This window comes from Pteronotus mesoamericanus, unplaced genomic scaffold (genome assembly GCF_021234165.1).
Source record: "Pteronotus mesoamericanus isolate MK-2021 breed Mesoamerican mustached bat unplaced genomic scaffold, CSHL_Meso_final contig_101, whole genome shotgun sequence".
In the NCBI taxonomy this organism is placed as follows: domain Eukaryota; kingdom Metazoa; phylum Chordata; class Mammalia; order Chiroptera; family Mormoopidae; genus Pteronotus; species Pteronotus mesoamericanus.
In genome coordinates, this window is record NW_026555001.1 from 23,149,056 (window position 1) to 23,220,837 (window position 71,782).

A 71,782-nucleotide genomic window follows, 5' to 3' on the forward strand; every position below is an offset into this window, starting at 1 on the left:
GAAAATCTGACCTCCACTCACCCCTGCATTGTGTCGGGCCCAGAAAGAAAGAATGGGCTGAACAAAGACCTCCGAAGGAGGTGATCGGGGCCTGGACCCTGTAACAACAGAGAGAGACACCGGCCCGGCCGAAGCCGCCCGGCTCCAAAGGCTGGGTAGACTTGCCCGCTGTTTGGAGGACGGCTCCTCCTCCCACCCCAGGCCCCTGGGAAGGGGCACACCCAAGGCTCCTTCAGGGCTGCCTCTCACAAATCGGGCTCCTGGGGCGCACAGGGCAGGCTCCCACTCAGTTTCCAAAGGAGTAGGTGTCTTTTGCTGGGCTTGACCTCAGTTTCTGCGTTTGTGAAATGGGAATAATCACCACCATCTTCAGAGGTAATTGTGCAAATCACATGAACTAGTGAAAAACAATAACCCCTTGGATTCCTATGTCATTTCCAGTTTACATAACCCTAGAGGTCCTTTTTTTTTTTCTTTTTTTTTTTTCATTGAATCCTCACAACTTTGTAAGTTTGGAATTATCTGGAGGTCATTGACTCCAGAGACCTACCATGTCTCCGCAGCTCAAGATCCCCCTACACACCTGCTCCCAGAGACCCCAAACTTGAGGCTCCATCAGCCTCTCCCTGGACCACTCCTCCAAGAGGGTGGGGTAGGCAGACCCGGATGAGTTGCCCACAGGCAGGCACCGGATTGACAAGTTCTGGCTACGTCCACTCAGGTTTATCCTGGCACTTCTTAGATTTTTTTTTATTACAAAAATAATCGCTAACATGTATTGAATTTTTTAACAGGCCCGGTCACTGTATTTATTCATTTACTCCCCAAAGCAAAGTGAAGAGCTCGATACATTTTTTTATCCCTGTTGTTCAACATGGCAACGGAGGCCTGAAGAGGCAAAATAATGGGCATAGCACTCAGGGAAGAAGTTGGAATTCACACCCAGGCATTCAAGTGTGAGTTTCTCTTCCCTTCAGTAATACCTTCTCTGTTAGTGTACCGTGGAAGCCCTGCAGAGTGCCAGAGTTGCAAAGGACCAGGAATAAAATATACCTGACACAGTGGGGTTATAGAGAAGTTTCCTGGGGCTCTGTGGGTGGCACCATCTACCCTTTCAGGCTTTCCAAGTGGTTTCAAAGAAATCCCATGAGCACCAGCGCTGTTTATCAGCATCATGTGGGTACGGTGGAAGCACAGATCAAACAAGACAGTGTCTCTTCTCTAAGAGTTTCATAGGTCATAAAAGGTACATATTACTAATGTAAAAATCATAGTATTTATCAAGGAACCTGGAAGAGCTACTCTATCACCTCTATTTTAATGATGAAGGACTTGAGGCTCAGAAGGGTGCCTGGCTAGCAAGTAAACTCATCACCCAACACTCAAAGAAAATGTGAAATATGCAGTAAAAAGAGGGGCAGAGCACATACTGAGGGAGCCCAGGAGAGGTCTCAATGAATCCAACAAAATGGGTCACAGAGGCTTTGTGGAAGAAGCGGCCTTTGGGATGGGCCATGAGAAATAGGTAATATTGAGAAGAGAATGGCCGGAGACAGGGGAGCTTCCAGACAGAGGGAGCAGTGGGAGGAGCCGCAGAGGCTGGGGAGTGTCTGGGCCCTTCTACAGAACTGTATTGTCATGTGAGCTCACCAATGAGGTACTGCCTGACATTCATAACATAGTCTTGCTTACTGGCTTAAAGAAGAATCTTGAACATACATACCACACATTTCACAGTCATTTTCAGTTCTTCTAGGTATTCTGCCCCAGCATAGCCAATATGATTGTTCAGGTTGTGTCCTGTCCAAGGCGCGCCCTACTTAGAGGGTAAGGGGGGCTTATATCCATCTATACTGGGTGGAACTGCGTCTGCCTGGGAGGAGACGAAGTCTTTCTCTAATCCACAAAGGTGCCACATAGCCAATTGGTGAGCACTGCTGGTGAGAAGAAATGTGTGTTTCTCATATTCTAAGTGTCAATGGATATCCCCAGATTGCCTTGCTTTGGATAACATGAAAGCAGGTAACAGTCCACTCCCAACCAGGTAGTTCTTAGGTTTTGTAAGGACACAGCCTGAATTCATTAAATCATTATTTGATCTCCTTTTTGTTTGGGGACATGACAATGTCAATGCTAAAAAAGACATCTTAGTCACCAGATTTGTAGGAAGATTCTTTCTTCTACCCATGTCAGAGACATAATGATTAGAAGTCTTCAGATTATTGGAACTAGAAAAGGCCTCAAACATAACACAGTCTAAGATTCTCATTTTAAAGCCTGAGATAGAGAAACTCACTCAATCATTTCTCCATCACTTGTTGTTTGCCTACTAAGGTGCAAACACCTTCTAGAACATCTGTTCTAGAAGACGTAGAACACACAAAGACAACAGAGTCCCTTACTCCTAGTAAGAGAGACAAGATCCAAATATAATTACTTATAATACATAATAAAAAGTAATAGCCTAACAAAGATACGAAACAAGCACATCCATATCCATTTATGTGTACGTGGAAAAATCTAAAAAGATATACACCAACACTCTAAGAGTGGTTCTCTCTGAAAATTAGATTACTAAATGATGTTCTTTCTCTTTTACACTTTTCTTTATTGTATAATTTTTTTCATAGAGACCATGGGAGACAGAGAGGAAGGGAGGGAGTTATTTTCATTTTTCAAACACAAAGGAGTATGGGGAAAGCACTGAGGTTAGAGGAGAAGAGTGTAAAGGTTTTGTGAAGAAGTGCTTTTAATCTGGTCCCTGGAAGACAGGTGGACTTTAGACCTATAGGTCTGGGGACATGGGGACATGGAGAGGGAAGAGAGAAATCTCAGGGCTGGCCTGGCTGGAGGTGGAAGAAACTCTAAGTGATGGCCTCATTGAGCCCAGACCCAGGCTCCCCAAGGCCCCACCAAGTCCAGGAGTGCTTGGTAGGCCCCCTTGGCGGGCAGGCACCAGACACTACTAGCTCCTGAGATTGGGAAGCACCATCAGAGCAATTTTGCAAGGATAAAATGTATCTATATCGTTTGCTTTCACAGTCACATGGGACCCGATCATGCCCCTCTCCTTCTCAGACACCGTGGCTGATTCTCCATGGCCTGGAGGCGGTCGTTAGGCCCAATCCATCCCTCTCACCTGCTGCTTCGGGATGCGCTGAAGCCCTAACCACGCCCTCCTCCTCCACGCTGCTCCACTCAGGCTGCCCCTCAAGCCGCAGCGCTCCTCCTCTCTTTCTGCACCAGGCCAATCCTATCCATCCTTTAAGGCACATTATCTCCAGTCTTCCTGGGCTGTTGTCTCACTTCCTGCACCCCCTCCTCTGGAATGATGTGTGTTTACATCTTACCTCCATCCCTGCAAGATCTGTCACCTGCCGTCTCTGCAGTCCCCATGTGCCTCCATCTCAATCCCATGCACATGCTGTCATTTCTGGGCGGATTGAGCAAAACAGCATCTCTCATGAAGCCCCGAAAGGAGGGCAGGTAGCAGGCGGCTCCGGAGACGTTGGGAGCCTGGCAGACCATCAACCCAGCCACCTTCAATGCAAAGACATCAAACCAAAATTGCATTTCTACTCCGCAACATGTTCTATGATCACGCAACAGCATATCCATCCCTTCATGGGTGATTAGGCCGCCGCGTGTGCTGGAAGCTCCGCGTCTGTGGAGAGGGGACCCCGAACTGCAGCCATTCTCCATCAGGACAGCAGTTATGGGCTGACACTCCCAGGGCCCTCCCCCCGACCCCCATCAGGAGCACGTGCGCACCCCACCCCGTGGATAATAAGGGTGCCATCTGCATACTGAAGAGTCCCCACAAGGCTCTCACTCCCAGGCTCTTTGTCCCTTTTCTTAATAATATGCACATGCCATTAACATGACAGACCCTGTCCCCTTCAGGGGCCTGGGACTGGGGAAGATCTTTAGCTGGGCACTTGTGCCCCTCCAGTGAGGATTTTCAGAACATGTAAGCTGTTCCTCACTGGGAGTTAATTGTGGTTTTCCCCCAAAAAGCTAAATATGTGCAGACAGCTCTTTCAAAGTCCCCAGAAAGGTCTGGTTGATATTCCACGCTGTTCCTTTTGCAAAAGGTTGGGACACACCTGGAAATCCTGAGGAACATCAAACCTTTACCCCCAACAGAAGTAGCCAAAATGACCTCACAACTGCCAATAAACAAACAAACAAACAAGTAAATAAAACCGGGAGTAGTGAACCGCACTGGACATGTTCATAGCAGTATCACCACAGGGCCCCCGCCCAGAGGACAGAGATCCAAGTCCAGCTTTAGATGCCGGACCTTGCAGCTTCTCTGATGACACAGCCCTCAGGGAGGTTGTAGTCCAGTTCCCGGAGCAAGCCCAGACCCAGAAAGCCTCGAGACAGCCACCGCGGCGCAGCCTCGGGTTGTCCCATATTTTGACAACGGCTACTTTCGGCTCCTCACGAAGACTGAGGAATGAAGCAGAGTCAAGGAGTCCAGACGAGAAGGCTGAGGCTGGCATCACAGCCCTGCTTCTGAAACGCTATCATCATCATCATCATCACAATTTAGGAGGAACCCCAGAGCCTGAGAGGAGTGGGCAGGCCAGTGGACTACTGGCATCTGCCATCGGTGCAGGACCCGCCACCTTCACACTCATTGTCCCCTGGGGCCAATAGCATCCTGGAAGGAAAACGGAGAACGCTGCTCCTGGGGCAGCCTGCAGGTGACTTGCGCTCAGTCACTCAGCAGTATCCAGAGCTCCGACCCACGTACTGGGACACGAAGACAGTGTTCTCTCCAGGTGCTCCTTGCTTGGCAGACTCTTCCTCTCTGCAGGGCTGGGTGAGCCTGGGAGCCGAGTGCTGCAGGAGTCCCAGCCTGCTGGGTAGGTAGCCTTGTCCAGCTGGTCAAGCTGAGGTGAGAGGGACCATCTGCCCCGATTTGCCAGAGGCTGGTTTACCTGGGCACAGGACTTCCAGTTTTAAAGCCAGGAGAGTCACAGACAAACTGAGCCCAGTCAGTCACCCGCGGTGAAGAGGGAGAGAAACTTCATCCTTGCAAAAGGACATGCCCGCCTCAAATGAAAACACTGCGCTGAGAAGGCGCTCACATGGCTGCAAACATTATAATAAGCGTTTTATGGCGGTTTCCACTCCAATTACCCAGCCCTCAGCATCCATGCCGCCAGCAAAGCCGGGGCTGCATTTGCATTTGAGCTAGATGCTGCGTCTTTGCTCGAACATTTTCGTTTTGTGGTCCATCCCAGTGGACAAGGAAAAAGTCCTCCCGGGGCTGCGTGACAGGGCGGCCCCCACACACAGCCAGCCACAGATAATGCAGGCTCCAACCACAGCGACAAATTGACATGTGCACATTTATTACCCAGAGGAATTTCCAAGGGAGGTGACACTCCAGGAGAAATAACCTCCCAGAAGTGTCAAACAGAATGTATTCACAGCCAGCCTGGAAGTTTACAGTTAAAAACATCCAAGAAAACCTCCAATTTCATTATTTTAATGAGACGTTTGGGGGAGAGGGTTTCTGGAAGAAAGGTGATTTTCCCTCAAGACACTAGATAATATTAGTTCAGCAAATTCATAAGAAAGACCAGCTCTGGTTGGGAAAGACTTATTTTCAAATCTAAATGCAATCAAACCATTTACTACTGTAAATTCGAATCTCAACCCTGCCCTCTTCACCAACAAAGAAAATGCCTCTGACTACAGCTTGAACAGCTTTCAGTCTCTGGTCTCAGTATAAACTGCCTGTTCTTCCTGGCTTTATGTGAAGGAAAAGTGGCTACACCAACCCGAGCAAAAAATCAAAGTGTGAGGTATTTGTTACCATATTCTGTTTTCGGATTGATCATGGTTTTCTCTAGGTCCACAGGAGACACGCTTCTGAGGTACCCAGTTCATTTGCGCAGGTGGAGAACGCCTAGCTGGCCTGGAACGATGAGTCAAGTCTTTTCATTGGTAATAATTATGTACCAAACATTACGGACCAGCGACTATGAGCAGAACCCTGTTCTAGGTAGAGGGGAGCAATCGGAGGTGTGCCTGTTGTCTTCGGGCATTTCTCTCTGCGGAAGCATACTTAAAGGTGGATCCAGAAAGCAAACAGAAGAGTGTGAGGGGCACTCTGGTGAAGAGCTCCTAGAAGGCGTTCCAGTTTCCCGCTGACTATAAATATACATCCTTCATATATTTATGTCATTTGATCTTCTTAATAACCTGGTGGGGCAGGTGATGATTACTCTTGTTTCAGGGGTGAAGAACCTAAGGTCCAAAGGGAAGTGACGCGCCCTCAGCCACAGAGTTGGTGAATGGCAGAGCCCACGTGTGCGTCTGAGGTTTCGGCTGGAGAGTGCTCACAAGCACTGCAGCCATTTGCAGCGATCCAAGCCATCCCTAAGGATCCGTGACTCTCAGTCCTCCGAATTGAAAGGGTGCCTTGGAGATTACAGGCTCCAACCCATTCCACTTATAGACATGACAACTAAGCAACAGACGGTTACCTTCCTATGCCAAGGTTGAAAATAGCAAATAACTGAGCTTAGATCCAAGCCGAGGGCTTCTGTCTGTAAACGAAGTATATCTATTAGCCAGGGCTGCCTCCCTGGAACCTGACTTTGTAGGGTAGGGGGATCTGCTTTGGTGCCTTCCCTCCGAAAAATGGTGGCGGATGGCATAGGACACAAAATTCAACCCCCATCAGGCTGTGGATCTGTGAGAGAATGAACTAGTTTCTTCCCACCACAGCCCCTCCAAAAACCTGCTAAAAATTGTGCGCCTGCTAGGATGCAGAAGAAAGTCAAATTTGCATTGCCTCTTCAGAGCATATCCCGCAGCAAATCATGTGTTTTTATCATTGGGGCATGTGCTGTGCATGTTTGCCAAACGTGCGTTGTCCCAGGAGGTCTGTCTGCTTCGACCATAAAAAGGCTCTGTTACTTCTCCTGGTCAAAGGTTTCAGGATGAATGTCTTGTAGCATGATCTGTCGATATCAAAAGAGATCAGGTTGCCCTGGTCAGTGGTCTATGAAGAGATTTCCTTTACAAGCAAGGAAAACTAATAAACCATTGTGGACGGCATAGATGTTCTGTGGCACTCAAATTCCTAGGCTCCGTCCTAAACCGGCTTCAAATCTCGCATTCATTTGTTTCCAAGGTACCCGTTTTCAGGTTTTTGTTAAGGCTCCTTTGGAAGGACAAATTCCACAACTTCTTGCTAAGCTCAAGTTGTGATTCTGTTCTACCAGTAAATGCTCTTTAAAGATTCTTTGCCCTGGTAACACAGGGAAATAGAGAGCGGAAAGATCGTGTCAACCAGAAATCAGACTATTTAACAGACTTCAACTGTACTCGTCATGTGGGAGATGCTCTTCCATGTGCCATATACCAAGTTAGTTTCCATAATCCCCCTAAGACCAGGGAAAGGGGGTGCTACCATCATTGTCACGGGGTGGGGCGGCGGGGGGATGGCACAGCCCAGAGCCTGTGGGTGTGGAAGTCCAAGTCAAACCAGGGAGTCTCGCTTCAGGTCCTCACTCTTCACTGCTCTACCCTGGTGCCCTCCTTGAAAGAGTGATAAAGGAGTTGAGGGAGAGGGCATTTGCCAATGACCAGAGAGAGGTGGAGGAGGAAGAACACAGACCAGACCAGCGAAGCCCGAGGACTGACTCCTGGTCTCCAAGCAGCCACAACAGGCCCCGGGGCTGGTCTTCCCTGCAACTTTCCTGCCTCACGGCACCTTTCTGACCATCCCACCCAAAAACTGCACCCCATTTCCCTCCTCCTGTGGCTTCTGGAATCCCTCCAGCCTGTTCCCCTTACCTTTCGTAGCATCCACCACTTTAGTGAGTGCTCTTTGATGCCTTCGCTTATTATGGCTCTTTTTATTGTTGTCACTCTCTCCTAAACTACAAAGTCCTTGAAGGCAGGGGTTTGGGGGAGTTTTGTTTCTTCTGTTCTCTGATGTCCCCCAAGAGTCTGGAACAGTGCCTGATGCATGGTAAGTGCCAAATAAATATTCTTTATGAGAAGAGAGAGTGAAAGAGAGGAACAGAGGCAGGGAGGCAGGGGGAGGAAGAAAGAGAAAAGAACACTCGTGGGCACACAGGATGCTCCTCCTTTCTCATCTGGTGCCCCACCTCTAAAGTAGGAGATTGAGCTAGGTGGCTTTCCAGCTTCTCCTTTTGATTCTAAAGACAGCTCAAATTAAGATTTTCAAGAGATAGCCACCAGAGAGATGAATGAAAGTCAAACCCAAAAGACCCAACTCCCCAGAGAGAAATAGGAAGCACTGGTCAACACTCCTGAAAGACTGTGAAACTCACGTGTGAAAAACCAAGTGATCTCTACAGTGCTACACAGAAGTGGGAAGCACTGTACGCTGCCACCATAGCGCAGGTGGCCTGGGTTTCACACACTGGCATGAGACGCCCCAGGTTTGTGGTAGACCAGCAAACGGGCTTCCTCCAACAGCGTTCCAAACTTGGGAACTGGAGGCCCAGAGCCTGATGCAGCCTTGAGACCCCTCATATGTTTGCTTGATGACCCCCTACCCTGCATCAGTCCCTCCTGTCTCCCCTCTCTGCCTTCTACACAAGGGACTTAGGTCCCTTCCAGACCATGGGCTTGTGAAGACAGGCCTACCTGGACCTCCAGGTGCATTCTATCTTCATTTCCAGCAGTCAGGACTGGAAGTTCCCTGATGCCTAATAGATGTGCTTCCCACCTGTTGCAGCCTGAGAGCTCGGACCTGGGGTTGGCAGGAGACAAGCTTATAATGAACATCTACCCCACCTGCCCCTCACCTGGCTCCTTCCTCCGCCGGTATTCAGCCACTCGCCATCCTTCTGGCATCCACCAAGGCCCTGCCATCTGTCAGTCACTAGTGGGGCAGAAGGTCAGGGGCGAATGGGCCACCATACCTGCCTTAGGGGGAGCCTGTAGCGTACAACAGCGATGAGGACACCTTTTCTGCGTCAAGAGGTGAAGCAAGATCGCAAGCTGGAAAGGACCCACCCGGGGGTATGAGGAAGACTTCCTGGGTGAGATGACACGGGCCTTGCCACTCCAGGTTAGGAAGGGTTTCAATGAACAGAAACCGGACAACACGGGAGGAGGGGATGGGGTGAAACAAGTAACAGGTGAGAAAGCTCGAGGGGGGCAGTAGGTGACGGCGCTGGTGGGCCAGGGTGGGGGATTGGGACTTTATCCCCTTAGTGGTAGGGAACTGTTGGAAGTTTTCATGTGGGGTCGGCGATTTAGTATTAATACGGAAGCATGCATGCCGCAGGGGGAAGGGTGGGCCAGGAGGCAGAGGCTGCCGCCGGGGTGAAGGGGGGCGCAGGGGGCGCCCTGGGAAAACCAATGCTGTGGGAAGAACATGGGACTGATCAGGAGACCCGACTGCGGTCCCGGGCTTGGCCACCGACCTGCTAGGCGACCCCACGGCCCCATTCTGTGATATGAAGTCATTCAGGGAGATGATCTCTGCGCTTCCCCTGAGCCCTGGGATTTATTGCAGAGATGGTTTCTCACGTGATTGAAACGGGTGATTCAGTCCTTTGGTGACTACAGCAATTGCTTATAGATAACTGCAGAGCAAATTGGGTGACGCTTTCCCTCAGCTGGACCAGGAAAGGCAAGTGGTATTTAGTTTTAACATTCAAATATATATATTCATGATCCACCTAAAGCAAAATACTTCTCTTTAATGTAACATAATAAAAAACATTTTTAAAAAGTGCTTAAACTGAAAATCAAAAACAAGAGATCATAGACATTTGGAAGAAAAGAGAGAATGGGCACCAGATATGTAGAATGAGAGTTATGGAATTTGGCTCTGAGCTTCCCAGCAGCCAGAGCAAAAATGGAGCGTGGTGGAAATTAGTTTAGGGCCTCATTATTTTCTTCCTTCATGGCTAGATTTCTGGCTCATCTGAAACACCTAGATAGGCCCCCTATGGGGACCACAAATAGAAAAGCTAGCTTCCAAGGATCTCAGGTGCTCAATTACTTTGAGGTCACTGAACTTTCTTTCGACTCAGGGTGGCACAAACAAGGTGCAGTGGAAAGGCAATTTGGGGCTTGTAAAATGCAAATGGTCAGAAATGACAATTGAACTGACAACTCAAAATGGACTTTCAAAGCAGGTTCGTTAATTTTCTAGCAGCGGGGACGGTCTGACCATCGGGAATGCCCACAGCAGTACCAACCTCAGAGCTCTGGGATGTGTGCCTATAAACCGAATCCGGAGGAGCCCAAGTTCTAATCTCCCACTGGCCTTTATAAAATGGCCCAAGCAGACAAGGGGCCACCGGGCCCAGGGTCTCCTGCCTCTGCCCTCACCAGCTAAGCACATTCTCATCCCTAGACCTGCTTTCTTCTCAGTAAAGCAAAAGGCCTTTGCCAGCTCAAAGCTAAAAATCTGGGATGGATGAAATCTTACAAAAAGAATCCAATACCTTTCACCTGAAAGAGAAATAGGGTTTTATGGGCTTTCGGCTCTGAGCAGAATGTCTCACAAGCCAGTGTCCCCTCCGATCAGGGAAACTGAAACTCCTTCCTTGCTGCAGGTGCCCACCCCCTACCCTTTGGCACTGGCTGTCCTCCAGAGCCTACAGAGGTTAGTCCTGCTTCCGCAGGGCAGCCCAAAGGCCAGCCCGTGAAACGGCAGGCGCTGAGAGCGGACATTCCGTGAATCAGATCGAGAGCTCCTTGAGGGAAGGGATCAACCTCATGTTTATTCTGCTACCAAGCCCAGCCAGCACAGAACCTTCCAAGTCCTAGTGAACTTGGAAGCACACATTCCTCTTGGAGACAAACTACACTCCCCCAAAATATAAAGCCATCTGCCAAGGGAACAAGCATTACTGACACCAAATACAGGCAAATTACACCACCTTGTCTTGACTTCTCACTCTACAGGGTTGATGTCTGACATCCTAGTTTAATTCCATTCACTGTCCAACCTGGGAAAGTGCTTTGTAAACTATTGAGTGCTATTGCTACAATGCAGTCATTAGTAACATCGCTATTCTTTGGAATCTGGAAGAGATGACTTAACCTTCCTAAGCTCAGTTCCTTCCACCCCAAGTGGGGACAACGGTCCCCACCCCCCAATCAGGAGTGCAGAGATGTACAAGGGCTGCCTGTGGAAAACAAGTCCCTTCTGCACGTTATGTACTGTTACGGTCACTGTTTATGGGACAGAGTATAACTAGTGCCATCAAGGGAAAAAAAAAAAAAAGTCGCTTCATTTAATTGCTATTTATTTTCATAAACATGAGGTATTTCAAAGTGCTATAAGATGCAGCACTAAATATATACATTTTGAAAGAAATTAAACACAGAACTTTGCATTTACCCAGTTCTATGCACCAAACATGAACAAATACATTAACAGGAAGAAACAGGCTAGGAAAAAGGCATATATATATAGTAAATTTCTTTACAAAAGTTTTTTTTCTTAATTCAAAAAGTGATAAAGTAATATCTACTCAAAACTTTCACAACTCATTTTCATACGAAAATATAAGTATCAAATTTAGTTATGTATCAGCATCATACTAAAGTATACAGGCAGTGTAAGAATTAGTACAGTACATAACAGAGATTAACAATATATTTGTATACAAAACATGCTCCTCAAACATTGAGGTATTACAGTACTTAGGCATGAACTTCCAGTCTAATACTGGCCACAAAAGCCACCTCTCATTACCCAGGACGTGTACAAAAGGCGGGTGTGTCAGTGGTATTTACAGAAATGTTCCCCAGGGGTATTAAATGGCAAACCCCTTCCGTGGCATCTGCTGGAACTTAAGCACCATTTTAAAAAGGAATGACTTTCTGTTGTTTGGAAACTTGGAACAAACAAGGTGACTCCAACAGCCCCAAAGGCTCCCGACTGTCACAAACTTCGACCACTGTCTTGGAGGTGACGTGGAGGGAACTTCAGGGCCACGCAGCAGCCCAGCACACAGGCCCTCTCCGGGGGGCCTGGCAGGGCCCCAAGCGTCCTGCTCCCCACCCAGACCCAGACTCGACGGGGGACCGATTGGAAAGTAAACCAACATTCTTAATGTCAACACAACGTTTGTTTAAAAAAAAAAAAATCAAAATGTGCAAAGTGGCAGTGACTGTCCAGTTTTGAGAAAGGTTTAGCAAGTCCGAGCGTGTTCGATTTTCTTTAGCAACTGCTGCTGTCTGGCCTGCAACTTCTCCTTCTCCAGCAAGAGCTGGTGCTCCTCAGCCTGCAGGGAGTGGACGTACTCGGTGGCCTTTTTCAAAATGACCACTTTGGCGGCCTTCTCGTTCTTCACCAGCTCTGGCACGTGGTCCCTGAGCGTGAGGAAGCTGGACCGCAGGTCGTTGCGGCGCTGGCGCTCCAAGATATTGTGGTTCCGGCGGCGCTCACTGTCTTCCGAGTCAGAGTTGCGGGGGCTCAAGCTCTTAGCCTTTGGGGGGATGACGCTCTTGAGAGGACGGGGGGACGCTTCACTCTTAATCTTCTTCTGGGGCGGCGCATCCTCGCTCTCCACATAGGGAGATGGGGCGGCATAGTTGTGCTGCTGGTGGATGGGGACGCAGCGCTTGAGGATCAGGTCACCGGCCTGGACTCTCCCCGGGCCCAGGGCTGCGCTCTTGGGGCGCACGGTGATGGTGAAGGTGGTGACGGCCTTGCTGTTGGAGGAGGACCGCCGCTTCTCCACGGTCACCACGTCAATTTCCTCCTCTTCGTCTTCCTCTTCATCATCTTCATCATCTTCAAGGATAAAATGGGGGTTATTCTCATAGTTAAGCACATGAAAATCACCTCTCTATTTATAGCCTCTTACAGGCCCTGGCATGGTTTGCTATTCTTGTGGCTCCATCAACACACACAGGAGAACAGAAGTGCATTTTAGATCTCTTTTAAATTAAACCTATCTGTAAATACCTTTCTCCTTCCCCATACCCCTAGCACTTTCTGCCTCCAGACTTTATTTAGCAGGTGGCAGATATACAAAGAACCTGGACTTTGGGGTCAGACAGAATACTGGCTGCATCACACACTAGTTGTGTGACCCTGGGCAAGTCCCTAAACCTTTCTAAGCCTTAGTTTCCTCAGCTCTTGAATGGGACTAATACCACACGGTTCTTGAGCTGGACAGGAAATATGTACAGAGCAGGGCCCAGCAGACACACACAGGAAATGGTAGCGTTTAACACCATCACCAGCCCATCCCACAGACTTATTTATTAAATATTTCCATCTCTACACTTAAGAATTGAGGCTCCTCATTTTGCAATTCTACACATGGTTGAGTTCGACTTTAGGTCTCCCTAAGAAGACTTAAGAGAACGATTTAAGTAAGCAGTTTTTCATCTAGCAAAGATCAAATCTTAACTACCAAGTCATAACCCATAGGAGCTCTCAACCCAAATATGGGAGCCCCCCTTCTCAAGGTCGCCAATAATAACAGCAACAACAAAAACGTGTAGCATCATGTGTGCTTTCTCCCCTCTCCTCATTTACTACTTGCTGGGATAGAAAATTATTGTTTAAAATGCAAGCATGAAAAATCAAAACACATCTCCTGCTTGATCTGAAGGAAACCGGAAAGCTGAACAATTGTAGGATTTGTTCTAAAGCCGAAATGTGAGGCTGTTCCAGCCTGTGGGTCCCTTTAAGCCAACGTTTTGGTTTTCTGCCAAGAAGACAGCTGTTGGAAGGAAGTGCTTCCTCACCAAGAGCTGTCAAGGCACCGACATTAAAGGGACAGACCCGCCTGAAACTGGAGGCTTATCACCAAGTTTCCTTCCAGGAGCCTCAGAGGAATCTGTCCTCAGCCCTGAAGGAAATTTAGGCTTTTAATCCGCCTGCATTCTGAAAACACTGGGTTTCGAGATTCCAGGGAACACAAGCTCCCAGCTCCAAGGACAAGTATTTGGGTAGAGTCTTCGGCTTAACCCCTACCCTTCAAGACAGAGGCACACAATAGAAATTATCAATGAGTGCTTCTGGGGTGTGTGCATTCCCAGAGGGCGGGCCAAATGCTTGCCCTCACCTTGAAGGACACTGGGTCACAAAACACAGCTCAGATCTGAAATTAGTCCTGGAATTCTGGCTAGAAAACAAAGCTGGACCCAGTTGAGCAGCGCTGTACAGAGGCGGGCCCCTTGAGAATGTACACAACTCCCGTGGTACTAGCCGCCAGCTGCTGAGTGGGGGCAGGGGTGGCCCCACCGCCCCCAGCCCTTTAGATCCGTGGCCCGCCTGGAATATCGCCGCCTGCTGGCCACGTACCAGGAACAAATAACCCACCACCCACAGAGCCCAAGGGGGAGAACACCCAGGTTTGAAAAATAAAAATTGCTACCAACCATCTGTGCAATCTCCCTCTAACTTCCGGTGCCCTAAGCAAGATTTTGCACGCGCTTCTGTCCTCTCGGGTGTCTCCTCACCACTGCCCTGGGCCACTGTCCCTCTCCACCCTGAGGCTAACAGGTTTCTTTCTGTCCGGGCGATACAGCCGGCGGCTCCCTAAACTCCAACCCGGCTGTAGCCCCTAAACTTTTCCTAATTTTATGTGTCGGACCGGCTGCGGGTGTAAGTAACTTCCAATGAAGGTGACACTTTGGATAACACCCTCTTAGATTCCACTCTTCCTGTCCTCTGCGGATCGGCTTGGGAAAGAAAGCCTCCAGCGCTACTTCCCCAAAATGCTCCCCCGCAAAGCCTAAATCCACGAACAGCAACAAAGGGAGCGCAGCCCCCTCACAGGGTCCAGGAAGGCGGCGGACCCTGACTTGGTATTTACCTGAGTCGCTCAGAGTGTCCTCTCCGGAGGTGCTCAGAGCCTTGTGGTCACCGCCGCTGGCCGGACGCCCGCCGGTGCGCGAAAGGGAGGCCACCGGAGCGCCGGCTGGAGCTGCGGCACTCGCCCCCGAGGCGACCGCGGTGCCCGCCGCCGGAGCACCAGCCTGGGCAGCTGGCAGGGGCGCGGGCTCGCGCTTGTTCACCGGGAAGGGGAAGACCACCGCGGGATCCACGCACTCGGCGGCCGGGTGGGCGAGCTCGGAGGGCAGGGCGGGCCCTGCGCGGCCGGTCCCCGCAGTGTGCCCGCGGCCAGCAGGGCTGGCGGCGCCCGCTCCCGGGGCCGGGGAGGCGGGCCCGGCCGGCGGCCGGCCGTGCTGTAGCTTCTCGCTCACGGCGCGCTCCAGCTTCTCCCGGGCCGAAAAGCCGCTCCACATGCAGTCCTGGAGGATGACCGGGTTGGGGGTGAGGCTGCCCAGGCCTCCCAGGCCGAACGCGTCCTCCTCGGCCGGGTTGCCCCACAGGTCGGCCTCGGGCAGCAGCATCTCGGTGGCCCAGTTCGGGGGCTCCGGGCTGTGCTCCGGGAAGGCACGGCTGGGCGACAGTGGGGGCGTGGGCAGCAGCTCAAACTTCTTCCAGATGTCCTCCCCTGGGGGGGTCGAGTCAGGGCCGCCGAAGTAGAAGTCATCTTCGTCCGGGTAGAAGCAAGGCTGCAGCGAGTCAAACTCGAGGTCTGGGTTCTTGCAGATCATCCCCGGCATGTTCGACGCGGTGCAGCTCGGCATCGGCTCGCCTCCCGGCCGGCGAATAAAAGCTTCTTTCCGCTCCTCTCTTTTTAGTTCGGGGTGCTTCCTTCCCGTGGGGGGCGCGGAGGGCGGGGACCCGCGCCAACCTCCGACACTGCAACCGACAGACACAGCAGGAGAGGGTTGGCAAGGGGAGCCGAATCGGGGGTCAGGCAGTGGGCGCCCCTCGAGCCCGTCCCTCCGTCTCCCCTCCAAGCCCCCACTCCGCCCTGCGCTCCCGAAGGTGGAGGAAGTTCTGCCTCAGCTCTCTCCCTCCCTCCTTTTGTGTACAAGCGGTCTACGACAGGGGGTGGGAGGGGGCATGCAGATGCGGGGGGTGGTGGCAGTGGCTCTGCAACTTTGGAAACTGCCATTTCATTCACACAAGGCACTGCCTGGGGGAGGGGGCTGTTCCAGGCTAGGCTGCAGGATTCTAGCTCACCAGCTCGCCGGCAAGCCCGGTGGCACCAATGTCGGACCAGCTGCTAAAAGGCAGCCGGGGGCTCCACCAACCCAGCTGCCGGGCAAGGGATCGCGAGTATCCCAGTCTCTCCTACCCCCGCGGTAAAATTGCAACCTTGGGCGTGCGAGCGTTAGAGGGGGATTTTACGAAACTTTGCAAATGGAAAAATCCTTTCTCTAGACCCACGCTAACAACAGCCACCCAAATCTATCCCCACCCCCAGTTTGAGCAGACGCCCCTCAACATTCACCCGCTGAGCGGAGAGTCCTACCACTGTCTTATTTTGTGCCTTCCTAAACCCTCCCCCCTTTTCCCCAAACCCCCAGCAACGTCCTCTCCCAGGGCGAAGGAACAACCTGAACTCCAGTTCCCGGGAATGGTGCAGGGGCCGGAGAGGGGAAGGTCGCCGGAGACCAGCGTCTCCTCCGAGTTGAAGCAGCCGTGACCCAGATTACCACCACGGCTGCCTCGCCCAGCCTAACCCTCTTCTTCTTCCTCTGGGGACACCCTTTGAAGAACCCCAGGGTCGGGCTGGGAACACACAGTGTCACCGTGAGCTCAAACAGACAACTGTTCTAGAGAAGGGCGAATTTATTTCCGACGAAGCCATTAAGACAAGGGCACTAAAAGGATTAGGGCGGGTCTCTTCCAGCTGGGGTGCCTCGGGGGGCTGCGACTGGCTTTTCAGGGAAAAGCCTGAGGTTTTGTTTCGGAAGCAGCAACAGTCCCAGGGGTAGGTAGGGGCGCCCAGAGCGCGAGCCGCGATCCGGTCCCAGGCTTGCCTTCCCGCCGCGCTCGCCGCTCTCCGGGCGCCGGGAGGTTTGCACCCCCTATCTCGCCCCCCGCCCCCCACGCCTCGCTCCTTACCTCCCGCAGATTGCTGGGGATCTAGAGGCGAATCTGTGCTGGGGTCCCCGGGTGGCCCGGGGCGGGGTGGTCCTCGGGTGGCTGCAGTCTGTGCGCGCTTGCGCCTGGCTAGCGGTAGCTCGGCTCCAACCCAGTTCCCAGGAGTCCCCCGCATCCACCCAGTTCGTCCAGACAGATGACTGTCACTGGCTGCGCTTTGAAGCTCGGGGGATATTATTAACTGAAAAATCTGACACACCCGGGGGGCGGGGAGAGAAGGGGGCTGCGGCACAGACAAGGGGGAGGGAGAAAGGCAGAGGAAAGGGGCTTTACCCCGCCCTCTTGATTTCCATAAAAATCAGGGGAGGCGCCAAGGCTTTCGCGCCAAAAGCCACTTGCTTTTCTTCTTTGCACAGAGGAGGCTGCAAAGCTGGGAAGCCCAGGCTGTGCTCCCCCACCCTTTCAGACCCCCGGGCTTGCACTCGGTGCACTCTGCGAACCAGCTGCGTGCCGAGCGGTGCAATGCAGCACCCACCCTGCAGGCCTGGCAATTGCTTGGCATTAAAAGACGAGGAATGTCCAAGGGGGTCCGGGGGAGTATGTGGGGTGGGAGTGGGAGTGGAAACAGAGGCTCCTAACCCAGCCCCCGCCTTGCCTCGGATTGTGCGCGGCCAGACGCGAGGCCGTCGTCCTGCAAGGCTCTGCGGAGGGGCTGCCCGTGCAAGATTCCGAAGGGAGGCTACACCCGGGGTGCAAAATGGTAGGAAGAGGACGCGCCCACTTAGGAAGGAGATCGCTGGATGTTTCTAGTTTTAAATTGAAAGGAGAGGGGCGCCCCCCTTGTTTGAAAATAAATAAATAACTCCGGGCTACGAGGGTGGCGCTGCGGTGGTTTCTTCGGCCGAAGGCGACACCTCGCGGAGACCAAGCAGAAAAACGGATCTGCTGGGCCTCGTCTTGCGGATTGAAGTGGGGCCACCCTGCAGCTCTACCGCCGCCCCCGTGACACTGCCTACCCGCCTTCCCGAGGCTCAGGAGGTGGGGGCTCGGCCTCCGAACAGAGTTGGCGTGAGACGCCCCCACCCCCCTCCCCGCACACACACCCCAGTCATCCCCACGGACTCTCAAGTTCGCCTTTCAAAACCAGCGTTGTGCCGACTTAACGGGGAGGCGGATCCGGTTGACACGGGAGTTCTGGTCCACACCTCTTGAAGACCAAACCTCCGCTCAGAAACCTTAACTCCATATTGTCAGCGGCTATCACCGATGAGCCTCTGTGCTTCAGTGTCCTCAGTTGCGAAATGGAATTATAAATGGCGCTCACCCATAGGTTGCTTTGAGAAATAAGAGAGCACTTAGCACAGTGCCCGGCACACAAGTGTGAATGTTAGCTATTATTGTTATTATCAGATCAGGATAGAGTCTTCCGGGGGGAGATTAACACCCCCATCCGGCAGCATTCGCCTTCACCGCCACCCCCCCACCCCCGCCACCCCGCCATTCTCACATCCCCACCTCACTGTGCTCAGCTTTCTCACAGGTGTGTTTGGGGGAAGGGGTGGGGAATCAGAGATTATCTCCCCTACCCCCAAGCTCCCCAGGAACAACCCAGGTCCCCTGGACAGCCATCCCTCACAACCAAATACACAGAGAGGCGGGGTTTTGCTTTGAAAAACCATTCTCGGATGGTCTGGGGTAGAGGAACCTGGCCCCTGCCTAGGGCTGGGTACGCTGCTTTATAGCCCCTATTCCAAGTTGGAAATTCCATTCATCCCTGCCATTCACCTCAACATTCAAACTAGCGACAGATGAGGTTGCAGAGGGTCGGGGGCAGCCTGTAAAATGCTCACGGATTAGCATTTGTGAAGGCTCTTCCAGCCTTTACCCAGGATGCCTACATAATTCTGGGAAGAGAAAGCGACTCCCCAAGTTCTAGGAAGTGGCCCATGAATGAGGATGCGCTGCCCTTCGGAGCACCTTTATTATTATTATTACTTCCCTCTCATATGTAAAACACTTTACTTTTGCAAAAGCCCTTAACCCCCCCACGTCTGCTCTTCCCTAACCCCCTAATCTAAACCAAGTCTTCCTGCTGTATTCTCTCCAAACATCCTTCACCTCCATGCGTAATGATATATTCCTGGGAGTGTTTGTTCAGTGCCGGCTTCCCGCCTGAATCCGTGAGGAAACAGGCTCTGTGTGCCTTCCTCGGCCTGCGAGCCCCGGCGGGAGAAGTCCTGCTTTGCTCCAAGTGGCATCCTTGAAACAAAGCGGGGCCCTTGTATACGGAAAGTACTCAACTCCATTGTTCGAGGCAGAAATCCCCGCAGGAGTCTTTCTAAGGCGGCGAGCTCGTTCTTCCAAGATAGTTTCTGCTCGTCAGCAAAGGAGGAGTAACCGTCGCGGCAGAGCCTTCTTTGGGCCCTCAGCAGGCTTCCTGTAAGCGGGCTCAGAATTACCTGCCCTACTGTTTTTGTTGTTGTTGTTGTTTTTAACCAAAATGGCAGGGCTGTCAAAATCGTCAAGGATGGCCCCCTTGCGATGTTTAAAAGTCCTGCCCTTGTCCTTTCTCACCAGACCTGCCCTTCACCACTCCAGTTGTGCTTTGTCAAAGGGCAAAATGTAGCAGAAAAAGAAGGGACAGGAAGACAAGAGACTGGGTTACTCCACATGCCTCCAAGCAAACAGTGTATCCTTCCTGGGCCTCAAGCTCTAATTTCCATCTCTTAACGCAAGCCAGTAATTACTGACAAGTCTGAATTTGAAGGTTAACAGAATGATAAAATTCAACAAGTATTTATTGGTGCTTTCATTTGCAAACGGAAAGATAAAAGACTCCGTGGAGAAACCTTGTTACTGCTGGTTCCTAATCAGCTTGTAGAGAAACCTGCACCAATTCTTCAAAATGTCGAAACACCCTTAGTCCGTGTGAATGCACACCAAATAGATCAGATGGCTTCAAAGACAAGGTTTGGTCCGGCACACATGTGCTGTCCCCGTTCAGGAGGAAGATGAGTTAAGACAGCCTCCAGGGGCTTATCCTGCATGGAAGGGGACACACCTAAGGTGGACCAACAGAGAGGACAGAGTTGTGGACAAAAAAGGGGGGGTCAATGGAAAATAACCCCACAGGGCGATCTGGTCATAAATTCCTAATTGGGCAGGTTGTGGTGGGTAGTCATGTCCCAGGCACATAACTTTTTAGTAAAAGTTTTATCTTTGTCTTAAGCAAGCCCTGTCCATGGTTTCTGTGACTCTAGGTTAACACACCTTTGAAATAAGCTGCAACCACCCTTGAGAAAGCACAGTATTGTGTACTAATCCAATCACTGCCTTCTTCTCCCGCTTCCACGTAACCTTCCTTATGTGCATCCCCTCAATTTTAAATGCATTAAAGAAGCTGCAGAACTGTTATTCTTGGGAGCATTTGAGGTCTTGTTCCCCAGCATATGACATAAGTGGCTCAAATAAACCCTTATAAAAACTCTCTACAGGCCTAGACATTTCTTACATTGACAGAGTTAAACACAAGATTTGGTTTATAAATAAGGAGATTTTTTTGAGGGAGAAGGTTTTTTTTTTTTTCCGTAAATCCCTTCTGTATTAAAAGAAAAACAACACACAGATACATTCAGACGGGTCCAATCCAGGTCTGGCTAGGAGATCAACAGTCTCTAGGTGTTTCCTTATATTTCTCATGTCCTGTGTTAAAAGTCTTCTGGGTCCAGCTTCAGAGATCATGGTTTCCCTTAGACATGTCACTGGTTCCTTCTGCCAAAAGAAAAAAAAAAAGTGTAAATTTTTACTGATTAAATAATTTTTAAATCCTTGACTCTCTGTTGGGAGTAAAGTAAAGCTATCTCCCTAACTCACCCAGTTACAAATTAATTAATAAATTAATTTTTTAAAAGCCTGGATTAAAGATTTAAATGGAAAATGTAAGACTATAAAAGTATAAGAAGAATATATAAACTGGAGTTCTTTCTAAGACAGCACCGAAACAAGGAAGGAAAATTTTAACATACTGGACTATAACAAAAACTAAAATTAAAATTTACAGTTAGCACACACCCTAAACGAAATCAAAAGGCAACAGCATGCTAGAAAAACAGTTACTTCATATAAGAGGTGAAGAGTATATCCAAGTGCTCAAAAATGTCCTACATACACACTGAATAGGAAAAAGAACCCGATAGAAATTGAGTCCAGAGTAAAAGTAGAGAATTCATGGAATAGGAAATGCGAATTTTCTTAAACATATGAGAAGATGCTCAGCTTCACCAGCAGTTGGGGAAATGCAAATGATACTTCAAGGAGATTAACAGTTTTTGTTCTAGCAGATTGGACTGGACCTGGTGTTGGCAAGGCTGGGGAGAGGGTGGGGGCCCTTCCCTGCGCTGTTGAGGTCCTAGGCCCATGAGGAAAAGCAATTGCACTCTTTCAAATCCATCCTACCAGTCAAAAGACAACAAATACGTAACAATATTGGAGTATGTGTTGCAGGGTTGCTCACAAGAACAAAAATATTGTAAACAATCTACATGCCTATCAATAGGGGAATGGTTGGATCTATTACAATATATCCATGCAGTGAAGACTCTGCAGCCACTAAAAAGAATGTGTTAAAGCTGCAGGTGTTGCCCTGGAAAACAGCCATGAGTATGAAAGGACATAAACAAGGTGCAGGTCAGTGTGTCTGGCATTTCGGATGTATGTGTACTTAAACATGTCTGAATAAACCCAGTAACAAATTGTGTGAAACAGGCAACAAGTCATTAAAAGTGGTTTACTTTGAAGAAGGAGATCAAGTTGAGGGAGAAACATTTTCTCTTGCTTTACGAAAAAAATTTTTTATTGATTTGAGAGAGAGAGAGGAAGGGGGGGGGGAGAGAGAGAGAGAGAGAGAGAGAGAGAGAGAGGCATCGAGGTGTTGTTCCACTTATTTATGCTTTCATTGGTTGATTCTTGTGTGTGCCCTGATGGGGATGGAACCTGCGGCCCTGGTGTATCAAGACAACACTCAACCCAACTGAGCTACCCAGCCAAGGTTCTATGAAATTTTGAACCAGTGGGATTATGAGTGAATTTGATTAGTTTGTTTTGGTTATTTTTCAAAACAATATTTTTGTTACTCCCGAGGAAAGCTAGCTGTGACGCTGAAAATCTGGGGAAAGTAAAGGATGCTTTTGTGAAGGCCAAAGTCTCTTTTTGTTTCCTAGGCTGGTTGGCATTCGTTCAGACCGTACTGGTGCTGAACTGAGTCAGCTGAGGATTGCAAGAGACCAAGGTAGGCCAATAATGGCACTGGTTTAATTAAGATTAGAATCAAGCCAACCAAAGCCATTTACAGTATACGATGTTGCATGTGCCCAAAACAAGGCATATATTTTTTGACTTCTGAAGCTGGAGGAAAATTTGAGAGCCAGCATTGAATTTTGGGGATGGGGAATTTTTTGGTAAAGGCACAATTATGTTTAAGACAAAAATTATCCTCATTTAATGCCAGTAATTTCATTACAGATTTAGAAAATAAGACATAGCCTATCATGTTCCCTTCAAAGACGGATTTTGCACCATTTGAGGCAGCTCAGCTACCCCTTCCACTGGAAAGCCTCCTCTGGGGCTTGGTTCCTTACGAATGTGGGGAAAATACTAACCGCAAAGACCTTTGTGGACAGAAAGTGCTGTTGTTGCCGTAGAAGCAGAATTTCCTTTTATGCTATTTTCTTTATGCTAAACAGCAAAATGGGAAAGCTGACCTGGGAGGCGGGCAGGTTGTTCAGGGCCAGGCTCCCCTGGGGTGAGGGAGAACGATAGGCTTTCACTCCTTAGAGCTCAGCCTTGCGTTGTGGGTGCACCAGAAGGCCTTGCAAGGAGGGGAACTCAGTCTTAGCAGGAGCCGATAGGGCTGCACAGAATGTTACCTCCAGACCTGGCTTCCAGATCCATTTGCTCTGCCCTTTAGGAAGAGCAGCACCTTCTACATACCATCTTCTTTTTCTGGGACTACTTTCCAGCCTGGGTGATTTCGTTTGGGTTTGTCCAGAGCTCCTCCACTGAGGTGTCAGGTCTTCTCTTTAGGTGGTTGCCTAACAGATGGCTGATTCTTGCTGATTTCAATTTCCTTCAATTCAGGAGACACTCCTGGTAGCTTCGAGGACTGCCACCACTACTCTAATATCTGCCTGGAAGCCTTTTGGATTCCTTGTGCTTAAATGGTGGTATCAATCTGTCCATTTCCAGAAGCTACTGCTTCTGGCCTAAAAAGTCTCTCTTTTGCCTGCTTATTCAAATCCTGTCCTCCAAGGTCAGCTGGGCACTCTGCCGAAAGACATGCTGATCTTTTCCCCAACACTCCTCCTCTCCCACCAAATCTTCCCGCGCTGTTTACTCCCTGTCCTCTCCCCAGCTAGCATCATCCGGCTGTGCTCTTTACCAGGTTCCTGTGTGTGCGCTCCTAACCAGGTTAGCAGTTCCTTCATGGAAGGACCTTTCTTCACCTTGTCTTCACATCTTCCACAGCATCTGCATCAGCTCCATGGTGGAAGGAGACCAACTCTGAAGCCAGACGGGCCAGCGAACTCAGCCAGGTGGGACCACGCAGAGAGCCCCTCTGAGCCTTCATTTCTTCATCCTTAAATCAGTATCTCGTCAGGGCGGTAGCGTGGCATTCGTGAACCTGGCTTCCAATGGGTGCCCAGCTGGGGTCCATTCTGTCCCTCCACTCTAGCCCCAGCCCGCCTCCAGGGACTCAGTGAACCCTAGAGCAAGGACCACAGCATTCGGGTTCCAGGCTGAGCCTGCTGACGTTGCTTCTCTTTCAATGAGATTAGTTAATAATCTTTTCTCCAACCTAACCTCCCTTGGGACACTATCCCTCCCTCTTCTTAGCTTGTCCAAGACCCAGGTAACTTCAGACTTGGAAGCAGGTATTGCAAAGTCAAGGTAGTGCACGGCAGTCCTAGTGAGGTCCCAAGACCTGAGGGGGAAGGACTGGGGTTTTTCAAACCTCAAGTTGTGCATTATATGTTGAAGAATCTCACAGTTGTCATTTAACGTCTCCTGGCCTCAGTTTCTTGCTTCATAAAATGGAAACAATGAGCCCCCAAGGGGGAGAGGATATCTGTAGAGCAGTAGGTTTAGATTCAGAAATTAAATTGAAGGTCTTGATACTATATCATTTCCATATGTTAGGCAAGGCCACTTTCACTGGCCTCAGTTTTCTCATCTACAAATACAGATAATAACATTCTTTTTACTGCAACAGAGGAGATATGAGACCTGGAATCAACATAAGACCCTATATGTTATCTCGCACTATATTATAACCTCCTGGAAACTGTGGGGGTGAAGGGCATTATTTTAATGTAACAAGCACTTAGAAAATGGTCAAAGCTCCTCCCGAGAATAGTATAAGGTTCTGTGTGAAGTTATGAAATTGGGGCTGTCTGGGATGGACACTTTAGGATCATCTAACAACACTGATGATGATTATGTTTCCTGGTAAGTGGTATCAAATCCAAAAACCTGTCAAAGGGACAGATGGCATTCTTAGCACAAGAGAGGAAACCAATTAGAAGTTAACATACAGAAAATAGGAACTGGTAAACGCTAACACATTGTTTCAGTGTGGAGGCCTGTACTATCTTCCCTGACACCAGCTAAAGAAGGCTCCCGTCTGGTTCTTCAGAGCTTGCAGGGCTCTGGCTGCTAGGGTCCAAATAAACCTTACAGACCCTCCCTTCTAACCCCCTAGATTTTAAGCTTTCAAACCTAACTAGGGTCGCCGGGCAGGTGCTGACAATTGCGGCACATCCCTTATGCGGGGACAGATCATTTAAAGACACAGCTTAGAAATGAGCACTAAATGCTGGGCTTTAAGGCGCAATTTCTAAACCCCATATTTGCTTTCATGCCATCTATCAACAAACACTTATTTATGGCTTATAAGTTCTGCTGTCAAAGTATACACAAGCCAGTGGGGGTAATAAGCAAAGACATAAAAAAGTTAAATTAAACTTACTGCGTCCTGTAATGTATTGTGGGCATAAAGGAAAGATCTTGCCCCTCTACCTGGGTGAGTGGAACATGGCTTCACAGACTGGGAACTAATTAAGCTATCGGACAAGAAACAGGAGTTTGCCCAGTCATAGATAAGTAGAGATAACATATTAGTCAGAATAGGTAAGGTTATGGTGCTGTAACAAACAACCCCTAAATCTCAGTGGTCTGGTATAACAAAGGCTCAGTTTTTGTTCTCATTGTGTGCTACAGCATCCTCATTGGAGGACCAGCTCCCTGTGAAAAAAAGAACAAAGAAAAAACAAGTGAAGAACAGAGCTGTTAAAGCCTCTGTTTGGATTAAGGTGGCCATTCCTGACCAAATGATATGGGAAAAAGAAACTAAAAGCATGATGGTCCTAAAGAAGCCCCCTAAGCTGAAGACACTGAACATACATTGAGAGAAAAAGAGAGGAATTTCCTCTTGAAGGAAATTGTGTCTGTGGCTTCTGCTGACAGAAATCAGATTATTCGAGGATGAAAACCTCAGCCTCTCCCCAAACCCACACTCTTAAAACTCCTCTGAGCTGCCTGCCGTGAGCTCTAACCTGTGCCATCTCCGTAAAGTGTGGCATTTATTAAACCTTTTTATTTTTCGTGATGCATTGTTGTGCCTGGCACAGAGGAACTGCTCCATAAATATTTGTGGAAGGAGCGAATGAATTTCTCTCTATTCTCCCAAAGCAACACTGCTCTTCTCCATGTATGTGCAGAACGTCAGGACCAACAACCTATGGAAAAAGGAGGTAACAGAACTGTAATTTTCCAACTTGGGGGTAGTGCCAAAACCCTTTAGTAAAAAATATTATTTACATAACACTTAAATTAAGCCCTAGTGTTTTGTTTTTTTTAATGAGATAAAAGTAGAATGACTTTGGTGGATGTGGGGAAGGGGGACCCTGAACTATACTTTCTCAGTCTCCTTCTGTCTCCCTCTTGAGAAACTTCTGGACACCTTTGGGCATTTCAAACCCAGATTGAATACCACACATTTAGATAAATCAAATTGCACCACCAACAAAACACAGGACTTTCTTATGAACCCAGTTTCTGGCTTTCCTCACTTTCTCCTGTTGAAATCTCCAGTCGTCCCTGATCCTCTGTGAGGGTTTGGGGTATGGTGCATTTGGTGTCCCCTAGAAGGAACGAAGTGCTCTTCTCCAGACAGGAGGCTGACAGCAGCCACTGGCTCCAGCATGGCAGCATGTCTGGGGCTGGTCTCCTCCGGACACACAGATTTGCTAAGCAAGTGCCTCCTCGAGGTGGGAACTCTGGCATGTGGCTCCTTTCCCACAGTACCTGTTTCAGGACCGAGGGAGACTGTTTTTCTCTCCATCTAATACTCCATTTTCACAGGCCAGGCTTTGGGGGAGTCTGGGGAGAAGGAAGAAGACACCTTGTCACTGGGTTCCTCCCCTCTGGCTCACTAGAGAGCCCTGACCCACAAGAGTACCCGGCAAGAGCTGTAATCCCCTCTGTGAGCGGCCCGGAGAGAACCAGGCATGGCCTTCCAGGCCCTGTTCCCAGCATGGCCAAGCGGAGAAAAGGAGGGCCAGCTCCTCAAGCCCCATGGATGCTGTCAGAGGGGTGAGGTATGCTTTTCCCACCTACATCGAGCCCCCCACCCCCCGCCCCCGACTTCCACTGAGATGACAGGGCTGGGCAGCTGGATGCACTTTCTAGGCATCACTATCCAGTGCCAGACGGGGCCTCGTATCCCCTTGTCTTCATTCTGCCCCATTAAAACCCCAGGTCAGCCTTAGATGACGCCAGGCTCTCCGCTCACCTCTGCAGCCAAAAGCATGAGTGCGGGGGACTTTCCTTCTTTCAACTCGCGAGCGCGGGAGGTCCCCTCCCTTTCTCTGTGCTCATGAAGGCCCCGGAGGCTCCAGTTCTAAGCCAAGAACAGCTCCTCTAGCCCAAGCCACATTTTAGGTAGCTAGGGCAACAGAGTCCCAGGGAGGGGCGAGCGTGCCCAGGTCGGAACAGAAGCCTGGCCACCACCCCAGGGCAGCCTCCACAGTCCTGCACTTGGTGACAACGAACCCAGGGCTGGCACATTGGAGATGCTCAGGAAACACTGTGGACCGTTACAGCTGTTTGTGGATGAAAAGGAGCCCAGGCCTTGGACAGGTGTCCTGGGACAACAGTCCTCCCAAACAGAGCTCAGCGCAAGACACAAGCTCCAATGTCAAGGGGTCACTTTGCTCCTTTTTACGGCCCATGGGCTGTCTGAGGGCCTTGAGGAGGCAGGTCAGGGAATGCTCCCTTTCCCCCACCTCACTCCTAACTCCTGGCTCCCCAGCTGCAAAGGAGCCTCTTCGAAGCTCAGAGGCCTCAGATTTAGAATGGGATTAATAGGTCCCCACGTCTTCAGAACTATCGGCGCCAACTGGGAGATAGGTGACCGAGCACCTCATGTCATTGTCAGGGTGACTGCCGATAGCGCAAAAACAATCCGCACTCACCCAGCATCTCCTGACTGTCTAATCTGGACTATTGCCCCACTTGCTCTCTGGAGCTCTGCCACAGTTTCGAGGCAGAGCCGTCCTATGTCAACCTGAATTTTTCTCTTTTCACCCGACTCTTTGGAATCATGGGCTCTAGGGAGCGCCCCATTTTCCTGGCATTATTTTTGCTATCTTAAAAAGCCCCTCAAAATAATACATGGCCGTGAAGAGGACTGAGATGGTGGCCAAGTCCAGAATGAAATATTCCACCATATCGTGTGAGATAAAGAAGGAAGCTGAAGAGCAGTGCGTGGCATGAGCTCACGTCTGCAGGAAAAACAGCCGACGTGCTTAGAGGTGCGTGTCTGAGAGGTTGCCCCCCTGACCGTTGAATGGGATTGTTGGAGACTGGGGTTCAGGATGGTGTGGAGCGATGAGAAGGGGGTTTTCATTCATTTTTCAATGGCTTGAATTTTTTGAAACCATGACTGGATCTTAATTATTTAAACATTTTCAAAATTCAAAAATTCTTAGTATTGCTTTTTTGTATTCGAAAATTGTCCATTCATTAAGCAACCAGGGCTCCAGGCACAGTGCAAAACATCGAAGCACTTGTTCAAACTCTATGAAAGCGTGCGTGCCTATTCCATGACGCGTGCTTGTGTGGCGTTGACACCGGAGTGTCACTGTCGTGTACTAACTGGAGCTCCTGGAACTGCTCAAGAAACAAGTTTCTGATCCATGAGAGCAGACCATGCAGGGTAACGCAGAAAGCCACACGTGAAGCTCCTCTCTCGCTGTGACACTTCCGGTCCTCTCCCTCTGAAACCGCCACTTCCTCCTCGGAAGCCCCTGCCGCTCCCTGGGTCCACCTCCTAAACTACCGCCTCTGCCCCCTCTGCCCCCTCCTCCTCTTCCTCCTCCTCTGCCACCCCTGCCACCGCTTCTTGGAGGTCCGTCCCACCCGACTTGGAGGCCAGGGTAAACACCTCTGCAGCAGTTTTTAAAAGGACGATCTCTTCCTGTTTTCTGACCATGCCGCTGAAAAATAAAACTGTCGAAGTCGTCCACATATTTCGTCCACTTTTTCACTTTGTTCTTTGCTTTCTAAATAATCGGAAGCATTAACGTAAGGCACCTTACTTTCATGCCTGGCACATTTACAAACTGTGTCATCTTCACAGGGGTGCAGGAAATCTTAATCAACCCACGTGTGCTGGAGGCCCTTGGCTCCATTACAGCCTCGGCAGCCACGCCACGTCCCCATCCTCTCTGGCTGCCGCCACCCCCTCCACCTCCACCTTGGAAGCAGTTGCTGCTGCTGTGGCCACCGTGGAAGCTGCCACCTCAGCCGCCACCTCTACCACCTCGACAACAGCTTCCTCCGCCTCCACCTTGAAAAGCCACGCTCTCTCCTACCTGCTTCTAGGTGCACGCACTCATTCACCTCACTGTTACTTTTTAGATGAACAAAATTGCCTTGTTCATCTAAATCTATGTGACCTTGAATGTATTTTAATAGATTATGTATCTGTTATTATTATTTTATTTTATACAGACATTACCTGAACATTTTCTCTCATGTTTAAAACTGGAGCCTCGAATCCTAATCACTGCCTTTGTTGAGCGCCTGCTGTACCGCAGGCTGCTCGCAGAGCCCTTGTCTGAGCTTTTCTCACTTACCCCTTCTCTAACCCTGCAAGGTTAATTATTTTCACACCCACTTTCCGTCTGAGGAAGCCAAGGCCTAAGGTCGCACTGTTAATAAGCGGCAGAGTTGGAATTCTAGCCCAGCGCCATTTGACTCGGTCTGACCGAAGTGCACGTTTGTTTATAAAGGTAACTCTCCGCAGGTTTCTTGCTGCCATCTTAAAGATTGCATTAAACCTCACAAATATAATTTAAAAGGTTTTAATCACTATGTGTCAGTACACAGGATCTGATTTTAAAACAACTATTCAATACAGCAGGTTCACTTTCCTCCCCATACACGAGCCCCCCAGCCTCCCAGTGAGCAGGGCCAGGGGTGGGTCTCAGGGAGGCCTCTTCTTTATTGGATTACAGCTAAGTAAAGCCGCAGCAACCAGCCGGCAGTGCAGAGCTCCTTCTCCAGGATTTCTCAAGTCCCGTAAGTCTGCAGACTTACAACACCACAATGTGAAATGAAGTCTGCTGCGGAGCCGGTGCCTCACCCTCAGGTAATCTCCGGGGAGCAGAGTATGGGATATTGTGGGTTTCTCTATCCGTGGGAACTCAGTCCGCAAAGGAGTCTTCAGATCAGAAGTGGAATTTCTCTGTGTTGTTCTGGAAAACAAAGTTTACAAGTGACCAAAGGAAGTGATGGGGAACTCTATTCTGGCATGACATAAAGAAGTGGGTAACAGCTGGAACAAGCCAACGACAGACGGGGCTGTCTTTCTGGATATTGCGGTTCTTGTCGCTCACAGGATTCAGAGAGAAGATGAGTGAAGCATCAGACCTGCTCTAGAAGGGATTGTTTTTTTCAGAATGGCTGTTTTTTATTCTAGGTTTTCAGAAGAAGGGGTTTTGCATGAAAATGAATTCTGTGATTCTCTGTGCTTGTTTTGCTTTTTTGTCTTTTCCTTATAGGACAAACATGGGGCCTTAGGGAGGGACACCCTTGAGGTGATAAGGTCTATTGTCCAGGTTCACTCTGTGGTTGTGATGTTGGGTTATGAAACTGGTTAGTTTCTAAGGGTTCGGATTTTAAAAACCGCCAATCAATTGTTTCATCCTAATTAATTTTGCTTGAGAACATCTGACATGTTAACAGAAGTGGCAATTAAAATTGAATGGTGGTGTAATCACCCTCTCAAATATTTAAACAATGTGATTATATAATATGTATCAACAGAGTTTTAGGGAAATACACACAAGGGGAAAATAAGTATTGCTCCAGGGTTCGGAAAATGCATTTTCTTAGGCTGATGCCTCCCAGATCTTCAAGGTACGAGACAAGAAGACAAGCCGTTGCTGGCCCCTGTACTGACTTCTGACAGCAGCGAGCCCCACGGCCCCACAGCTTGGGTACTTTGAGCTGAAATATGCCCTCTAGTTGTCTGCTTCGATCTAATCACACAAAGGGTGTTCTGTGCATCCCCCTAAAGGCAGCCTGTGTGGGGTCCTCCCAAATATCCCCTGAGCCCAGAACTGAAGTGTTGGCCCTGGGGGTTCTCATTCAGCCCAGGACACATTTATCAAGGGCCTACTATGGGCCAACTGAACCTTCCAGACCTCTGTTTGCATCCTCACTTTATTTCCTAAAAAACCCCACCCACCCCTTCAATGCTCACAGGCATTGATCCTGGAACCCAGAGGTCCTTCACGTTCCCTGTGTCCCAGAATAAACCCACTGTCTTTCCCCTTCAGCCCCCTCCTGCTGAACTCTCCCATCACCGTGGCCCTTACCTGTGCCCCAGATCAAAGGCATGGCAGGCCTATTCCTCCTCTTTTTCCATCTTACCTCTTGGCGGTGACCGCCTTTTATTTCTACTTCCGTCCAGGGTTTATAGAAGACACCGGATTGTCCATGCCCATTTTTCACATATTGACATCTTTCCAAACCAGCTGGCAAACAGTCACAGAGTCACACTCCCCACCTCCCTCTAGAGCCTCTGGCCCTTCCCAAGATCCAGCAATCAAAGGGCTAATGTCGGGCACAGCAGCGGGCAGGCCAAGAGTAGGTTTTGACTGGCTGGTGCCTTCGTGGGACCACTCCTTGCCATCTGACTATCGTGTTCAAAGCTCATGGCCGGCTACCTGTTCGGGCTCAGTAAGCACCATGCCTGGGGGCCCACTGGACTTTAAGAAGACCATGGAAATGTCTTAAGTTTAATTACCTTTAAATCAGGAGAAAAGAATGAACATAATAATGATAATGAGTATATAACAATGAATTGTGCCTGGATTACATTTGTCTTTATACCAGTACAGCCATAAAATATAATTTTGAAGTAGTCTGAACGGATGGGACCTGCAAGAACAAAAGCAGACTCAGACGCTGCCCCATTCAGGCTCTCTAATCTCTGTGAATACAGGATTTTATTCCATCTTGCGGTTTTTGGGGGGTTTTTTGGTTCACTTCCTTCCTCTTTTCCTCGCCTGTTCCACTGTCCGCATTTGTGACCACCCTCCAGGGTGCCCAGTCTGAGGATCCTGAATGAGGAAGCCACGCTCCTTGCCCCGAGGGGGTTCACGTTCTAGATGGGTGGAGGTTGAGAGACCACCAGCTGTAATACCTTTCTCTAGATGCCGCGAGAGGAGACCACAGCACATGGAAGACAGAGGTCCTCTCCCCCCCGGGGCAGTTGGGAAGGCCTCCCCAAAGAGGTGGTCTTTGAGCGCCAAGAGGCGAGCGCGCCAGGGGCCCAGCAGAACTGCGCTCCCGCCGAAGACAGGAAGGCACGAAGCTGAGGGCCGCTTTGGCATTTGAACGTCTTCCCCATCCACTGCTGGTTCCCACACCCCTGGCTTCAGTGGCTATCCAAGATGAGCCCCTTTGGCAGGCCGTGCTTTGAGAGGGCTGGTGAGGATTTGCTCGTGGCTTCATCAGCCTGGGTTGTGGGTTTGGATGGAGGCCAGCTCCGTGGTGAGTCATCACTTTAGAGAACCGCCACCGCCCACATCGGGGGAGAGATGCCAGGCAGCTACTGAAAGGCTGACCTCCCAAGGCGGGTGGGAGCAGAGGGTACAGCGGATACAAGGCTACCCAGAGGCGATGCTGTGGGCTTTGGCTGTGCGGCCTCCAGGATCCACCTTGCTCCTCATTGCTCGCACCTCGGCCCCGGGAAGTCACCACACTTGCATTTAGACCTTGGCCAGAGGGAAGGCCGGTTTGTGGATGGTTGTCCATGCATGACGGTGGCCTGCTATCCCAGCAGCTCCGCGCTGTTGCATTCTGAGGCATGTCCCTGACCCGCCCCTGCTTCTCCCTCCTCTGCACCACAAGTCAGCCCCAAGCCCGTTCTTATCTCACTCATTTCCTGCGTGTTCACACCTCTGGGCCGCCCCTTCTCCACCCTGACATTTGACTGGACCATCAAAGCTCTCAACAGTCTTCAGTGAAAGCCGACTGTGCCTCTCTCGTCGGAATTACTTGCCACTTTCCCTGTGTTCCCAAAACATACCATATAACATTAGAAAGGTGCGTGACAGTCCTCAGATATTTGGTCATGACTTAGTTTGTCGCATGCACATGCTGTGTCTCATTCATTAGAATGACCTCTTTGAGAGCGGTGACCATGAGGGATGCTTGCCTCCCCAGAGACCAGCACGGACCTGCCAATGAAGCTCGTTCGCAGTGATGCTTGTCCACGACTCACCCCCACGGGGGCCTGGAAACGTGAAGGGTCCTGGACCAGGCTGCTGGTGCCTTATTGGCTACCTTTGGCCTGTATGTTGGCAGTTCTTCCTCAGAACAAGTCAGAACAGGTCAGAAGTAGGAATGAACTATTATGGTCCAGATAGGTGCATCCTTCTCATGATAATTTAAGGTTAGATTAGCTGCCCAAAGTCGGCCAGCAACAGATGAGCTCTCACCAGGCTCTGTGACAAATAACATGAGTCTCTGTAATATTATATGTCCACTGTAATTGAAAAACAAAACAGAGAAGAATCGCACCAGGTGAGCTGGGAGCCCCCTCTTTCCTCTACCTTGAGACATGACAAAGATGTTCTTTCCTGAGATGCCCCACTCCTGTCCTGACAGGGGAAACTTCTTCTCACCTGTAAAGACCCGTTTTGAGTATGAGGCCCTCTGTGAAGCCAATGCCCACTTTCTCACAAAGAGTTCATTGGATCTCCCTCTGGCTTCCCTAGATACCCTCCGTATGCCTCTGTGACAGTGTTCGGCACATTTATTGAAATGATCTCTTTACCTGTTTGGTTTTTTCCACTCTGCCAGACACATATGGTAGTTCCTTCTGGAAACAGTGATTTAAGAGGAGACAGACTAGAAAACACCCAGAAGAGAGCAGCTGGGGCGAGGAAGGGCCCGGAGACTGTGCTGCGTGACGCGACCGTATGTTGCCGTCCGCACGGGACACTTCCAGTGTGCAACTGCGGTCTCAGTGCGCTTACCCATCGCGTGCACTGTCACTCTCAGCCGTGCCTGGTCTGGGCCATAAAGTATCTGTCACCCTATTATGCAGAAAAAGTGAAGAAACCAGAGGTGTTTGTCCGCAGGAGCCTCAGAGCCCAACCCTGTCTTCAGATATCTAAAGGGCCACATTCAGGGTGTGGCCAGGGTGTTGTGTGGGGCCTTGAGGGAACTAGGACCCGTGGGCGAGGGTGACGTAATGACAGCCTTTCCCTCCGTCTGTTTTGTTTACTGTTGGGCACCCAGGGCTTGGCCCTGTTCCTGGAATGTGTTAATTCCTTGATGAATATTTCTGGGAGAGAGGGGGGACTGGAGGAGGGAGACAGGGCGAAGAGGGAAATCTCCAGCCATAGAGTTTACTGCATCTCAGGCCGTGCGGCCCCGTCAGGGGGAGTGCCCCTCGGAAGCCCAAAGGCCCCTTGCTTGGGTAGCAGGGAGGGGGCTTTGGGCTGAACTGTGCCCCCTCACTGAAAAAAGATATGTTGAAGTTCTACAGCCCAGAACTCCAGAATGTGACTTAACTTGGAAATAGAGTTGTGGCAGGTGTAATTAATTAAGACAAGGTCATACTGGTATAGGATGGATCCCTAATCCAACATGACTGGTGGCCTTATAAAAAGACAGCCAAGTGAAGACAGACGCGCAGGGAGATACCATGGGACCACAAAGGCAGGCATTGGAACTATGTAGCTGTAAATTCAGGGATCACAGAGTTGCCAGGAAACCCCCAGAAGCTATCAGAGGGAGCCGTGGACTCCCAGGACTCCTCGCTTCCAGGACGGTGAGGGCATGCGCTGCTGTTGTTTTAAGCCACCGGCGTGTGTGGTACCCGGCTGTGGCAGGCCTGGGGACGAAGACAGGGGAATCGTGCCCTGAGCGGGAAGACGAGCGTGGTGACCCCGGGGTCTCTCTCAGACTGGGTTAGCCGGACTCCCGCGTCCGAGCCGGGCCGACAGTGACGGGTGCGCCTGACGCGCTGCCCAGTCCCACGTGTGCCCATCTGGCCCTGGACAGGTGGCCTGTATCGGGGCCCAGAGCACAGGCCCGTCTGGGCCAACTGTAACAGCTGGTTCTAAAACCTCCCTTCTCTGCCCAGCTATCCCGGGGCTCAGGGCTCTTTGACTCCTTGAAGGTCAGAGCTTGAGGAAGTTCACCATGACCGTCCAGTCCTCCCTCAATGGCCCCTCAGGTTCCAGGCCCAGCGAGGGCCAGGGGCGCCTGGGCCCGATTCCCTTTCTCTGCACACACCCCAAGTTTATTTTCACTAAGGTGTTTGCCTTCGATTTCCCTCCACCTTGATGCCCATGCTCACCCCCTCCTTCCCTCACTTCCCTCAGGACTGCACTCTGAACACACGCGCCGCAAGCATCATGTCTAAACAGGCACCACCACCCTCTACATCTTTGCGGGCCCGATTCCCCGTTTTTCTTCATAACTCTGATCAGGAGCACAAGTCATACATGCAGTTGTCCCCCTTATCCCTGGTTTCGATTTCCAGGGTTTCAATTACCTGTGGTTGGCCACAGTCCAAAAATATTACATAGAAAATTCCAGAAATAAGCAATTCGTAAGTTTTAAACTGTGCTCCGCTCTGAGTATCATGATGGAATCTCACGCCGTCCTGTTTCTCACTTAGTAGGTGTCTCGGTCATCAGCTTGACTATTGTGGCATCTTGTGTTCAAGTCCCCCTGATTGTGTTCAAGTCCCCCCGATTTTACTCAATAATGTCCCCAAAGTGCAAGAGTCATGCTGCCAGCAATTCAAATATGTCAAAGAGAAGTCATAAAGTGTTTCCTTTAAGTGAAAAAGCGAGGACAGTACAGTAAGATATTTTGAGAGATATACAGTATACTGTTATGATTGTCATATTTTATTCTTAGTTGTTACTGTTAATCTCATACTCTGCCCAGTTTACAAATTAAACCTTACCATAGGTCTGTTTAAGAAAACAATATAGCATATATAGAGTTTGGTGGCATCCTGGCTTTCCGGCATCCGCTGGGGGTCTTGGAATGTCTCCCCTGTGCATAAGGGGGAATGACTATGCATCACATGTACATGTGTACCTGTTTCTTGACTGTCTCCCCACTAGACTATAACAGCACAATGCACTGAATGACTGCATAAATGAATGAATGAATGAATGAAGCGACATTCCAGCTAAGTTAGCCGGATGCAGAGTGCCCCTGGCAGAAGGAAGGGCACGGAAAATGCTCAGCGTTAAGTTCAGCACAGTCAGGAGAGAAGTTCAACACCAACTGAGGAAGAATCCTGGAGAAAAGCAGGCCATGCCAAGTTTTCTCCTCAGCCTGGCTCAGGGCCTGTTAGAATAATGCCTCGTGCTTCTTTCTATTTCCTGCATCTCCAAGAGGATGTACCCACCTGCACTGGCGCTTGGAGAGCAAGGGTTGAAGGGACAAAGATCCTTCCACTTTGGGCTTGTCATTAGATCAGCTTCCTCAACTTATTTTTAGAGTAAGACCGGTAAAAATAAATTATATAATAATCATCCCACATCTATGCAGGAATAATTGCCCTTCTTGGAGAATGGAGAAAGAGATTTATTTCAAACAGCATGGGCCAGCTTCTTGACAGCTACGATATCTTCTCATTCTCGGAACAATCTCTTTGATATAGGATTACTGGCTCCATTTTGCAGATGGGAAATCGGAGGTTAGGAGGGGCTAGGTAATTTACGCAGGATCACTCTACTTGTGAGCCAGCATTCAAGCCCAGCTCTTCTGACTTCAGAGCTGGACTTCTCTGCTAGAATACATTGTTCCCTCCCAGGTTTCTGGCTCAGATGCCATGGCGGTGAGAGACGAAAAGAGCTGTAGACTTGGAGGAGACCCTGGCCTTGGTGCTTCTGGGTGATCCTGGCGAGTCAGGTAGCTCTGCTCTCAGTCCCTTTATCTAAAATGGGACCTGCCAACTTCACTGAGCAGAAAAATGTCTCTGAAATACTGACCACGCATCCAGGATTTGACACAGAACCATGCCCAAAGCTATTATATTTGTTCTCAGAACTTCACTGTGTGCTTTTAGATTCAGTGATGAAGGTGGGCTCTCCAACTCCCCCGCTTCGGTCTCCCATCCTGTCCTGCCCTTAGCTCTATCTTAGCCCTCAGGGAAAGCTCCCGAAGGTAGGGCTGGAGCCCATGAGCCCTCCTGCTGCTGTGCAGGGGGGAGGGGGGTAAATACATCAGCCCCCCGCAGCTTTCCTGGGGCAGAGAAATGACCGTGCAGGGCCAAGAGGCAGCCCCGTTCCTGGGCATGAACCTCCATTCTGACAGTAGAGATTACTGCCTAGGCCTGGACTGCTGACGGCAGCTCTAGAGAGCTCTAGAGTTTCTAGAGTCCCCCGAGAGTGCCAGGATCTTCCCGAGAAGCCGACGTCCATGCTGTGGAAGCAGGCACAGGGCCAGGCTGTAAAGAACTGCCATCTCCACTCCCAGACCCACCCAAGTGAACCAACCATTCCTTTGGCACCCATTTACTAAGTTTCTTCACTTTGCCAAACTCCACAACAGACAGAAAGCCCTTGAACTTTAACACCAAAGGCCGGTATCACAGACTAGGCTCCACCACTGCCTTGGTTAGGTTGCTCAGTCTAGCTGAGCTTCCCTGTCTCTTTCTAGATAACTGGGACAATTTTCACATCCATCCACCCCCTGCAATCCTTACAAGTATGTGAAGTAACACCTGCACAGCACCTGGCCCGTAACAGGCAGTGGACAGTGGTCGTCATTATTAGTAACTCCCAGCACACCGATCACATAGTAGGTGCTCAAAAAAAAAATATATATATATATAAGGAATGAAAATTAGTGCAAAGTGCTCCCGTTAATTACCATTTGATTTCCACTCAGAGCAGGAATGGTGGTGGGGGGAAAATCCAACATATCTGGTGTTTAGAAACATGACATCCAAAAATGTCTGTTTTCAAGTCACATTTTTTTCCTTTCCTGCAGCTGTCAGAGGCCAGATTTACTTAGTAACTGAGGCCAGCTTTGGGGGAGATGGGGCCGTGGGGGAGGGCTCCACTCAGATGGAAAAGATAACACGCCCAACAAGTGGCCCCGTCCAGCCATGATGTCATCTGGCACAGCGGCCTAAGTGAGGAGGAATTTCCCTTGTACCTGACAATAACATTTTTTTTTCAAAATAAAATATGTTGAGGTTGAGAAGTTTATCTTGGCGGACCATTGTACCATTAACTCAAGATTAAATGCATCCTGTCCAAATTTTTTTGCTACTTGTAATGGGCCTCGGGCTCCCGGCCTCCAGATGTTGATTTTATGGATGCTTCAGGGAAAGAAGCTAATTGTTCTTTGCATTAGGAGTGCCCAAAGAGGGGCTGCGGTGGCTGTCCCCGCACACGCCCCAGAACCCCCCGCGGACCAAGCACTCGTGCCTCCTGATGGCTCCCACTGAGCCCCTCCCAGGGCACTACCATTGGCTGAAGTCAAGGCACTGAAAGTTATGGGCTGCTCCCCTCGGACATCCCAATCCAATGATTGGCTGATAAGGGGGTACCAATGACCAGCCCCCCTGCTTTAATCTGGAGTAACTCTGGAGAGCCAGCCCAACTGTAGCTCTCCCCGTGAGACTAGCTGATGCAAAGGCGTCTGAGTTCAGCTCCCTCTGGCCCATCTTACCACGCCCCCCATCACTGCCCCCTGGGGCTGATCCCGAAGGCATTCCCCAATAAACTGACTGCACCTCCCATCTCCCGCTCTGAGACGGGGGTTCTAGAAGTGGTCCGAGGAAGCAGACTCCGCCCTGGAGGCTGGAGTTCGATCCCTCCCAGCCAGCTGGCTGTGAGGGCCCATCATTTGCTGTCAGTGGTCCCCTACTTGCCTCAGGCAACTGTTAAAAGCTCCAGGATGAACTTGGAGGGAATGTCCATGGAGAGGAATCCATGGGGGAGCAAGATCTGAGGTGTTTGAGAGGCAGGCGGAAGGAGGACAGTGGAGTAAGGTGGCTGTGGTTGAAAATGACTCGGGCAACGAAGGGCTGGGAGTGATTGATCAATAGGGGAGCACATCACAAGACAATCATCTCCTGCAAACTGAAGGCAGGAGAGGCTGAGTATCAGGTCCAGGAGTTAATCACAAGCATAGCGAAGCTCCAGAGATGGTTGAATTCTCAACCCCATCCTGCCTGCTATGCCAAGGTCAGGGTCCCTGTGCAAAGTGTCTCGAAACGACAGCAGAGCCCCACTCCTCCCTCTCGCCAGCCCGGCTGCCTTCACTCCTCTCCGGTGCAGCGCCCGGGAGAGTCATCTCCCTGCACTCTAATCTCAGTTTCAAAGTCGGCTTCCCAGGGAACCCCACACCAGACAGGGCGGGCGGTCATATCAATAACAGTATTCGGGTCCCTGCCAACGGGCTCGGCGTGGGATGGGAGAAAGAACGTGGGTTTGGAATTGGATAACTTGTTTTCACTTTTATCTCGTGGTCATCGCACTCACTGTTCCCTGTCCCTGGAATGCTTTGCTGCCCAGCTTGTCATTCAGGGCCCAGCTCAAATACTGCTTCTTGCGAGGCCCCCCCTTGCCGCTTATTCTAAAGCAGCCCACCCGGACCGTGGTCCAGGTACTGTCTGTTGCAGCTCCCTGTCCTATCACTTCACAGTCTTAACACGTACCTGAGACTGCTCTGTTTATTTATTTTTTGTGTTTACTTCACTTTCCAGATCTCCCATTAGAGTGTCAGCTCCACGAAGGCCCAGACCAGGGTTTAGCGTCCTGCCTGGCTACCATATAAATATCTTTCAAAGGAAGAAACAAAAACAAAAATAAAGGAAGCCTAGAAAGGAGAAAGGGGCAGAGAAAGGCGGGAGGAGTCTTGGGTTCAAATTCTGCCTTTGGTGAACCTGAAAATATTCTTTGACTTCTCATGACATTTGATTTCTTTTCTGTCAAAAGGGGAATGAGAATCATTTTTGGAATTCAATGAAATAACGTGTGCAAAGGACCCATTTGCTAACTTTTTCCCCTGGAAACTTTTAGGAAGTTCTCTTTAGAACAGACCTCAACTCTTTCTCACTTCCTTTTGCACTCACCTCGTCTCCTTTCACCTCTCACTTCCCTTCTAAAGGAAAGATCCATGGAACATTAAAGTTACCAAATCAGAGGTGTTTTGAGGCTAAGTATAAGCATGGGAAGGCAGCCTGTTAGCAACGGCAGGAATCTTAGATCAACCTCTGACGTTGTGGTGGTGTTGTTGTTGTTGTATGTGTGGAGGTGCAGCAGTCAGCGAGCACGTGGATCTCAGGAAGCTCGGCCTCTAGCCTGGAGTGATCCCAGGGGATTTCCCAGGGAGCGCTGCTCCGGGGCCCCGCAGACCAGGACCGCTGCCAGCTGCCCTGGCTCTGGGCTTTTCCGTCTCGGTTTCTACTTTCTTTTCAAAGTCTTTTCCTCTAACTTATTACAGATTGTAAACAGGATGGGTTTTGTGCACTTACATTTATTGACTTATTTAACATTTTTTATGAAAGTAATAAATAGACTTGGAAAAACTCGGTACAACTACAAATAGATGGGGAAAACAAAGAGCCAAAACCATTGTTTTCATTGTTATTGATGTTGTCCCAGGATTCTTTCCATACATTCTCTTAAATTTGTTGGATCACAGGGATATTTGTATATAGTTTAAAAAGTCAGAGACTATTGGTTTGTGGTGACAACCAGTAGTCTACTGACTAGTTTTTTTCCTACCCCTATTCCTACTCCTCAGAGGTAACCACTTCTTCCCTTCAGCCACGTCTCTGGCATTTATCTCCCTCTGTCTACACAATACACTTATGTTACTATTGTCTCCAGTTTTATTGAGATAAAATCGTCATATAACATCATGTAAGCTTAAGGTATACAATGTGATGATGACTCAACACATGTATATTTTGTGAAATGATTACCATAACCAGGTTGGTTAGCACATCCTTCACCTCACATGACACTTTAAAATTTTTGTCTTTTGACCTCTTGGTAACAGAATTGAACCCTCTTCCACAGTCTATGCAAACACTCAGCTGCACACCAATTTCTACTCCTCATTTTCCCTTTCCCCCAATATTATGTGACATTTTGGCTAAATAATTTTAGGACTTGCGGTCAAAATGGCAATGTAGGCCGACATGGCTCACCTCTTCTCTCAACCACATCAAAATTAAAACTAAAATATAGAACAGCCATCACTTGGAACTATCAGAAATTGAGTTGAATGGAAGAATGGCAACTAAAAATGAGTTGGAATTAAAAAACCACATGCATCCAGACTGGTAGTAGGGGTGCAGACACAGAAGGAAATGGTCCCACACACACATGTGGGGGGTAAGAATTCAGGAGGGATATCTCAGGAATGAGGAGTCCCAGCCCCATACCTGGCCCCCCCATCCCTGGGTTCCAGTGCCAGAAAGATAAGTCCCCACAACTTCTAGCTGCAAAAACCAGTGGGGTTTGTGTAGGTGGAAGAAACTTCTGCCCCAAGCAGTTCCTCTTGAAGAACCCACATAGAGACTCACGTAAATAGACTCACTCCCTCTGAGCTCCAGTACCAGGGTGGCAGCTTGAAAGGCACCAGTCATACATAAGGAGAAACTAAAGTGTCTGGCATCAAGGTGAGCAGAGGCTATTGTCCCTTTTCTGAACCCTCCCCACAAAGAGCCATAGAGCTGGCAAGCTAGTGCTGTATCTTTTCTAACACTGTTTGACCCACCTTGGAGATCCCCAGAGACACTGCTCCTCCCAACAGCTAAATGAAATGGAGCTCCAATCTACCAGATGCAGATAACACTAAGTGCCAAACAGTAGTTGTAAGAATGATTAAGGAACTTAGTGAGGACATCAGTAGCATAAAAAAGATCCAGTCAGAAATGAAGGATACACTAATTGAAATAAACAACAATTTACAGGGAAACTACAATAGAGTGGATGAAGCTAAGAAACAAATAAGTGATTTGGAACATAAGGAAGCTGAACAACAAGAAAAAAGAATCCAAAAAAATGAGGATAGGATAAGCAACCTCTGGGACAATTTCAAGAGGTCCAACCTTCACACCATAGGGGTACCAGAAAGAAAAGAGAAAGAGCAAGAAATTGGAAATCTATTTGAAAAAAATAATGAAAGAAAACTTCCTTAATTTGGTGAAGAAAATAGATATGCAAGTCCAGGAAGCACAGAGAGGCCCAAACAGGATGTATGCAAAGAGACCCAAGCCAAGACATATCATAATTAAAATGCCAAAGGTTAAAGATAATGAGAGAATCTTAAAAGCAGCAAGAGAAAAGCAGTTAGTTACCTACTGAAGAGTTCTCATAAGATTATCAACTGATTTCTCAAAAGAAACTTTGCAGGCTAGATGGGATCGGCAAGAAATATTCAAAGTCATGAAAAGCAGGGACCTACAGCCAATATTGTTCTACATAGCAAGGCTATCATTTAGAACCAAAGGGCAGATAAAGAGCTTCCCAGATAAGAAAAAAGCTAAAGGAATTTATCATCACCAAACCATCTTTACATAACATTTTACAGGGACTTCCTTAAGAAAAAGAAGAGCATCAAAACTATGAACAATAAAATGGCAAAAATTCATATCTATCAACAATTGAATCTAAAAAAACAAACTAAGCAAACAAGAAGAACTGAGACAGAATCATGGCTACACAGAGAATTTTGATGGTTTCTGGATGGGAGAAGGGTGTGGAGAATGGGCGAAGAGGGACTGAGAAGTACAAGTTGGTAGCCACAGAATAGCCCTGGGGAGGTAAAGTACGCTATAGGAAATGGAGTAGCCAAAGCACTTACACTCATGACCCATGGACACGAACAACGGTGTGGGGATTGACGGAGGGGCGGGGGTTGCTGGGTGGAGAGGGACAAAGGGGGAAAATTGGAATAGCTGTAATAGCATAAGCAATAAAAATTTTAAAAGAGAATCTCAGCTGATGTGTTATAGAATTGTGCATTTAAAACTTATGTCATGTTATTAACCAATTTACTTTAATTACCTTAATAAAAAAATTTAAGACAAAATAAATAGTCTTTGCTTATATTTTTATGCCTATGTAAATATGTTTTGAATGAGGCCCCTTTTTGTACTCCCATTACATTTCCTGTCTTGTATAACTCTTCAGCATTCTTCAGAGTTAGTAATTGTCTCATTTTGTTTACTAAGCTTCCTATGCCTCTATCTTTCATTCATCCTCAGACTCTCCGATACAGCTGCATTTCCTGCTTTTTAATTAGTGCGCTCAAACACACACAGTAAACTGTGTCTTCCACTTCTTCCTGGGAAGCACGCTCCTCCCTCCTTCTCTCCTGACCTGGAGTGTGAGCTCTCTCCCGACCAGCTGTGCCCAGGCCTTCTCTTGACCACCTTCCTATTTCTTGTACTGGACTCCCAAAGTCTGATATACCAGGTCTTTCCTATTTTAAAGGGCTTTTAGATCTTTTCATTTTTAACAGCTTTAGGGAGGTTTAATTAACAAAGAGTAAACTTCCCATGTTAATATTTTTGATGATATTGTAAACAATATTGATTTTTAAATCTCGATTTCTGATTTTTGTTGCTAGTCGATAGAAGTACAAACCAATGTTTGTATGTGGACCTTGTATACTGGAAAGTCTGCTAAACTCAGTCATTTCAGCAGCATTTTTTGTCTGTAGATGGTCACGTCATCTGTAAGTGAAGACAGTTTTCTTTCTTTTGGCTCTAAATGTCTTTTGATTCTTTTTCTTGCCTTTGTGCAATGGTTACTACTAAGCTTATTGCCTTGAACCTGATGTTGGGAAGAAATCATTCAGTGTTTGTACGATGTGAATTTTAGGGGGTTTGTAGATGCCCCTTAGCTGATTAAAGAAGTTCTCTGTTCATAGTTTTCTGAGTTTTTACCATCCGTGTTTGAAGGTCAGTCAGAAATTCCCAAACAGCTTTGAGCAGTTCTGGCTCACGGCCTCCTAGGAGGTCTAGGGACCTTATGACAATAAATTGCCACGCCTTCCTCTAGACCTTTATGATAATATTCTCACACATTGTACTTCTGTATATGTTGTCAACTTCACAATACATTGTTAATATTTTTACTGTAATTAGTGTTATCTTTTAAAGAAATGTCAATTGTAATAGTCTGCACATTGTTACTTATTATTTCTCTTTTTCATACCTTTTACTTATGTTGGGTGCTAGATACTTTGGCATTTCTGAAGTTATTCTTGAATTATTTTCTGAGTTGAGGTTAAATTATATGGGAACAACCATTTTGGTTTTAGCTTTTAACCTTTGTGAGGCTGAATCAAAACAGTGGTTAGTCTAGGGTTAATTTTTCCCCAACACTGGGGCAAAACCCTTCTTAACACTTTAGCTAAAAACCTCATGAATCATGAGACTTTGCAATCGGACTGGGGAACCACAGGAGTATCGGCCCTGTCCCCTCTAATCCCTTTAATAGTTCCCTCCTTGACCGTGGGTAGTTTGTTCACTATCCAGTAAGTACAGTAGTCCCTCCTTAGTCTCACTTTCTGAGGTTTCAGTTAGCCACAGTCATCTGTGGTCAAAAATATTAAATGGGACACTCCAGAAACAAACAATTCACAAGTTTTAAATTGCACATTGTTCCTAGTGACGCGAGGAAATCTCGTGCCGTCACGCCCCATCCTCCCTGAACACGAACCGCTCCTTTGTCCGGCATCTCCAGCCTGGGTCTGCTCCCCGCCTGTCCTGTCCCTCACTTAGTAGCCGTCTGAATTATCAGGTCAACTGTCACGCTGTTACAGCGTTTGTGTTCCCATTACCCTTATTTTGCTCACGAATGGCCCCAAAGTACAACAGTATTGATGGTGGCAACTTGGGTATCCCAAAAAGAAACTGTAAAATGCTTCTGTAAAAGGAAAAAGGTGAAAGTTCTCAACTTACGAAAGAAAGGAAAAAAATGGTATGCCGAATTTGCTAAGATCTGCGGTGAGAATGAATCTTCTACCCGTGAAATTGTGAAGAAGAAAAAAGAAATTTGTGCTAGTTTTGTGGTCGCACCTCAAACTGCAAAAGTTACAACCACAGCGTGTGCTAAGTGCTTAGTTAAGATGGAAAAGGCGTTACATTTTTGGGTGGAAGACATGAACAGAAAATGTTTTTGGATTGATGGCAGTGTGTTATGCCAGAAAGCTCTGAGCCTATCTGAGGACTTCAGCAAGGGATCCCCTGAGAAGAATGACACCATTTACTGCAAGTGAGGGATGGTTTAGACAGATTCAGAAGTAGGTTTGGACTGAAAAATATGAGAACTACTAGAAAGCTTGAGAAACCACATTCACATGACTTTTATTACAGTTCATTGTTGTCATTGTTCTATTGTATTAGTAATTGTTGTTAATCTCTTACTATGCTTAATTTATAAGTTAAACTTTATCATAGATATGTATATGTAGACTAAAACACAGTATATATAAGGTTCGGTACTATCCGCGGTTTCAGGCATCCACTGACGGTCTTCGAATATGTCCTCTGTGCATAAGAGAGACTACCGTACTCAGTTGAACACTTGAGGGGACTCTCTTCCGACCTCTCATTTTCTTTCTGTGCAGCTCTGTCCACTCAAACCTTCTATTCCATAAATGCCAGCTGTCTTGATTTCCCAGACTTCCAGCTCCATCTCTGAGCTCTGCCAGGAGGTACTCGGCCTGCACTGGAGGGCTCACTTTGTCTCTCATCTCTCCGGGACCACTGGCCTTTGTCACCTGGTGTCCGATACCTTGAGAGTTGTGAGTTCATAGATTTTGTCTAGTTCTTCTTTTGTTTCAGGTGGGAGGGTAAATCTGGTCTGCATTTGTTCTATGGAAAGTAACTCACAGGGTGATCTGATCATAAATTCCTAACCAGGCAGGTGGTGGTGGGTAATCATGCCCCAGGCCTATAACTTCTGTAGTGAAAGTTTTTAAAGCGGCCTTGTCCATTGTTCTTGTTCATCTAGGTTAACATACCCTTGAAATATCAGAAGTAATACCCCTCGAAGTGGGTATTAACTCTCCAGAGAGCACATAATCTTAACTATCTTGTAATACAATCCCTGCCTTGCTTTCTCCCATCTTCCTTATGTTCCTTATTTAATTTGAGATCTTGCTCCCCACCATATGTCAACAGTTTGGCTCAAACAAACCCTTATAAAAGTTTTTTTAAAAATCTCATCCCTGTTACTCCATCTTTGCTATATCCCATATTTCTACTTTCTTAAGTCTCTCATTTTGGTGCAATACATTCTGCAGTAACTTCCTAAGGAAGTATTTATGGGACATACGTTTTTGAGAGCTTTCTTTCCCCTCACAAAAGCTGATGGTACCTGTGATTTTCAGGTGGTCTCCCATCCAAATACTAACCAGGCCCAACCTTGCTTAGCTTCCAAAATCAGATGACATTAGGCATGAACACAGTGTGCTGGCCATAGACAAGATCTTTCAAATCTGAACTTTTCTTCTCAACTTACATTTGACAGATAATTTAGATGAGTATAAAATTTTCTTTTTGAAAAACAGTTTCTCTCAGAATTCTTAAGACACTGTTTTTATGTGTTTTTATGTGTTTTAGTTCTACTTTTTTGATTGTTCTTTTTTCCCCTGAAAACTTTTAGGATCTCCTCTTTATATTACTATTATTTTATATTAAGATAACAATATATCTTTTTTATACATTGTGTCAGGCTCTTGGAGAACTATTTCCACTAAAAAACTTTATATCCTTCAGTTCTGGAAAATTTTCCCGTGTGGTTTCTCTGAAAATTTACTCTGGGGTTCCTAACATTCAGACAGGGGTCTTCTGATTGGTCTGGGTTCCCTTTTGCAAATTGTTCTGGCATCATATTAGAGGCTTTCTACAAAAATGGGGTGATCTCTGGCTATATATCTGTATTTGAGAGGGAAGCCCTAAATAGCTTTGTGCATATCTGCAGTTTGCTAACTGGTAGGCTCTTATATAACATGATGGTGTGGGGGAGAGAGGGACCTGACTGGGTATTTGGGGGAACTTTCAAATGTCATTGTTCATAGATCCTTTTTGCTGGTTTTCAACAGTTTCTGCTGTAGCAGTTTGCTCCATTCTCTTGCCAAAATGTACACGGGGGATGTGGCCTAAAACTGCGTGCCACCAGTTGGGAAAGGGGGGCAGAGAAAAGGGCCTGGGGGTGGGAACGTTTTCACTCCGCAGCTGGGTATACTTTTACTTTGTCCCTTTGCTTCTGAGACCCAACACAGTCCTCTTTTCAGCTACATCTGGTGTTTCCAAGACGATGGGTATCCTCTGCAATTCAATGACTTCAGGGAGTCACCTTCCGGCACCCTGCCAAAATGGGTGCATGGGGTATGCCTGTGCATCTTCGGAGGTCTAGCCCCTCCTGCTGAAGGCGGTTAGCTAGCACTTCAGTTTTTAGCCCCATTCTGAATTCTCAACTCCAGAGAAAACTGGGGCCCCGCATTTGGAGCCTGTCCTTAGTTCTAGGGCTCATAACAGCTTGTTTCTGGTGGGTCCAATGAAGGAATTCAGATTTGCTTCTCTTCTTCTCAGTCCTCTGCCATCTGTTGGGCTTTTAGAACTTGCTGATACCTCTTGTTTGCTGATGTCTCCTCTGCAGCTTACTCAACCTACTGAAGAAAGTTAGATCATTCTCCTCTCTGCTAAATCAGTTACCACTAATCCATTTGTTTTCCAGCTTCTAGAAGTTGGGGACATCTCTGGGTTTTGGTAGTCTCCTGTTCCCTCTGTCCGTGGGCGTTCCTTCTGAGTGCCTTCACATCATTCTCGAGGGATTCCAGGAGGAGGCAGAGATAACGTGTGTGTCTGTCCTTGGGGCGTTACTGAAAAGAGAAGGCATGGGCTCAGGCAGCCCCAGCGAGGAGCGCAGAAACCTGCAGAGATCGGCAAGATCACAATCTACCCCTGCGGGCCGGAGCTTGGGGACCTCCACTGACCAGTCAGCACTAGTCCCTGCAGGAGGAAGGCGGAGGCTGCAGAGGTACCACGGAAGCCGTTGGAGTCTATGTCCCCTGGACACAGCCGCAGGAGCTTTTTTAGTTTATTGCAAACGCCAACGTCGGCACCTTCTCCGTGCAACTCCAGGCCAGCCAACTCCAGAGTCCGCGCTTTGATCTGCTCTTTATCAGGAGAGATTAGAGAGACAACTTCCCCGGGTACCTGGGCCCACCTCTAAGATGTCACAGTAGCTTATTTTCTTGAGCTGCTCCAAGCCCAGTGGCCAGGCACCCCGTGTCTTACCCATGTTGAGAGTTTTGATATTAAAGGTTGATGGGAACGGAAGCACTCCCTAATCGAGGTTTTCTGGTGGTGACTTTACATGAACAGCGCCCCTTTGATCTTGGGAAGCAGGCCACGGAGGCCTGCTCTCTGTGGCACGGAGCCGGCTGTGGCTGCGGGCTGGGAGTCCAGTTTTCCCCAACTGCAGGTAGGAGTGATTTGCATTTCAAAGGCACCAGATAAACTGCAAAGGAGCACATTGGGCAAAGATTACTTCTAATTTCTAATGACTCAGAAAGGCTGAGGGCATCGTCGGCCACCCAGCTGAAGCCTGTCCAAGAGTTTTAGAGTGAAATAAGAGAAGACTACATGCAGCCAAGCTCAGGGAAGGTGTAAGAGCCTGGGGAGGTTGGGCCAAGGGGAAAGAAAGAATGGGGGGCTTGTGGACGAAAACAAGAAGGGGTTCCGTGAAAAGTATCCTCACAAACAGAACTGATCATTAATTCCTAACAGGCAGGTCTGGTGGGTAGCCACGGCCCAGACACAGAACTTTTTAGTAAAAGGTTTACCTTTGCCTTAAGCAAGTCCTGTCTATTGTTTCTGTGCATCTAGGTTAACACACCTGTGAAATGACCTATAAAACACCATCAAGAAAGCACATAATCTTAACTGTCCCATAATCCAATCCCTGCCTTGCTTCCTCCCACCTTCATGTAATCTTCCTTACTTTTCCCCCTTAATTTCAAATGCATAAAAACTGCAAAACTGTTATTTTAGAAACCATTTGAGATCTTGCTCCCCAGCATCTGTCATCAGTTTGGCTCAAAAAAAAAAACAACAACAAAAAAACCTCTTATAAAAATTCTCCACATGTTTGAATGTTTCTTACGTCGACAAGCTAAAATCAAAAGTACCAAGTTAATATTTTACCCGCATTTCCATCCATTTCCTTTCATCTCCAATGGAAGGGCAGAAAGGGCCTTTTGTAATTACCTGGCTGATCCCCTGGTTTCATGAATGGAGGAATTTAGGTCCAGACGGCCAGCCATCCTGCTTGCAGGCAAAACTGGCGATCGGAAGCCAGCATCGGAAGTCAGGTGTCCAGTCTCCTGGTCCTCTGCGTCTCCCTCTGCAGTAACTGTCTCAGGACACCGCAGACGTTAGGAGAGCTTGGTCAGTGACTCCCAGGAAGTGGATTATGGGGCAGGGCTAGAGCTGCAAGATTGATCCTTCGGTGTCTCTTGCTTTGTGTTGCTTTTGGAAGTTTTAGAATTTTCACAATGACTACGATATTAGCAATATGTCAAGAGCCTTAGAGCTGTATCCTTTAATCAAGCAAATGCATTTCTAAAAAGTCATTCTCCAAAAACAATTTAGATGTGCACAAAGTTTTAGGCAAAGGAATGGTTATCTCAGTCTTCTTGGTTTTTTAAAGGAAAAAATTGGGGGGAAAACATCTAAAGTAAGGATATTGGTAAGTAAATTTTGACATTCATAGCTAGTAAAGTGGTTTTATAGAATTTAATAAAATAGAAAAAATGTTTGATATTATTAAGGGAAAAGTACATTATAGAAGAGAAAAAGCATGTGTTCTATTTCTGGACAAATAATATATCTGTAAACACAAGAAATAAATAAAAGTATATATCAGAGTTCAGTAACAAGTATCTTGTAATGGAATTACTGTCTTTTTGTATTTTTTCTATATTTTTCACATTTTTTAGACTGAATATATGTTACCATTAGGTGAAATAAAAAACTGAAAGACTTTTCAAGGTAATAATAAATTACCAAAGAACGTAACAGGATAATTTTTGACTCTCTCCGTGAGTATAGACAAGTGATCTTTCTTGTATACCTTCTAGGTAACAACTCACAAACACCCCATAATAGTTACTCTTCTTTCCTCTTCTACCAGGTCAGTCATTTGACATGTGCTGGACCTACACTTAGATTTTTAAAAAATTATGGAACTGAATTACTGTATTTTTAAAGGTCACAGAATAATCCTTATCAGACAATATCTAGAAGAAAGTTTTGAAGCTTTGGAGCAGAAATAAACTAATCATTAGGGATCCTGACCTGCAAGTTTCAAACAAAAATACATATAACTGTCCCCATTGAGTGACTTCAAAAAAACCCCCTCGATACCAATATTGGCAACCTTTGGATGGTTTTATGTTTCGGGCTGCAAACCCAGTAGCAATAGGAGTTTATAAGAGGCAACTCTGGCTCTGAGGTCTGAAGTTACCTGTTGCCAGAACAAAACCTGGTTGGTGAATTTGTAGGTGATCATTTCATCCAAACCAGGGCACTTTTGCAAGATAACTGGCAGAAACAAGGACTGTCTGGGACAAAAGGGGACTTAGAGTCAGCCTATGAATGTGGCTTCTTTTTAAAGACAGTTCTGTTTGAGAGGCTACACGGTGTTAGAGAGTATTGAAATGTGGGATTTGGATATGTGCTTGGAGGCCAGCCACCAGTTTGCCTGATGGGGAAACTGAGGTACAAAGTCGGGGGGAACTAACCCCAGGCCACACTGAGTTTGTACCAGGGGCAGCTTCTAACTCACAATCCAAGGCTAAATGCTTTTTGCTGCTAGTTTTCTGTAAAAGAAACAAACTCTTTTTACCTAAGGCCATGCAGAGGACGCTGAGGTGTTCAGAGGAGAGGGGTGACCTGCCAGAAGGACTGGCTTCAAACCCCAGCTTTATTTCTGGCTCCACAAATGGGGGGCCATCATGGCACCACTTGGAACTTCGGTGTCTTCATCTTAGAAGCAGAAGAGTAATAACTACCTCACAAGGTTGTATTGGGAACTGAGCGGGTACTCAATAATTGGTAACCGTCATTTATTATTTGGGTCGTACAACTTTGTTTTTTAATTGTGGTAAAATATACATCACGTAAAATATAAATGACAGTTTTAACCATGTTTCAGTGTACGGTTTAGTGGCATTACGTGTTCACATGTTGTGCGATCGTCACTACCATCCAGCTCCAAAACGTTTTCATTATTGCAAACAGAAACTCCATACCCACTAAAGGCTGACTCGCCATTTCCACCTGCTCCCTCCAGCCCCTGGCAACCAACATTCCACCTTCTGTCACCGCGAGGGCTCTAGGCGCCTCGTATCAATGAACTCATACAACATTCGCTCTTTTGTGACTGGCTTACTTCACTTAGTATAATGTCTTCAAGGTTCATGCATGTCATAACATGTATGAGACATTCTTTCCTTGTTGAGGCTGAATCATATTCCATTGTGTGTATGGACCACATTTTGTTCATCCATCCATCCATCAACAAATATTTGCGTTGCTTCCACCCTTTGCTACTGCACATGGCGCTGCTATAGACATTGATGTGGAGATATTTTTTCAAGTCCCTGCTTTCAGTGTTTTTGTGGACACACCCAGAAACAGAATTGCTGGACCACATAAGTGTGCATTACTATGAAGTGATGCTTGTGTATAGAACCTTGGACAGGTTACTAAAGTGTTTTAAGCCTCATTGGAAATAACTCTCTCAGGCCCTACCATAAATACGGGTCACTATATGCATAGTGATGCATAATATGTGATGATAAATAATAATGTCAATTAAAAACATTGCCTTCTCCAGGGATGTGAGCAGGGTGGAGTGACCAGAAGCATGAGGCTCCGCTGAGCCCCTCTTACAAACTCCTACAGTTCCAGGGCTTTCTCTTCCCAGCTCAACGTGCCCCTCACTTCGTGCAGCAGATTGTGCTCCTGGAGAGTTGTCTTCAGTCATTTTTTTAAACGCTCATTATCCAAGGAACCCTGCAGTGGTTCCTTCTGCAAAAGCAAAGCCCCACTGGTGGAGGAAATAACAAGCTCTAAATTACTTGTAATGAGTTAGAGCTTTGATGTACGAAGTTCTGACCTCTGTGTAGGACTTCACGGCCTACAGGAGACTCTCGCCTCGGCTGGTCCGAGTCGTCTGGCGTGTACCGTGCAGCCATCTAAGGAGCCTTCTACATCGAGGAAGCTGGGTGGAGGCTTGCAGCCGAAAGTATGGCTTTGGAGGCCCCGAGTCCTGCCTTCAAATTCCTTTCCTGTTACCAACCGTGGGATCTGAGCTAAGTTGCCCTGCTTCTCCCTGGGCCTCAGTTTTATTACCCAGAAAATGGAGATGGTGACTACCTCCTGGGACTGTTGGAAGAATGAAGCGAGACCCGAAGGGCTTGGCGCATGGAGGGGTCTCCAAGCAGGATGTCTTACTTAAAGCACAAGCGTTACATTCGTATGAAATCACAGAAATCATGTCCTAAAATGCACTGTTTTTATGAGAGGTTCAGCAAAAATACTTAGGGGAATAGAAGTCTTTTCATTACCATACATTTATAATTTTTAAGCCACATCCCTAAAATAATTACACTTAATTTATTAGCAAGGGAACTTCATTTAACTATCACCCTTGAGTGGCCTTACCCGTTTATCACCTGTTCTCTATAACAAGGATATACAAAGTTCTACAAGAGACAAGATTTTTTTTAATGGAAATTGTAACCAGTGTAATGCCTACTGCATTTCCTAAGCAATGGTTTAACAGACAATCATCCAAATAAAAACTGGGCATGGTTTTCTGCCAGCGGGGCCGTTCCCGCCCCAGTCAGTGGGGGCTCAGCTGCCCTGCCATTTCTTTGGGGCTTCATGGATCTTTCACATTCTTCAGATTCCCCCCAGCCCTCAAGGTAGGTGGTGCAGAGACCATTGTCCCCGTTGACAGCCTGAAAACTGAATTCCAGGCAGGTGAGTTCAGCCGCCTCAGGAGACTCAGCTGATAGCTGGGTAGGACGGTGTCTCTTCTCTCCACACCAGGTCTGGGGGTCCCAGAGCTGGGGGGTGCTCCAGGAGGCTCCTCTTTCCTGCCCCCTGTCCAGGGGAACCAGCTTCCGGTGAAAGAACTCCTTCTGGGATTGGGGGGAGCTGGAGACTGAGGGCTGGAAGAGACTCCCTGTTTGTAAAGCCAAGCCGATCCTGAGTTCATTAATAAATAATAACTGTCATTCTTGATGTTTCAGAGCCAATTGTGTAGCACCCAAGGAGGTGGCCAGCCCGCCCACAGGCCTGAATGGAATTTGTGGAGAACAAAGCCCCCTTATCTGTGTCCAGGCAGCTGAGATTTCGTGGCGTGCCCCGCCCTTCCAAGGCCGCCGTGCAGAACACTGGAGGGGCGGGGCTCGTGGCCAGCTGGTCCCCCACCTGGCACATACTTGGTATCCTCTACCAGGAGTGTCCAGCCTTTTAGCATCTCTGGGCCACACTGGAAGGAGAAGAGTCATCTTGGGCCACACGTTAAATACACAAACGCTAACAAAAACTGATGAGCAAAAGAGGGTTTAAATTAAATTTATGATTTTGTGTTGGGCTACATTTGTAGCCATTCGGGGCTGCATGCAGCTCATGGGCCACGGGTTGGACACCCCTACACACAGTTGTTGAATGGAGGGCAGGTCAGCCCTCTAAGGCTCAGTGTTCCTATCTGTGAAATGGGAATAATAACAGTACTTACTTCAGTTCTGCCTTATGTATTGAGAGAAATCATCACACCAACCCGGGAGTGTGGGAAGTGTCCAGTGGGTTGGTAGCTGTCATTATTTGGTGGTTAGGAGGGGAGAGGAATGGAGAGCTCCATCTTCGGGGTGTACCCCAAAACCTCCTGCCTCCACAAGCCTCTCAGCATGGGCCTCAAAGGAAGAGTGCACAGGACCCTCGGGGAGAGGGACAGCAGCTCCCCAGCTGGAGGGACCAGGGGGTGAAGGCCGAGGAGAGGGGAGGGGCCCTGGCCAGAGCAGCGCACTGCCTGCCGGGCGCCTTCCCACTCTGCTGAGTGAGCAGGCACGCGCTGTGAACGTCATCCTCAAATTCCCTGCAGCTGAGAGGCCAGCGCAGTGCCTCTGCGCTCCACCTGCGGGCGAGTCTCCCAGGGCTCTTGAGAAATGCACATTCTGATGCCGAAGGTCTGGGCTGGGCCTCGGACTCTGCAGGTCTCACAGCTCACGGGGTGCTGAGGCTCTGGTCCTGGGTCGCGGGCCACACTGGCAGCAGCTGGGCTGGTGAGGCCCGTGATAGCAGCCTGGAGCTTCCGGCTCCAAGGACCATGGTTGGTGGAAAGTGATGAGAGAGAGAGAGAGAGAGAGAGAGAGAGAGAGAACATGCAAGCGGGCACACCTGCGTCCTTATTCTCTGATTCCATCTCTCTGACTCCATTCCTGCTTGTCTGGGTGTCCGTCGGTCCCTCTGAGTCCATCTCTGTGGGTCCCTCACCTGGCTCTCCTCTTGGCTGCTGGGCACTCAGGCCTTGAGCACCTCTGTGAGTCTGCCTGGCTGAGGGTGGGGGTTGTTACATGGCAGGAAGAGGAGCAAAGTGCTAACAACTGGCTGACAGCTGGTCACAGCTGGTGACAGCTTGGGCAGGCCCGGGCGTGGGAAAATGCAACTCAGGCAGCAACAGCTGAGCGGGGAACCGCACTCAGAAGATGGGCTGAGAGAGGGCCACACAGCACGCAGAGGGCAGAGCCCAAGCCCCCGCTCCCGCCAACCCCAGCCGCTGTCCTGCGAAATGAGACAGACACATGGGTCGGCCCGGAGTCTCCCCAACTCCCAACGGTCCCAGGAGCCCCTGGGCAGAGGGACCAGTCTGACTTGGGCCTCAAGCAGCTGCTCCCACTCCGGCAAAAGGTGGGTTTTATTTGGTGGGTCCCTGAAGGGTAAGAAGGAAACATCTGTGTTCATCCATGAGGGCACCGCCTTGGAAGCTGCACGTGTGCCCCTTTGAGCTCCGGGGGAACGGTGCAGCGTTGGGCGGGGGGGGACGACGATTCTGTCAGCTGGCGTTTCTGGAGAGCAGAGGCTGAAGACAAAATGGGTGAATACAGTAGGCAGCATAAAACATAAATGTTTGTTATCATCATCATTATCATTGCCACTTTACACACTAGCATTTTATCCCATTTTGGATAGAAATAACTCTAAAGCACGCTTTTGTTACCCAGAGACCCTGGGCCCATTGCCCCGAGGGCAGGGGTCACTGCTGAAGAGGCCGGACTTTGAGGGGTGTGTGCTGCTGCCTGCACCACCAGCCCCCCGCTCTCAGGGCTCCCGCCGACTGTCAGCCTCCCTGCTTCCTCCAGGCCGTCAGCTGAGACGCCTGGGCCCCCCCCCAGGCCTCCCTCCCAGCCCACTGCTGCCAACAGCTCGGCAAGCAGATACGTGGGGCTGCCAGACCGGGCGCGCGGTGAGAGCTGGCGGGCGCTCTGCGCAGCCCACGTGGCCGTGTGAACAATAAGGAATAGGGCGCTGATGTGCACCTGGTGGCTGCGGCTTGGCTTGTTCAGAAGCTCCTTGTTTCTTACTTACATGCTCTTGGCTGGTAGTGTGTGTGTGTGTGTGTGAGAGAGAGAGAGAGAGACAGACAGAGAGACAGACAGACAGGGAGAAGGAGAGAGAGAGGCCCAGTAACCAGGACTGTAATGATACCTGTCCTGGCAACCCAGTCCCGTGTTGGGACCTAAAGCGGGGGCTGGTGTCGCCATTTACTGAGAGGAGGTAAAGCGTCCTCGGCCCTCCCAAGGTGTACTGGGAGGACGTCTCAGTTACTGTCACCCACAACTTAGGGGTGTAAAGCAACCGTTTGTTATGCTCACTGGGTCTGTGGGCCGGGAATTCAGACAGGACGGCGGGGACAGCTTATCTCTGCTCCATGATGTCCCCAGTGGGAGACTCCAAGTTTGGGGCCTTCCAAGCCCGTGGATGCCGCTGGCCAGGGGTTGGGGCCTCAGTTCCCTTCCGCAGGGTTGTCCGTGCGGGCTCTCCCAGGGGTTAATTGACGTTCCCTCACAGCATGGTGGCTGATTTAAAGGCAAGCATCCCAAGAGATCCTGGGAGACACTGTCTTGCCTTTCAGGAGCTTGCCTCAGACATGGCGCATCACGTCTACCACATTCTAGTCCACGAGGCAGTCACAGGGCCCCACCCGCATTCCAGGACAAATAAATTCTACCTCCTGATAGGGAGGGAAGGATTCTGGAAGACCACATGGGACTAAAAATATAACCGTGCCACTCTTGGAAAATACAATCAGCCACCAGGAGATACTAGTAATATAGGATGAGGAGCGCTGATATCCTCCAAGACGTCACTTCATGGGGGTGCGCTCGGAACAAAACAATAATCATAGCGGGATAACATAGGGAGCCTGTGAGAGCGATTTTTGGCCGACTACCTGCTTATATAACAGGCCCTGGGTGAATACTTTACATATATTATCTCACTTAATGAGCAAACATTAGCTGAGCCTTTCACAGCTTACAAAGCATTTTCACACACGATATTATTAAGTCCTCCTTACAAACCTCCCAGCCCCGACGTCTCAGCTTCACCATGAGGAAACTGAGGTTCAGAGCAAGCAAGGGGGGCAAGCCTGCCAACAATGGGGTCTGCTCCAGGCATGTGAGGATCTGGGCTTCGGCCCCCCAGCCCCAGGCAGATCTGATGACAGATGGACACCGATCGGATTTCAGGTCCTCTAGACCAGGGGAAAGATATTGACAACTTAATATCATTTTGCACTTCACAGCTGGTGTGAAAACAGACGTTTTGCTCTGGGAGGTTGCTGTAACTTCCTTCCCCCGGCACCCCGCCGTCCTCCGAGGGGCTTCTCCTGTGCCTGTGGATAATTGCAGCCCTTCCCAGCCAGTCCCCAAGTCCAAGGTGATGACATCCTCCCTCCGGGCTGGAGAGCCAACCTCGCTTTCTCACAAAGTGTGGATTCCCAAAGGCGCTCACGGGGGTCTCTGGGTCTCCGGGCTCCGTGAGCGCGCGTTGGAGCGAGTGCCTCCCCGGGGCTGCTGCTCTGTGGCCGGGAGGGAGGGGTGAGGACAAGTCACTTCATGGGACCTTCGGTTTTATGCTCTGGGAAATGGGAGCACTGCCAGCTGGGGTGTTTTGAAGTAATTTCTAAGCACCATATAATTTTACAGACATTAGGTAACACTTAAATTTTTTCACTTTATAATTGGATACTTAAAGCTCAAATGTTTCATCTACCCAGCTCCCCTCCCAGAGGGCGACCAATGTTATCTGACTCTTGTACATCCCACCCAGGATATTTTATGCATTTTCCTACGTTTTTATGCACATGGTGTTATATTATAAGCACTGTTTTGAACCTTTCTCCCCCCCACTAAGTGACATCTCAGTTTTTTTTATATTTGTTCATAAAGAGTCCTTTCATTCTTTTTTATGACTGTATACTATTTGAGTGGAGGGATATATTTTATTTAACTGGTTCCTTTAAAGTAGGTCATTTCCCCTTCCTTGCTACTACAAGCAACACCGCAGTGTTCAGCGCCACCCATACCGCACCCGCATCTTTCCTCTCGCGGCCCCCTGTGCGCCTCTCCGCTGTCCCACCCCCTGTCTTCCCACCTCACACTAGTGCACCACCCTGGATTTCAGCTGTGCTGTTCTCCTGCTTTTCTTCAGAGCATTGCCACCTACGTGCATCCTTACCCACCACCTTGCTCCAAGTTGGATGATTTTGAACTTTATGTAAAAAGGACTGCGCGCTAGGTATCTCTCTGTGATTTACTTCATTTCTTCAATGTTAAGTTCTTGAGATTTATCCATGATGCTTCACGCCACTGCAACCCACTCATTTCCACATCTGTGTGCTATTCTGTGAAACCACTGTATCAAAAACTTTAGTACCCATTACTGGTGGCTTTGGGGATGGTTTCCATCTTGGCTGCTACAAGCAGCGCTGCCTTGAGCGTTCTGCGAGGCGTTCCTGGTGCCCGGGAGGGAGAATGATTCTGGGGTAGTCACTTGGAGTGGAATTGTTAGAGTCCGTGCAGATATTGACCATTCGATGCCAAACGATTTTCCAAAGTGATTGTACCAATTCCTACCCCCACCATCAGTGTCTGAATATTCTGGGTTCTCCAACTTCACCAACAGTTATTTTCAGACTCTTTAATGTTTGCCACTCCCTATGGGTGTGAAACGTATTTCATTATGATTTTAACTCACATTTTTCTAGCTATTAAGTTGAACATTTTCATATGTTTATTGATTATGAGAGATTCTTTTTAGGTCAAGTGCCTTCTCAAGGCTTTTGCCAAATATTCTATGCAGCTTATTTCACTGTGGGTAATAATTCATGCTTTGTTTGTTACATGTATTGGAAGTAAATTCTCCAAATTTCCCCACAGCCCAAGTCAGAGACAGTCTTCGCATTCTCTTTATGGTGTTCTTTGAAAAGGAGTTTTACATTTTAATGTAGTCAAATTCATTTAATTTTTTTCTTTATAATTTGTGCATTTTCCCTTTTGTTATTTGTACATCTGACTTGTTCAGGAAATCCTTTCCTTTCTTGAGATCAAAAATATAGTCTCTTGTACTTCATTCTTGTGGTTTTATCATTTCTGTTTACACATTTAATTCCCTTGGCATTGATTTTGCGTGTGGTGTGAGGTAGGGACTCTGATATCGCACTTGCAGGATAGATAACCAGTTGTCCCGATACCATTCATTAAAAGCCCATTCTTCCCCCTCTGGCTGGCAGCGCCTGCTCTGCCATCAACCCGGTTCCGTGTGGGTGTGGATCTGGTCCAGGCTCGCCAGTCTGTCCTCCCTTCTCTGCTTCTGAGTTAATCTGACTCTCTCTGAACTGACGCTACATTGTCTCCAGGCTTTATGGTAATTCTTGATCTAAAAAAGATCTGCCAAGCCCCTCACACCTTCCAAATTGTCTGGGACATCTTTGGCCTGTGCTTTTGTACAGACATTTAAGAATCGAATACCATTCTAAAGTGAGATTCGTTTCTACTTCTCAGGATGTTGTAAGGACGTCATCAAGAGATGGGTGTCAAGTATCTACCGTAATGCATGGGTACGTGGTGCATGAGTGGAGAAATGAGCTGGTGGAGCCACCTGGGGGAAGGGGTCTTGCTGTCTGAGTCTGCTGTCCCTCGTGACAAGGACAGTCCCCTCGTCCCTCCCAGTGCACCTCAGGGTTGTGGCGGCAGTGTGAGGGAGAGAAGAGAAAATGAGAACACTTCGCAGCCTCAAAGTTGTTTGACGCTTTGCATTCCTTCCACCAAGATTATCAAGCGGATATTGATGTGATTGCACAGCCCTTGGATGAGAAACAGTTCACCATGAAGGCCTTGCCAAGTACTGCGCAAACAGGGAATGTGAACAGCCCCGTTGGCCTAAGAAGCATCTTCTGGGTTCCCTGATACCGGGGGGGCCTGTATGCGCGCGTGGTTTTTACTCTGATGGCACACGTTCTGGGCGCACTGGAACGGTCAGTCAGGAGCTGTCTGGGGCTCGGGGCTGTGAGGGGAGAGACTCCGGCAGCAGAGAAGTCGGACGTTACGGTACAGTTGACTTCACTCCTGTGGGGGAAGGAACACTTCCATCTGCCCTCTTAGGTCCTAGGGCTGGGCCTAGGAATCCAATGGACTTAAAACAGATTAATGGGAGAAAAGTATACAAATTTTATTCAACATTTGCACCATCGCATGGCAGTCTTCCATTGGCTGGCACCTAATAAGCACCAAAGGAAAACCAAGACCTGAAGAAGCTATAAGATGCAAAAGCTTAGACAGTTTTTACAGAGGACAATCAATTGTGGGAATGTGACAAGACAAAGGGCCTTGGGCTAGATGTCTTACGTTGTGTGGCCATGACCAGGAAGTAGATGCTGGACACTAACAGAAGATACGGGCTATTCCAGCAAGTTTGTTTGGACAGGTCCACTTGGGTGTCAGCACAGCTAGTCTCCAGCGATAAAAATGCTCTTCTCTTCCCAGTACAAGGAGGGCACCTTCCTCCCGGGAAATTGTAGGACCTGCTGTGAGGTGGAAGGAGGGCGGTCAGAGCATCTTCCTTAACTCTGCTGCCGCTCAAGGGCTACCAGGTCAAATAATCCTGCGCCAAAGTGGCCCATGCTGGGGTGCCATGTTTGGATTTGTTGCTGTGGTTGGTTTGGGGTTTTTAAAAAAATGTTTTAAAGAGTTTATTTGAGCCAAACTGACAACACATGCCAGGGAGCAAGCTCTCAACGCCTCCTGCGGAGGAATGTCTAAATTCTTTTGCTCCCGAACTTGCAGCTGCTCTCCCAAGCCAGAGCAGCAGCCTGTGGTCCCCACAACACACCACGAGGCACCTGCCCCCAATCAGGACTGCCTGCCGCGCGGGGCAGCAGCCTGGCCTTTCCTTCACGGCTGCCGAATCCCCTGAAGACATCGCGGTGCTCCCACTTCCCACAGTGTCTCGGCCAGTCCAGGGCCAACCCTGGAGGCAGTCTGGGGCTGCGGGAAGGACTCCGGGCTGGGAGTCAGAAGGATGTGGACTTAGGACTTGGCTCTATCCCTTCTGGGCTTTGTGACCAGGAGCACATGATTTCTACCCCCTGTAATTTCCTTTTTAGAATAGGAGCATAGAACTATTTCCCCTCTGCGAGGATGGGCGTCAAGCACCTAGCCCAGGGCCTCGTGGCTAGATAGTCCTTCTGGCTACACAAACTCTTTTGAAGATAATCTCTTTGCTCTCTGGTTCATCTCCTACAATGTGCTGCCTGTGTGTACATGCATGCATGTGTGTGCATGTGTGTGTGTGAACATTCTCAAATATTTAGAAGACTTAAAAGAACAGGACAATGTCCCAAGGTTCCACCCACTGTTAATGTTTTTTTCTGGCTTCTCTTAAGGCACTCTCTTTGTTTTTGGTGTTCTGCAATTTCACAATGATTTATTTAGTTATGAATTTCTTTTTGGGGGGAAGTTCCAGTTTTTTAATATCATTTGTAAAGCTATTACTATGAACGTTGCTACAAGTCTTTTCTGTGGACAGATGTTTTCATTCCTCTGGGGTAATTAACTTAGAGTGGAATTGTTGGATAAATTTATATTTAGTTTTACAAGAAAAAGCCAAACTATTTGCTAAAGTGTTTGTCCCATTTTACACTCTCAGCAACAATTAATGAAATTTTGCTATTCCATATCCTTGCTAATGCTTAGTATTATAAGTCTTAAAAAATTTTTTTTCTCCATCCTGCTTGATTTGTACTAACATCTCATTGTAGTTTTAATTTACGTTTTCCCATGAATAAAGATGTTGAACATCTTTTTATGTGCTTAGTGGCTATTTGTATATCATCTTTTTGAAATGTCTGTTAAATCTTTAACCTATTTGTTAAACTGGATTGTTGTCTTATTGTTAAGTTTAAAAGTTCTAGGTATGTCTTTTGTCAGCTATATTTTTTTTGCAAATATTTCCTCTATGTCCTTTCTTTAATTAAAAAAAAAACCCAACAATCATGCTTTTTAAATCATCCTTTCACTACCACTTTATCCTTCTGGGGGGGTGTGCGTGTGTGTGTGTGTGTGTGTGTGTATCTCCATCATCTGACACATTAAAGTACATTTGTTGGTTAATTCTGCCCTCCCTTCTAGAATGTAAATTTCCATTAATGCCAGGTCTTTGCCTCTTTGTTCAGAGCTGAATCCTCAGCACCTATGACACTGGCTGGCTCCTAATAAGCACCGAGTAACTATTTCTTTAAATGAATAGATAGAGTCCAGTCCTGCCTTTCTCAGTGGAATATAGAGGCTAGCCTGAACTTTTATTTTGAGTATATGTACATTTATTTTGTCTGTGGATTTCCAAAATGCAATGTTGGGATACCTGTTTAGTTAACAAGGATTTGAAAGAATTACCTGGATTAAAGCAACACTGGATTCTTACAGAGTTAAAGAAAATGCTTCTGGAAAATCATGCCCCTTTAGAAAGACCTTAAAAGCTATTGTCTTCAATAATTTTTTCTAGCCTGTTGAGCTTTTTAAAAGAGCAGTTGAGAGCATTTCCTCGCTGGGAGTTACATGCTGAAGGAACAGCCATTATCTGTGCAGGCGCAGCCTGAAAATTGCAGCCTTGGAGAATGACATTCATCGAGAGAAGTTTCTGAGAGTCAGAGACAGGCTTCCGTAACAAAATGTATTTATAGAGTTCTCTTGCCTTGTCTTAGAATAATTTAGCATCAAAATAAAATGCTTAGGCGTTAATCCTTTGATCATAATCCTATGCTTTTTTTGAACCTATTGGACAAAATGCCAAGTATTCTCATATACAATCTCTTAATTTATAAATTTAGCAGTGACTATGAATTATATGGCAAGGTATTATAACTGTTTTTTCAACAGTTTCATGGGGTAGATTTTGGCTGACCCAAGCATGGTGTCTCCAACTCAATGAGACCTTGGTTTGTGACCTACCCAACGAAGGAATCCACCCATCACCTACAGGGTTCTGTCCTCGATATCTGCAGGGTTTCTTTAACATGGGAGCTAAGAACCAGGGTTAGCCTGCAGGCCGAGTTATATACAGATTTTCTAAATTTATTAACATATCTGTATATTTATACACACATATAAAAATGCTACCTTGTACATAAAATACAGAAAGTCCCCTACGTACCATGATGTGACTTACGATTTTTCAACTTTATAGTGGTGCAAAAATGAGACACATTTAGTAGAAACCATACTTAGAGTTTTGAATTTTGATCTCCTCCCTGGCCAGTGATATGGGTATGATACTCACCTGTGAAGCTGGGTGGTGGCAGCGCCTACAGCCCCAGTCAGACACGTGATCATGGGAGCAAACAACCTCACACTCTATAGGACATCCATTGTGTTCGATGGTTTTGCCTACATGTGGGCTAATGTGAGTGCTCTCAGCACATTAAAGGTAGGCTAGGCTAAGCTATGATGTTGGGTAGGTGAAGTACATTAAATGCATTTTTGACTTAACGATGTTTTCCACTTACAATGGGGTTATCAAGATATAACCCCATTGTAAGTCAAGGAGCATCTGCATATGTATAGTTGGAAAATGGTTCTGGTGCTAATTAAGTACTGATTCAAAAAGTAGGGCCTGGGTCAATTCCTACTCTGATCCAGGACTGTGACCAGTGAAAGTAGCTGTCTACATGAATGGCGCCCCCTGGAGTCTATAATGTGAATGGTGCTCAATCCAGTTAATGCAAGTTGGCCCCTCTGAGGTTCACAAACTCTTTTCTTTTCTTCCTTCCTTCCTTCCTCCCTTCCTCCCCTCCTTCTTCCTCCCTTCCTTCCTTTCTTTCCCAACAGCTTTCTGATGGCAGTGCTAATAAGCTCCCTATGGAGTGCTCTTAGACTCTCCATTAGAAAATGCTCAAAGATCAGCCTTTAAAGAACAGATATGTTCTACCCAAGCAATGGAGTATAATAGCAACTTTTCCCCCCATTCCTTTGGCTGTGGGTATTTTAAGTACCCCAAGTTAGACTTTCCATCATTGCTTCTATGTAAGCTATTCTGTAATTGCCTGTGGTTCTAAGTGTGAAAAAAATCTTCAAGGCTGCATCCTACCTGGAAGCTATTTCCCTAGTTTTTAGTTACTACTACTTACCTACTGTGTTCAATATTTCACTATGAAAATGAGACTTCTATCCACTGGCTATAGTTTTGTTATCTATTTAGTAGGTGATTGATATTTACAAACCAAATTAATTTATAAACCAGAAATGCTTCTTTTACCACGGTACTCTTACCACATAGCTCTGTGCTTGGCATAAGTTAATGTTGTCTTAACAGAATTAAAATTGAAATTTTTAAGCGAGGTAATTAAGTGGATCGTGACTTATTTGTACTGGGTTTGTATTAGAAACAACAGGCTTATGCATACTGAATCAAAATGCTGGATAATTTATCTGTTGTGGGTTGATTTTTAAAAAACTAAACAAACACATTTGATATGTTTGCCTTTGATACAGATCTCCAGGAAATTGGCTGAAGTCTTCAAGATTTTCTTTCTGACCAAGGCTGCTAGATATCAACAAGTTTCCTGAATTGTAGAAATCCACTTCTTTGGAAAAATTTTAGAACAGAAGAGGCAATTAATATTTTTTGAGCATTTGGCATATTATCTTAAATGATATCAGGGTGACATTTTTTATTAATAACTAATAACATGACTTATTGATCTGAATGGTACTTTTCATTTTAACACATGTCATTGTATAAAGTATATCATTTGAGCCACACATCAGTCTTGAAACTGCGTGACTTACTTTCATGCCCATTTTGAATACAAGGAAAACTGAGGCTCAAAAAGGCAAAGCGGCTGGGTCGGATTTACCCAGTTGGCAAGTGTTCTAATTCTAAAGCAATATCTTTGCCCTTGCACACCACCCTTTTTGATGCCAAAATGAAAATAGAAGGATTTGTATTGACAGCCTATTGATTAATGTTTCAGGTGTTGTACAAGGTGTTTGAAGGCCAGGGATACAAAGTGAGTAGACTTCCCACAAGGCCGCGTCTTCCCTCGGGTGCACTGATGGAAGGAAGCGAGCCACTGCGTCATGTGCTGAGTGCAGCTGCTGCGTGGACGAGGGCCTGTGTCCAGAACACAGTGCTCAGGAACTTCTCAAGCACAAGGTCATGTCCTATTGCTCTACTGATCTCCTCAGGGCCTTAAACACATAGCAGGCGCTCAGAAAATATTCATTGGGTGGATTGCGGCTGCATTGATACATGAGAGAATGAAGGAGATGAATTCTAGATCCTAATAAACGTAGCAATTTTCCAGGACATTCTAGGCAGAAGCAGGGGTAAGGTCCCTGTGATGTTAGAGGTCACCTGTTTTATAGGGTAGCCACATTGGTTCAAAAGACATCTGTGTTGGCTGCCACGATGGCAGGTGGTTTCTTCGTCCATCGTTCTGCGGTCTGTGACGCCCACCACGTGGGCTGCGACAGGGGCCGTGCTCTGAGCGGTGAAGGGCCCACGTCCGTGAAAAAAAGCACCGGGGGTTGCTTTTCTTTTATTTTCCCCATTGCCTTCAAAGTGCACCACCTTTCTGTTCATCTGAAGTGTTGCTCTTGAGAGAACCATCTCTGTTTCTGAGTGATTCGTTGAGAACGCCGAGTGCCAGACCACATGCTAATTAAGGCTTGTCACCTCCCGTAATGGCACCTTAGTAATACACCAATTAACAGTTACTTTAATTACACCACTTACATGAAATTAATGAAGAGTCTAGCTGATGAGAAGAACCTGTACATTAGAGCAACACAGAACATTCATCAAGTTTCTGATGAAATAGTCTTTGAGAAATCTGTTCCTCCCCATTGCCTAGTTAGAAAAATATTTTCAGGGGGCGGGGGAACAGTTTTTTGTAAAACAAGCTGGCAACAAATGGCGAAAACATACTCGTTCTTGCCACTGGAAGGGCTGAGTACACAGGCTTTAATGTCTGAGAGACTGGGTTCAGGTCACATGTCTGCCCTTTCTACCTGTGCTCTCAGTGAACTAGGAATAGAAGAGGACATCGTCCACCTGACAAAATGTATCCAAGAACACTTAACAGCTCACCTTACATTTAATGGTGAAAGTCTGGGTGCTTTCCCCCTAAAATCAGCAACAAGGATGCCCTCTCTCACCACTTCTATTCCTCTCCCTACACTGCAGTTTATAGATAGTGTGGTGAGGAAATAAAGAAGGTATTCCATTGGAAAAGAAGAAGCAAAACTTTATTTGCAGATGACACGATCACATAGGTAGAAAAGCCAATGAAATCTACAGAAAAGCTAGTAGAATTATTAGTGAATTTTGCAAGGCTGCAGGATGAATGATTAATATATAAATATCCATTGCATCTTTACATACTTGGGTAATTTTTTTAGCCCCTCTGGGTCTGTTTCCTTATCCATGATATGGTGAAAATTTTATATACTGTACTTTTCTAGAATTGCTCTGAGGGTTAAGAAAATGTAGGTTCCTAGAACACAAGATGCAATATATGCTGATTTGCTCCCATTTTGAGATCACACCAGATGGAGCCCTCAGCGGCCCTCGCGTGACATCTTCCCTCTTAGATAAGCATTAATGAATAAATGGCGCAGAGGAGAAAGTCGCTCTGCAGTGATATCCAGAGAAGCCTCTAAAGCTGGAAATCATGTAAGTGGAGCAATTGCTAAGTTCCAGTCCTACAGTCCAAGCTAACCAAACTGGCTCTCTTTCATCCCTACCCCGCCCCCACCCACCCATTCCTATTTCCTTAGTTCCTGCCTGGACCTATTATAACAACCTCCTAAACAGTCTTCCTAATCTTGATCTTGTTCCTCAGAACTTCAATCTTTTTTGCTAGGGCCAGGGTGATCTCTTTCAAATGCAAATCGGATCACCCCATTGGGCTACTTAAACCCTCCTGTGGTTCCCTGTTGAATTCAGAGTTAAGCCCAAGCTGCTTCGATTGGCTTCTGCAAAAATGCACTCGGCACTTCCTATACTGAACCACTTAAACTTTTCCCCAAACACCGAGTATTTTTGTACTTCCCAGCCTTCCTCACTTTGTCCCTGCTTCCCCAAAGGCCTCCAGTTTTCTCCTCCACAATGGTCAAGCCCATCCCCCCACTGCCCAAGAGTCCGCCAAACATCTCCCCAGCTCAACAGCAAGGCCCTCTTCTGCCAGACCGCTCTCCAGATGGCTCCAGATAGAATGAATTTCTACCTCCCCCATATGCCCTTCTGACAATAGAATGTGGCATTTTTCACATCTTATCCTCACCTTTTTTTTACCTGTCCTTGAACTCTTGAAGGACAGGGCCACGCCCCATGTGTCTCTGTCTCCCGTTCCCAGCAGAGGGCTCTCTCAAGGCTTGCTGAAGATGTCTGGAATCTTCCTTTTCCCACCAGGTTCCTTCTGCTATGCCCGAGTCTGAAGCCTCTACCTGCTCCTTTCAGGCCACGAGGGCCAGCATTCCTTCCACTTCATCCCATCTCAAGATCTCCGGCCCAGCTGGAATTTGGCCCCCCGCAAGAGCCTGTCCCGGGGTTCTTCTCCACTGGGTTCTTGGTTGCCACCTTTGCCGGGTCATTCAGGTCGGCTTCTTGGCTTTAGTCCTTTCTCTGCCTTCTCGTCTTGGCACTGTTTCCAGCCTTGTCTGATAAGAAGAGTCACCCAGGCACACAGATTCCTGGACCCCTCCCTCAGAGATCTGACTCCCCAGGTCTGTGTTGGAACCAGGATGTTGTCAGTCAAGCTCGGGAAATGCTTCAGTCCTGAGCGGCGGGGACGTCCTGCGCACTATCCTTCCCTTTCCTCCAGGACTTGCCCTGGTTGTGCTTTCCAGTGCCCAGGGGACTGCCACTTCTCCGTTCGTGAAATGAGCAAGGGCTCAGTGCTCACAGTCTCCTGCTCCTTCTCTATCTGGCCGGCTCCAGGGGTGTCAGACACAGCGAGAGGAGGAACTGACTCCACCTTGGGAGGCAGGGGTTCAAAGGGAAGCCCCTCTCATCCCACATGCCACCTGGAAGATAAACAGATATGAGTATTTAAAGGAAAAACAAAGCAACAGCAAGAGAGGGAAATGCGGAAAAACTAACCCTACCTAATGCTGGAAGATGAGGAATCAGTATAAATGTGAAAATATGGACCAATGAAACAGAAGACCAAACTGGACCAAACTGGCTCTAGAAAACCTAAGGATTTAACGTGTGCTCTGAGGAGGCTCGCAAAGGGCTAGCACCTTTTCGGGGGGCTGTGAAGGGGCACATTGGAAGCTGTGGGGGAAAATTTAGATTCTTATTTCATATCATATGCAACACTAAATTTCAGATGAACTAAAGAATTAAGTATAAAACAAGACATTTAGAACATATAAATAACTTTATATTCTGAACGGGGAGAACCACCTACATGTAGTGAAAAAAAAATCACAAAGAGGAAATTCAATAGATTTGATCACATAAAATGTGCATAAAAATGGCCAATATTAAAAGAGAGAGGGAAAAAGAGGAGGAAGAAACCTATAACCAGTATAACAAAAGGTTAGTGTTTAACATATAAAAAAATTATACGAGGCATAAGAAAAACAATATGACCTTGATTTTTATACAACTTATAAAATGGACTTCATCACACAGAGGACAAACTGCTTAAAAAGCACTTTATAAGAGTCAATCCCCTAGAAATCAAATACCAAGTAAAACTGTGTCAGGATTTTCACTAATCAAATTCTCAAAGATTTTAAAAAGTAATAATACTCACAACTCATGAGGGTGCTGTAAGAAATCGTGTGTGGTGGAAATGCAACTGTATAATGAGCAATTTGGTAATAAGTACTGACAGCCTGGAAAAGAATTGCAAGAAACTAGCTTTAAATTGCACAGAACATCTCTGGCTGCTCTAATTTAATTTTTTATATTCATCGTTTCCTTTATTTTGTAAGTTACCTATAATAAACATGTGTTAACTTTATAATTAGTCAAAAGTTGTGTCATTGGAACCCTTAAAAAATAAATATGCATATTAAGTATTTTTGACCCAATAATTTCACTTTAAGAAATCTGTTTGCAAGAAATAATCCCAAATAAGATCACAAGATGATGATGGAGGAAAAAAATGTTATCAGCAGAACGCCATTTACAACTGTCCAAAGATGTCAAAATAGGGCCAATTCGGCTATATCAACCTAGTGAAGCATTATATTTAAGAGCTTAAAATAACAAAAGAACATACTCATACTGTCTGTATTTGGTGTTAGTTTGCTAGGGTCACAAAGTTTCAGAAGCTTGGTGGCTTCAACAACAGAAATGTATTGTTTCGCCGCTATGGAGGCCAGAAGTCTGATGTCAAGGTGTGGGCTGGCCTGGTGCCTCCTGAAGGCTAGGAGGGAGGCTCCATCCCATGCCTGTCTGCCAGCTACAGGGGCTGGTGGCAATTCTTACTGTCCCTTGGTTGGTAGCAACACACTTTAAGTCTACACATGGCGTTCTCCCTGTGTTGTCTGTGTTCAAATGTCCCCTTTCTATGAGGACACCAGCTATATTATACTAGTGGCTCACCCGACTCCAGTAGGACCTCATCTGCAAAGTCCTTATTCTCAAATAAAGTCAAATTCACACATCGTAGGGGTTAGACCTTGGGGTGGGGGTGCACAGCTCAACCCACAACCTGCTGTGATATGATATATTAAAAAATTAGGGTGTAAAATTATATACGTACAGTCATAACCATGTTTTAAAACCATGCATAGAAAAGCAACTGGAAAGCAATACACCAAAATGTTAGCAGAAGTCATTTGGGGGAGCAGAATTATGAGTGGTTTTCTTTCTCTCCCCCCATATTTTCTATGCCAAGACCCATTCATGATCTTTCTTTCAACACCGGCCTTGTCCGCCCTCCCCCACCCTCCGACCAGAGGGGGCTCATGGACATGTTGCTGAGCTATAATCCCAACAACGCTATTTTCTCTCAGCTTCACATCTACTTCTAGAATCAGCTGCATGGGTCTGGAGGCCCCATTTCTGCACCCAGCCGGCTCCCTGTCAGGCTCCGCCAATAGCGGCACAAAGGGGAGTCTAGAAGGCTGAAGGACTTGCGCCTTCGGGGCGTGCCAGTCCCCACGCTGTCCTTGGTCAGCTGGCAGGGACCTTTCCTTCCCACAGCAGCAGCTCGATCCAGTTTCTCCTCTTTCTACCTCTTGCAGACCAGCCTCACTGTGCCCCCCCAACCCCTCCAGTCCAGGGACCCCAACCCCAGCCAAGCTCCTAGGACCCGCCTCCAACTCAGAGACCCAGCACCAGCCTGTGTCCCAGCAGACACCGCAGCTTCAGCTCTGCAGACGCTTCCTGTAAACCTCAACCTTTTAGACATCACGAACGCTTCTCTTCCCCAGCCCCTTCCCCGGTCAGGGTGGTGGGCATGGGGGTGTAGGCTGCTTCTTTCGTTGTTACCTCTGAGATACTTCTGAGTTCTGTTTTTACTCCTCCGCCCACCTAGTCAACTTTATACCTGGTGAACAATTCTTCATATTAAATTCTCTTTGTTCAAATAATTCATGTCTATTCTGTCTCTTAATTAGCCCCTGATTGAGGCGACTCATGCCAGCCCAGATGTCTCCACCCAGCTGCGAGATACGTTCCAAAAGCTGAGAGACTACCCCACCCCACCCACTTCATCCCTGTAGCTTCAGGAGTTTGTAGCTAAACCTGATTTTCTTTTAAAAGAAATAAGTGTCTTACTTCTCTTGCACTGCAACGTCCTCTTTCCCTCTGTCCTTCTCTCTTCTCCCCTCTCTCTCTTGCCTGTTCTACTCATCCAATCAGGGAAAGACTAAAACATCTTCTCAAAGCCTAGGGACCTCCCCCTAACTTCACAAGGAATGCCGCTCTAGGAATTTTCTACTTCTAGCAGGAAATAATAGAAACAAAAGGGAAGAAATTTTTCTGGCATCAGAACATTGGGCCACAGCCGCACGTGCTACGGCCTGCAACCCTGTTCTGGGGCCACGCTCTTCCCAGTGGAGAAGACCCCTCCATTTCTCAGGCCCCCCACGGCTCCCCTGGTGGAGGACTCACAGAGGCCCCTTCCAGGACTTAGCTGGGCCTGGCCTTTCAGTCTCCCCCAGGAGCTGCTGGCCCACCCAGCTGTGGGAAGGCCCAGAAGACATGGGCTTGACCCACAGTAGCCTTCGTAGTCGATCAGTTAGTGCTGGCTGTGCACAACACCGCCTCAGCTCTTGAGGAGCCTTTAGTCCTCTCGGGGAGGTGGGACCCTCCCGATGGCCCAGGATGCCAGCAGCTGGGAGGGTAGTCCCTGCCTCTGGGCACAGCCAGGGTCCAGGGCAGACGGGGCTGGGGAGGCCTGGTCCCTCCACTGTGAGAAGGCGCCGAGGCTCCCAAACACGCTGTTTCATAGCAAAGGCCTCACGACCCAGGGCGTTTCGTAGCAGGACGCGTGCTGGATGATTCCCGCGCAGGCCATGCTGGAATGCCCTGATGCTTGGCAGATCCGCCTGCTTCTCCTGCCCTGGCTGGCCAGCTGGTGGCCGCCGCACCGTTTTCTCTCCTGCTGCTTAGCTTGGGTGAGAAACAGCAGCAAATGCTTTCTTGCCAAGAATGCTTACCTTTGCACTCCGTCTCTCCCCTCATCCATCCCGAGCCGCTGCCGTCCCAGAAGAGAGGTTTCTTCAGGGTGACATGCAAGTCGTCCTTAGTCATTCCTCTGAACACCAGGCAACATCCTGATGGTTCTTCAAAGCCAGGCTCCTGGATGGTCATCCCACACGTGAACTCATTTAAGCCTCCCAGCAATCCAGGGAGGGACGCTCTGGTGTTACCTGCCTCTTCCAGGTGAGAAAACACGGCACAGAGAGGCTAAGGAATTGTTACTCAGCTGGCCAATAGCACAGCCCTGATCATGCCACACACTAGAGAGTTTGTGGAGGAGGTGTTGTTATTCCATTTTACGGAAGAGGAGACCGAGGCTCAGAAATACTTAGCAACGCCTTGAGAAGAGACAAGTATGTGCAGATATTTAGCATAGTACCAAATGCATTTGCATGGGGGGACAGCACTCTGCACCTGCAAACAGAGGGAGCTGAAAAGAGCTGGTGTTAGAAGACCAACAAGCAGCATGGAGTGAAGGGCAAGGGACCCAGGCACAAGGAAGGTCCGGAGAAGGCGTGAGACCTGGGCTAGAGATCTTAGGCTCATCCTTGAGCAACAGAGTCCCCTGCGCAGGGTTGGAGAGAGGACTCTACTTTCTGAGCTGAGGGAGGAGGGAGAGGCAGAAGCTGCGTCGGTGGGCGGACACAGGCAGGGGACGGCCTTCCCTCGACCCCGGCCCGCTTCCCACCCACACAGGACTCTCCCTGGGAAAAACGGAGGCTGCTTCCTGCAGCTTTAATTCAACATCAGTTGCAAAGCTCTACTAACTAAATTGGCCATCAACCACGTGCCTGTTCCACATAATGGGATTTGGTACAAAACGAGTTTTTCACTGCATAAAAAAGTGTCATGTTTGAATCAAAACTTATTCCAACATTTGAGCTAATGAAAACCTCAAGTGAGAGCTGATCAGTGGGGCCCTACGTGTTTCCATGGAAACTGAAGCAGAGAGGCAGGTCTGATCAGAAGCCAAGGTGACGTTCTGGGGT

The 71,782-nt window shown here is 47.9% G+C and overlaps 1 protein-coding gene and 1 pseudogene across 1 annotated transcript; both read right to left on the reverse strand.

Moving 5' to 3' along the window:
• Nucleotides 1-12,161: 12,161 nt before the first annotated feature.
• On the reverse strand, nucleotides 12,162-17,069 carry MYCN (MYCN proto-oncogene, bHLH transcription factor). Its single transcript, XM_054566569.1, is given in 5 exon segments — nucleotides 12,162-12,766; nucleotides 14,805-15,646; nucleotides 15,648-15,700; nucleotides 16,916-16,982; nucleotides 16,984-17,069. Coding segments are annotated over 5 exon segments (1,653 nt in total).
• Nucleotides 17,070-28,124: 11,055 nt separating this feature from the next.
• Nucleotides 28,125-32,193, reverse strand: LOC129065535 (H/ACA ribonucleoprotein complex subunit 1-like; annotated as a pseudogene).
• Nucleotides 32,194-71,782: the final 39,589 nt, after the last annotated feature.